This window comes from Tamandua tetradactyla, chromosome 1 (genome assembly GCF_023851605.1).
Source record: "Tamandua tetradactyla isolate mTamTet1 chromosome 1, mTamTet1.pri, whole genome shotgun sequence".
Classification (NCBI taxonomy): Eukaryota; Metazoa; Chordata; class Mammalia; order Pilosa; family Myrmecophagidae; genus Tamandua; species Tamandua tetradactyla.
Genome location: NC_135327.1, coordinates 118077180 through 118149268, shown reverse-complemented (window position 1 = coordinate 118149268; position 72089 = coordinate 118077180). Strand labels below are relative to the sequence as shown.

General features: G+C 38.3%; 1 protein-coding gene across 1 annotated transcript; it reads right to left on the bottom strand.

Annotated features, from left to right (window-relative positions):
- Positions 1-19342: 19342 nt before the first annotated feature.
- Positions 19343-43323, bottom strand: ASNS (asparagine synthetase (glutamine-hydrolyzing)). Its single transcript, XM_077123218.1, has 12 exons — positions 43175-43323; positions 40075-40346; positions 36190-36427; positions 26326-26511; positions 25978-26079; positions 24847-24974; positions 23686-23812; positions 22247-22353; positions 21636-21736; positions 20413-20494; positions 20171-20326; positions 19343-19691 (listed from the first exon to the last, which is right to left on the bottom strand). The coding sequence occupies exons 2-12, from the start codon at positions 40321-40323 to the stop codon at positions 19482-19484; spliced, it is 1686 nt and encodes a 561-aa protein (XP_076979333.1). The 5' UTR covers positions 40324-40346; positions 43175-43323; the 3' UTR covers positions 19343-19481.
- Between the last annotated feature and the right edge of the window lie 28766 nt (positions 43324-72089).

Here is a 72089-nt window from a genome sequence, read left to right as displayed (position 1 = left end):
GAAAAGATACCTTGGTTCAAGAAGGCTGATGATGTTCAGGGCTTCTCTCTCCACTGAAAAGGCGCATGGTGAATGTGGCGACATCTGTTACCTTTCTCTCGGGGCTTTTTATTTCATGAAGCTCCACCAGGGGCATTTTCCTTCTTCATCTCCAAAGGCCTCTGACTGCCTGGGCTCTAAGGCTATTTCTAACACGGTTCCCTCTTAAAAGGCTTCACTAGCAACCCTACCTTGAATGGGAGGAGACACATCTCCATGGAAACCATCTAATCAAAAATTGCAACCCACAATTGGATGGGTCATATCTCCATGGAAACAATCAAGAAGCTCCAACCCAGCAATATTGAATGAGGATTAAAGAACTTGGCTTTTCTGGGGTATACAACAAATTCAAACCAGTACAGCCTCAAAATGACCTCCAGATTCATGCCAATAGGCCAGATCCGAAGGAGAGAAATAAGTGAGAGGCTCCTACGGTGGGACCTGGTTGCTGGAACTTTGCAACAGCTATTGTAAGTATCGTTCTTTTCCTTGCTGGAAGTCTCCCTCAATTTCCCATCTATGTGTTCAATAAAGTCTTATTAATAATCACTTCTACACATTTTTATCTTGTGTCAGTGTGGTCATAGAAAATGAAGAAAGGGAACTCTGTTCATCTTTACAGTGAAGTGGGACAACCCCCAGAAGCAGAGATAAACATTTAAGGTGATGGCAGCTACTGGGTAAGACAAGCAGCAATTCTGTAAGGACTTGGCTGCAATATTCTGCTGTTACATAGGAAGAAAGCATGAGATGTTTTATTTAGATATGAAAGGAAAAGACAACCTCAGAGAGTTTTAAGACTTGAGGTGGCATATATACCTTCATCCAAAGCAGCCTATAATCCCCAACAATTTTAACCTTACTATATACAGAGAATGCCAGCACACACCTCAATACACGTTTCTTCTCTTCTTCTTGAGAACACTGCTAAACATTTCCTGCCCTTACTCAAGGGTGGGCCAGTGTGAGTGAGTTGGAGCTGAGGAATGTGAGCACAGGTACTTAACAGCACTTCCAGGCTTGACTTCTAAAATTTCTCATACGCTCTTCCGTATCCTTATCCTTCACTCACTGGTAGCTGAATGCAGAGGTTCCAGTGTACAATGTGGAGGATGCCCTGAAAGATGATAGTGGGAACCACTTCATGAAGGAAGGAGTGGGTACCTGATTCCTCACAGGACAGGGTTTCCATCAAGCACTCGTTGGACAATGAGAAAGATTTGTTTAAAAAACAACTTCTGTTATGTTAAGCCACTGAGATTTTGAGCTATGTTTTACAGCAGCTAGTTTTACAGAACCTGACAAATAGACTGTGTGACTATCCAAATCCAAAGAGACCCATTTTGTATAGTTATCCACAAAGCTGAAAAAAATTCTTCTCCTTTGCTTTCTGAATTGATCTAGGCTGGAAAGTCAGATTGAGGCCAAGGACTAAGAAACACCTTAAATCTTCCTGGTGAGCTCTTTTCTTAACTGCTCAAAAATAACCCCCTAAATAACTATCCGTAGAAGAAAAGTACTTGCTCCTATGTGATACTCCCCACAGGCAGGGAGGCCTCCTCACTGTGAGACCCAGTGGCAAGGAAGAAGCAATGAAGACCCATTCAGCATCTACAACACAGAAGTGGAATCTTGAAAATCTTCTGCTTGATTAGCATGGATAGCAGAGCCATAGAGCCCGGTTCTCAGTGTGGATGTCTCAGATTGAATTATCTGATTTAATCAAGTGTTCTGATAAAAATCTGAGTAATTTCCAAAAGGACATTAGACCACTGTTAAGTTTGCTCTCTTTTGTAAATCACATTCCTGGGACCAACCCAGGGGCAACAGGGTCACCATTATTACAAATAATATTTCTCTAGTTCTCTCCTTCTCATTAACCCAATCTTCTTGGCTACCATGTGGCATCCACCATTTTCTTCCCTTCTTGTTCCAGAGACCACTGTGATGTCTCCTATCAGGGGCCAAACCCCAAGGCCACTGATACCACTGAGCTAACAAAGCCACCAATTCTCCTTTCACTTCCATGGCAGCCAGCATGGGGGATTCCTCCTCTATCTAGACCCAGTATGTTGGGTCAGCTTACCACTGAGGCTACTATCTGCAGCCTGCTCCAATGCTTCAACATGCTCCACAAGTCTCCTGCCACATTTGGTTACCATGCTACAAAGAAAGGATGCTCACTCAGTATCCTACAGTGACTAAAGTGAACCATTTCCTGCCTTTCCCCTCTCATTCTTTATTTTAGCCCCCCTCCCACACTCCCATGTAACCTTAAATTCTGGGGACTGGGCCCTGGGTGCAATCAACATGACAGACATTGCAGAATCCCCCTCCACTCTGACCTTGAGTAACTTCGCAGGGATAGTTTCATGAACATAAACCTTTCTTCCTTTAGGATAAATTCGTCCACAGAAAATGACTCTCTTACAGACCTCCAGAGTCACTGAACTTGACTGAGTCCCAGAATATATCAGCTGTGACTGCTGCATTTAGACCTGCCCTTCACGCACACAAAATTTTCCTCATTGGGAAGGCTTTCCAGAAGAAGTCAAGTTGAAAGAGCATGCTGAAGAATTGAGATAATATAGCCAAAGGAACAAGTACCTGTGGGTAGCTCGATCTGTTACAGACCTCTGCATACGATAGATGTGCAAATAAATGTATATCTGAATAATTGATTTTTCATCTGAGTGTGTGATTCCTATTATTTCAATTACTTTAAATGAGCTCCTGAAATTGGGAAGGCTAACGTCAGAATCGATTACTGCTTTCTTCATGTCACTGTGTAATAATTGCCTCCAAATATCCATTCCATAAGTTATAATAAGAATCCAACAATGATCATAAGCCAGACTAGTACCCATTCTCCTTTATTTTCAATATTTGCTCCTAAAATATTTTATAAATAATGTTTATGTTCCCATGATTTTTTTAAATCCCTGCCCTTGAGTCAGGAAAAATTAGTTTTTTATGAATTTGCTCTCAACACATTGTATTATACTTTCTGCCTCTGAACAAGATGAAGTAACAAGGAACAGAATTACCCTCCCAACTGAAACAATGAAAACCCTGGCAAAATAAGTGAAACGAGTTTTCAAGACATTGGACATTAGACAATGAAGGATGGTAATCCCTGAGAAACAGTAAACAAATGAGGTGAGTCCTATGACTGCCCTGCCGTATGAATGCCATAGGGTTGGAAAATTCTGGTAGAATCCAGTAGATTCCATGAACCAAGGAGCTAGAGCTGAGTTCAGGAGACCGAGGCAGCTGGAGATCAAAGGAAAGACTAGCAGAGAAGAGAGGGCTACACAGAGGACAAACCTCAAGGATAGGCAGGGGTGGTATCTCTCAAGTATTCACCAGAGTATTGACTGATGCATGCATGTGTGAAAACTATCCAAAGTGGGAGAAAGAAGCATCAGAAATTATTTAAGGGAACAATTCCTAGAGCTCACACACTGTCAGGAATAGTGTTTGTTCCCACCAGCCAGTATGGAAAACCAGATAATCCATGGGACATTGAATTAGAACACTCAGAGGATATAACACAGTCAAGAGGGATAATTAATCCTAGATTAAATGCTATGCTGCTACCACCAACAAATCTTAAAAGCAAGACCTGAAAGGATCAAATGTGTTTCCAAGATATTTAACTGCATTGCAGATTGAAACTCAAGAATATTTACTGGAACACAAAAATATCCAGCACCCCAAATTTACAATGTAAAATTTATAATGTCTCATATCCAATTAAATTAGCAGGTACACAATGAAGCAGGGTAATATGACCCATAATGAGTCTTTTTTTTTTCCCAAGCTATTTTGTTCTTGCTTTATTTTGGATAGTTTCTATTGTTACGTTTTTACATTCACTAATCTTTTCTTCTGGGCTTCTAATCTGCCAATAATCCTATCCATTGAAGAAATCCACAATTTCAAGAAACAATAAACCCTAAGAGAAGAAACATGATGAAACCTACAAATGGTAATCAAATTGCTCTAAACCAGTGATAAAATGAATTTTGAAACATCTAGGAAAAAAAAATAAACACAATACATACAGTAGAAGAAGATAGAGATGAGAGCAGATTTTCTATATGAAACAATTCACATGAGAAGATAGAAAAGCAACCACTTTAAAATATCAAAAGAAAAAGCTGTCAACCTGGAACTCAATACCCAGAGGAAATATTTTTTGAAATTGAAGGTGAAATAAAAACTTTTCTCAAATAGACAAAAGCTGAAAGAATTCGCTGCTAACTGACCTGCACTACAAGAAATTATATCAGCGGAGATCTACAGAGAGGGATGGAAAGCACTAAAATAATAACTATGTAGGTAAATATATCTAACATATTTTCATTATTATTTTACTCTCTTTAAAAGATAATTATTTACTTAAAAATAAAAACAATGTAGGGTGGGTTTTATGATCTATATATATATATATATATAAGTTAAAGTGTAAAACAACAATAGCCCAAAGTTCAAGAAAGGAGAAATGGGAATATGCTATTGTAAGGCTCTTATAGTATATGTGTAGTGGTGTATCACTGTGATAAGTTAATGAAGTATACTATAAACCCTGAAGCCATCACTAACAGCAAAACAGAATTATGGCTAACACACCAACAAAGAAAAGAAAATGAAATTATAAAGCACACTAAATAAATCCAAAAATGGGGAGGAAAAAGGAACAAAGAATAGAAGGGAAATAGAAAACAAGATAGTAGAGTTAAATATAACCATGTCAATAATTACATTAGATGTACAAGGTCAAACATGCCAATAAAAACAATGACCTACAATACGTAGCCTATACGAATATATTTCAAATAGAAAGATACAAATAGATTAAAGGCAAAGGGATGGAAAAGATGTGCCATGCTAACAATAATCAAAAGAAAGCTGGAATAGCTATATATAATTCAGATAAAATAGATTTCAAGGAAAGAATATCACCAGGATAAAGAAAGTTGTTTTATAAATTTAAAAGGGATAATTCATCAAGAAGACATAAAAATCCTAGTTGTTCATGGCCCTAATAACAGAGCTTCAAAATACATGAAGAAAAACTGATAGATTTACAGGGAAAAAATAGACAAATCATGAAATAAAATCAGAGATTTCAATATCCCTATTGCAATAATTGATAGAACAATCTCCATGACTTGGAGCAATCAGAATTGTGTAAATCATCCAAAAACTTACATAAAAGAAAGATGGTGTTTGCAGTTTGATTTCCATTGCCTTTCTGACAATTCTTTCCATTTGGACAGCAGTTTTGGCTGCACTCAGGAATATATCTTGCCAATGTCTTCTAGGAACAATAAACTGTTATCACTCCATTTGGTTCTGGAGCCAAAACTGAAAGCACAAATTTTATCATACTTTAAGGATAATTGTGGAATCTAATTTTCAAAAATACATTTCTTTACCAGTGATTAATGAGAGGGAGGGATAAGGAGTACAAAATGTCTGAGTTTTTTCTTTTCTTTTCTTTTTCTGGAGTAATGCAAATGTCTTAAAAATGATTTTGGTGATGAATACACAACTATGTGATGATATTGTGAGCCATTGATTTATACACAAGTATAGTATAGACTGGTGTGTGTATGTGAAGATTTGTCAATCAAGAAAAAACAATGCATTTCTTGAGTTTTGCCCACAAAAATCCTGTTCTTAAACTCTTTTGTCACTATGCAATGTTTGTATAATCAGATGAAGTATATTAATTTAATAAACCATTATGTTCTATGTCTGGTTACCTAATATTTTATATGATATCATGTTAAGCATACAATTTCAATTCTCTCCTCCAAAGGTGATGTGTTAATCTTACTAATTTTTTTAGAACACAATAAACTCTGCCACCAATAGAACACTTTAGAACTCCTGGGCAAAACTAATACCTTGTATTTAGAATGACAAGTTAATAATCACTGCCATCTTCAGGCAACAAAAAGACCTCTGGCTTATACCACTTGTTCTTTGATCACAAGGCAATTTTACATGAACAAAATAATTATATTTCCAGGGAACAATGCATTCACAGATAAAAGCAGACTCGGTTACTTCCTGCCCTCCACATTTGCATTGGAACAAACAGCACCCAGAATGAACAGAACAGCTATATTGAGCAAAACCAGTTGCATCGGCAACCTTGAGGTCATAATCCTTACTTAAGAATATAAAACACAAAGCATGATGAAAAGGGAGGAAAAAATTGTCCCCCAGTAGAATTGTTTGGGAACAACACTAAGTCCGGAACTATTTTCAATTGACAAATCCAGTTCAATTATTTCAGCTCCCCCTGCAACACTTTCTGAGCAAATGAGTAATACAACTTACTTGATGAGCCAAATTGATAATCAATCACATGCTGAACATCTGTCCAGTGCTCATGCGCCACTAAACCCTTTATCTGTTATTAAAGCAAGGGATTGATGCATTCCAATCCATTTGCATATATAAGTAAGATGTGGAGAAAATATTACCATGTGAATTTACAAGAAATATGTTTGGTATAATGTTTTCTAGAAACAGTGGTTTTTAAAATGACCTTAGCTGATAGTCTAACTCAGTATTTCTCAAGGGGAGCTACTATTGGCACTCAGGAAGAACAATTCCTCATTTTTCAGAACCGTCAATGAGAACAAATTCCTCATTGTGCAGCACATTGCAGGGTGTTTAGCATTCCTGAACCCTAGCCACTAAATGTCAGTAGAGCTCCCAGTCCTCTGACAATCAGAAACGCCCCCCACATATTTCGAAATGGCCCCTAAGGAGACAGTGCTGTTCTCCCTCCCAATGAAGAACCTCTAGGAAGGTTTCCCAGCAAGAGTTGAAGGATTTAATAAATAATTTCTTTATTGTATGGTCAAGGATTCTTTAGAGAAATTTTAAATGAAAGATAAAAAGGAGAGCTGACTCTAGAAAATAAGTTGTATTGAAGCCTCTGTCTAAATGATGCCTAATAGAGGATCTAAAGTTAGAAACCTTACAGAAAAAAGCTTTGATTATATAAACTCAAATTCTGTAGGACAAAAAAAGAAACACAAAAAATTACAAACAAATGATAAACTAGGAACACATTTGCAAGGGTTAATAATTTTAATATATAAGGAATACCTATATATGAATAAGAAAAAAAATAATGCACCAGGATGGAGGAAATCAGCAAGCAAGACACAAATAAGAAAAATGATTAATAAGATAAACAATATGGTCAATCTCATTAATCAGAGGAATATAAATTAAAACAGCAATAATATGATGTTTTACCTATATAATTGAAAATTATTTTTAAATGAAAATACAAGGTAAGAATTAAGAGAAAATAAAAATTGATGTAGTCCTTATGGAGAAAAGCCTGAATTTCATTCCTAAGCCTAAATGAAGCCCATCCAACATAAGTATTTTCTCCATAAGGCACATCACAGCCTTAAAGTGCTTAGGAACTCTAGACAGCACTTCAGCACTACACTTGGGTGTCATTCTAAACAATTTCACCAACAAAAAGCATAAAACTGTGGGAACAAATAGAGATAGAAGGAGATTGTGTCTATTGTTTAGAGATAGACTGCCTATATTGTTTTTTCTTTCAAGCTCAAAACCTAGCATGGTGTCTAGAACATAGACCATGCAGTATCAAGAATGTACTAATTGTATGAACATGGAAATGAAAAATAAAGGTCTACAAAAACACTCATCAAAAATATTGGGGCTGAGATTAATGATTTTTTTTCTTTTCTGCTTACATTTATTTTCTTTATTTTATATAGTGAATATTACACTTGAAATAAGAAAAAATGAAAGAAGTCATAGGGAAAGCTTTGATTTGATTAGAAAGAAATTTGTGCATCAGATAGCAAAGGATTTTACTTGTGCTATAGGAAGTTTGCCTCTGTCATGATTAGCTATTTCTTAGCCATAACGTGAGCTAATTTATGACGGTAAACTTCTGAATCATACCTTACACTGGGAAACAGGGACAGGGAAAGTAGGGAGAAGAGCCCTGTGGACACTTTAGAGAACAGAATTCTAGTGCCAGTTATACTATATCTCTGAGGCAGTGAAAGTATTACCGATGATGTTAGGGAATCAAGCAGCTCTAATTTGATATTGGATTTTCATGCTTGTTTTGGTTCTCGTTTAAAATGATGTGTGTATCTTAAGTCAACTGAAGTCGATTTACAATTGTATATTGAGGGACAGTTTAATTGCTTAAAAAAAGCTGTAACATTTCTGGTTCTTACAGTTAACTCCCTTGACTAGAAAGGCAGTGACCTACTACAATGAACAAACAGGAGTGCCACCTGGCGGGAGCTCACTTAGTGTGCACGGAGTTCCTGGGCACTGGAAGGAACTTAGGAGGTGAAGAGAAGTAATATTCTAGAGGTTGGCTCTCCAGCCTACCCTCACTCAACAGCTTCAGTGCACTGAAACATAAGCTCCCTAGTAAGTGGGACTTTAAATGTCAGAAATGGGACAGTTCTGGTGATCCCAGGAAAGATATCATCCTGAATTACCATTAATCTGTACCATATGTTACCAAATAGAATATTGTATGGAGAGTGACAACTGATCTCTCTCATGGTGTCACTTATAATAAAAACAAGATCATCATCTGATTTCCAGGAACTTGTCTTATTCACTTAGGCACTTAATGTTCACTTTTTGAGTGCCTCCAATTTCCAGGAACATAACGATGAATAAAATTCTCCACTGGAGAGACAGAATATTTCAAGAGAGATATTGCTGAATTATCTGTCATCAACTTGCAGTCGCTGTCAACCCCTTTCGAGGTCTCCTTGAAGAATCCCCATCCCTGGGACGTGGAGTTGCCAATAAAAGATACCCGAGACTTGGAGGGTAGAAGAGCAGGAGAGTTATATTCTCATGAGCAAGTGAAGGATTCAACGCAGCTTCTTGGTGAAGTTCTGAGAACCAGCTGCACTGCTCCATCATGATGAGATCTTCCATGCCAGCTTTCCCCTCCTCCACAGTGGCTTCCCTGGGCTTCATTACTCCCCCAGCTCCACCCATAGTCAAGTAAGCCCCTAATTCCACTACCAATCCTTTTATGCCCAGAAAACATGGAGCAGCTTTTTTTTTTTTTTTTTTACCAAAACCTGATTCAGACACATAACAGAATAATTCTACAATGTTGCTACAGTATAATAATAAGAGATTTTATGAAGAATGAGTAGTGAGAAATCATCCCAGTTTTAGAAAGGTGGGGAGGGGGCTTCCAAGAGAAATTGGCATCTGAAGGAAGTTTTAAGGGTGAAAAGGAATTATCCAGGTTCAAAAGGAAGACTTAGAGACTAAAATATTTAGGAAAAAATGTCAGGTTTTAGAAGTACTATCCAAAAATACAACTGGTATTTGTTTAAAGGGAATCCCTACAATACACACGTATGCACACATAAGATCACAAAAATTATCACATTTACAGTTAGTGTGTTCATGCAGTACTCCATTAATAGCAGTTTCTCATGGATTATCAGTTTTCTGTAAAGGCCAACACACAAAACATCTGTGACAAAATGCAGTGGATGCTATTGGTGCCTTGTGCCAACCCCTTTACTGGATGGGTGCACCCAATTCCCCAGCTGTGTTGCATGCTGGCCTCTAATAGCTCATGGCTGCACCCTTCTCTTAGAAATGCCCTCAGCTGAGAGAGCTCCCTCACCCAGAAATGGCTGTAGGGGGTCGCCTCCCACCCTCCAAGGGCAATCACCACCAAGTGTCGACTGATAAACAGGCACACAAAAGCTTGACCTCTTGCCTTGTCATGCCCTTCACAGAGCAGCGCAGGTTGATGCTGGCCATTAGCAGAAACTACACTTTTGCTTAGCTTTCCCTCTCTCCATTCCTGATTTTTTTCGCTTCCTTACAATTCTCACCTGAGAACTCTCAAAGAGCACTTCTAAGGCACACCATCTAAGGCCCAAACGTCTAGGATAAAGTTGTTTTCATTATGGAAGAGGCGCCAAGGTTTCAAGATTTCATCTACTTTAAAGATTAGCACTAAACAGAATGACGCTACTCATTTGGCGGTTGTTGTTGTTTACCGAAGTGCAAATTGCTTTACTTTTCTGACAATGGCATAATGATCATACTTACTCGCTGCTTACAATGTAGTAGGCAGAGCAGGTCAGTTTTTCTCTCATGCTGGTAAATGGTAGAGAGCTTTTTAAGTGCAGTGGACTGCCTGGCCCAGAGCACGTTGGAGAGAAACAGAATGATGTGTGCCAGGACTGTAGGCACTTTGGGATGGCTCCAGCATGAAGGCGAGGCATGGTGAGTTGGGAGCCAGAGAGGAATGCCAGGGCCTGACCGTGCCAGGACTCCGTGTAGGCCATGCAGAGAAGATGGACCCTTCTCTATTCGTACTGTGGTCTTTAAATTTTCTTGACTGCCCATAACATCAAAATAAATTTTTTATAGCATACTATACATATGAATGTGTATTATATGTGTGTGTATAATATTTAAGTATTAATGTGCTATCATACATTTTGTGATATACAAAAAAAAGAGAAATTTTAAAGGGAAAAAGAAAACAGAACTTCTATTTTTCTCTCTACTCCAATAGATCACCTTGCACTGTGCCTTGGGGAACCTGCACCCTTGGGGACCACAGAGGCAGAAAAGAAGCTGGTTTCTCAACTGTAGGCCAGTGACGTCGATCTGTCACTCTTCTCTGGGAGTGGGTCTCCAATGCCTGCTCTTGAGGAGAGAGGGGTGAGGATCGCAGTGCTACTTCATTCGCTCACTTTGTCTAACACACACACACACACACACACACACACACAGTAAGGTTCAAGCAGCTCTTGGCCACAGATAAAACCTAAACAGTCCAGACTGGGATATGGAGATGGAAAATCAAGTAGGGGACACACTCCCACACTCTCGCTCTCCAGCTTTTTCATGCCTTACACCTTTAGAAAGCACTGGCCTCACTTCCCAAACCTTCTGGCCATGACCACAGGGACATTCCCTAAGTCACAGAAAAGCGTCCTGTTTGTGTCTGCTTCATAATACCTCTTCCTCCCCACTAACCCCAGGTCCCATCTCCCAAAGCTCTCATTTTGCTAGGTTGTTCCACTTCTCTCACAAATAAGCAAGACCCAAATCTCCTCTTAGGCCACGAACACTTTCGGTCCCAGGTTCCATTTGTGAACCCTTCCTGACCATCCTCCTTCCCTTGCTCACATTTGCCATTAAGCAAAGAGTTGGGGGAAGCCTTTGAATCCCACTTCCATTGTGGTCTGCTTTTAGTTTTCTCTGATTTCCCCCTATAATCTGAAAAAGAAAACCTGAAACATCTCTCACAAGTATGAATCTTCTATCCTAGTGTCACAGGGTCCATATAGGAAATCGTCGTTCCTGCCGCTGACATGATTTCAACCTTAATGACATTTGTGAGAACTAGAACAAGAGTACAATTAGAGTCCCACATATCACATATCCATATGACTGAAAGTTATAAATCAAGCAAACATAACTGCTAAATAGCATGTTCTATCTTCTTGCTGTGACAAATATTTCATTGTAATGTCAAAATTGAAAAATATGACTGATTTGTGTGTGACTGGAAGTCAGTCGGGACTAAGGCAGCACTGTTTGTGTCTTTCTCAGACCTTTTGTTGCATGACAAAGCCAGCGCTCTTCCATCAGCCTGCACTGAAGACTACTGTGCCTAGTTCTCCTTCCTGATTCGGTGACTCCTTTGGCTGGTGGGGTGAGGCAGGGGGTGGGGTGAGTGTGGGAGAGTGGTCACCCCACTCAGACCCCCAACTGAGATAAGGAATAAAGGAGTCACTGAGGTGGGGAGGGTGTGAGTATATATACTTTGGCCAGCAAAGTTTTTTATAACATCAGAGGACCACATGGAGATGCCTTTCGGAGATGCCTGAAGTTAGATATGAGCCTCAATGCTGCATGCTCATCACTGTCATATTAAAAACCATGCCTTTGATGAGGTTTTAATTCTTGTGAAAAATAAGAATGGATGGGAGTATGAGTATATCTCTTTTGCCCTATTCAGTTGCTCCACAAAATAAAAAAGTCATCCTGCTTCTTTCATCAAAATAGAGGCATGGTGGGTGGATGTCTTCTGAAGGAACACAAAATGGTAAGTGAAGCAATCAACGTTCTCATTAAAAGCCTGCTATTCCCATGATTCCAAATTAGGCTCCATATCATGTTTAAACCTAAAGAGCTTGGTCTCCAGCCACTGGAAATTTAGAAATCAACAGTGACAATAGAAACATGACAGATACAGGCATAGATGATAAGGCATAAGTGTACAACCTCTCTTCTCCACTGAATAGTGCAAGGTCTGGCACAAGAAGGTCTTAACACAGGCTTGTTGAACGAATGAATAAGTGAAATAAAAATTAAAAAATCTTTCTTGTAGTTAATGATGGGCTGGCCTTTAACAAAGGAGTGGGGAATGGCTATTGTGTTTACTTTATATAGATTAATTTATACAGATTAATATTAGTCCACAGGACATGTTTTATTCGGCCTGCAATTTCTTGTTTTGTTTATGTTGCTTTGCTTGGCCTGCAAAAACTCAAATTAATATTTAAAAATCAGATTTTTCACAAAAATCTGGATTTCTGGATTCTCTTGCAAAAAAAAAGAACTTCTGTGTTGCCACCTGACTAGGAGCTGTGCCCTTCACCGTTCAGGACTCTAGTCACAGATGCCCACTCTGCCCAGGCTGGCTCACCTGCCCGCGCCCTCTAGCCATTGACTGTACAGTTTCTGCTAAGGTGGTGATGTGTGACACGTCACATGGTACGATATGACAAAGGTGTCTTCAAGGTCATTAGCTGGAGTTTGGTTTTAATCCATGATCACAAAAAGTGATAAATTACAAATGCACACACACAGTCACACAGAGGATTCAGATGTTAAAACAGAAATGTTCCTCAAAAAATCTTGTGTGCCATATCTGGCCGAATATCATCTTACTCCACCTTGTGGCCACTTGGGAATCACACAACTCAGACTGCGATAGTATGTTGCTGGCTCAGTCATGGGATAACCTATAGGATTGATATAAAATTGTGTCCAATGTGCTTTAGCAAGGATCCCAAGCCAGTTGTTTGCAAAATTTGATGTGATCCACGATGGATAGCCCCCAAACCCCTCCCACTTTACTCAATAATGAATCTTTCTTTTCAGCTGTCTTTTCCTTTCATTCTCTAAAGCAGTCCAACACACATCCAAGGTCTTCCCTGCCTCTCCACTTTCGAATCTCCTACTCTAGAACTTCTAACATTTCTACTAAAACCAATGCCAGGGAGCTCAAGCTCTGTACAGTATAAAGTTAATGGTTAAATGTTACTTCTTTGCCCCCAGGATGATTGCTCTTGTAACTGGGATACTTAAGTTTCTATGGGTCACCTATCTGCATATGAAAATTTCATTGGTAATATAGAACTCTTTTCCATTCCAGCCAATCCTAAAGAATACCTAGGGCAATATATAAGATTCCACGAGGGTTCCATGCACTAGAGTAACTTTCCAGAAACCTATAACCTCCAGATGTTTTCCTGGTTCAGATAAGTCTTGAAACCTAGAGGGCCCAGCCTCTCCAGAACATCAGCTAGTTCCATCTCCCTGCCCCATATTAGTGACAGGCCCTTCAAAAGTTAGAATTGCCATAGCCCAAAATCCCTAAAGAGAGGGATGGGAAGGTTAAAGGTGATGGTGGAGTTATACAGAGAAGATAGGACTTAACAAATGAATATGAATGCTGAATCATTAAACTGATATCTTTTAGCTTCTAGTATCTTAAAGCAGCTAGAAGTAAAAACCTAAAATTGTGGAATTGTTACCAATGTCAAACTCTAAAATATGTTCTACAACTAATGTGGTGATGTGCTTAGAAATTTCTGCTTTTTTGTATATTGTTATTTTTCACAAAAAGAGGGATAAAAAGTCGATTGTGATGATGAAAAAATATTTAAGCCATCTAGCCTCCTATATTCTGGAGCAGCTAGAAGGAAAAAATATCTGAGAGTATCGTATGGTAGCCCACGACAAACTCTAGGATCTGTCCTATCACTACTTGCTGAAGAGTGCTTTGAAAACTATTGCATTTTTATTTCTTCATTTCATATATATCTTATACTATACAATAAAAAGGTTTAAAAAATCAAATAAAAAACACAGAAAAAATATATAGAACTCTTTTCTGAGGTATTCATTATAAGTAACAGACAGTTCTGTTGGTAAGTTGACCACCTTCTCTTTCAGCCTAATGGTCCCAGTGTTTGTATATTCAAGATGGGAGCAATAGTAGGTACCTCTTGGGTCTACCATAAGTCATTGGCACATGCTAGCTGGTATGTGTGAACAAGTATTTAGCTGGATTAGAATACACTGAGATGAACTGGGTCTAGGAAGAATGGGTCTAAGACTATGCAAATGACAGTTTATGTGTAGGTATCTAACTGTAATCAAAAGGCAAATAAAAACAAATTTTGCATTGTTTGCCTCCCTTCTTACCTTCTTGAGTGTAAGGGATCTTACCTTTATGATATAAAAACAGTTTGTGTAGGTATGTATAGGAGATGGGTCAAAGGGAATGAAAAGTTCAGAAAAAAATTCTATATAAGTTTGCACAGGCCTGTACAACAGTCACGTGCTCTTAATAAAACTGCTCACAAATAAGCTTTCTATGCTGGGATTTAGTCTAATGAAATGAATATATCTTCTCTCCAATTTCGCAAAAATTAGTTTGTCCACACCCAATATGTTTGGGAAATATCGGAAAATAGTTCTTGAGAGAAAAAATGTGTTGTTGCTGCCACCTTGTGGTTTATTATATTATTAGTCTTAAGAAAAAAAACAAATATTTTACACTGCACCAATTTCTAAAATGTACTGACAATTTTTTTTTTTTTTTAGAAATATCAAAAATTCTCCAAGCTGCAAAGAAGAACGGGAATTAATTTCTTGGCACTAACTAAGTAGGGCCTTAAATCAGGCAAAAACTCATGTAAGATCTAAATCACACAAGCGATATGCACATGAGTGTTCATACAAATTTAAAAAACTGATACTAAAAAGAAATGATCTCATGCTTAAATTAAAATGCCTGTTAAATAAATTATGAGCTACCCATAAAAATGGGATACAGAACAGTTGTATTTTTCCATGCATATAACTATATTCTAATTCTATTCTATCCCTTCAAGACGTAACACAGAGTAGGGGTTAAAAGCACGAAGTCTCGAAAGCCCTGAAACATGGGAGCAAGTATGCAATTCCTTCTGTCAGCTGTGTGACCTGGGCTGGCAACATTATCCTTCTGCATGATGATTTCCTCATTCTGAAAATGTGGCTTATCTCAATAGTTCATCCCTCACAGGGCTGCTGCAAAGATAGATTAAAGCTTTTAGAAGTCCTTGGTACTTAATAAGTGATCAGTGTTAATACTTATGATGGCATGAATCTCATTAGCTTTATTGTGAGACCAGCCCTCTTCATTTAAAGTGTTCCCAGTTTCTCATCTGTGCTCAGGCAGATTTCTCCTATTCTGCTCTTGCCTTCATCTCCCAAAATACTGCAGTGTTGGCTGCTAGTGATCTTTCAGGAAAGGCAGAGGGTCCTCAAAATGATTGGCCACCAGGATATCAGACTTGCTACAGACTAGTGTGCTATGTCTATCTTCTTCTGAACAGGAGCATGTGCTTTACTGTGTGGTAATTACTGTTCTACCACTATATTGGATAGGGAACAGAGAACTTTTCTTCTTAGTTCAAAGAGGTGTCGCTTCCAGCCAGCCAGCCATGCAACAGACTTTCACACCAGTGTATCACCCAGATCCTATACTCCCTCCTGGCTTGTGGCTAGGACAGAATGGAATTCTTGGGCTAAAACCCTTAAGAATGAGGTGAGTATATTTTGTGCTTAGGAAAGAGTGAACTGAATATTGGCTGACTCAAGGGCAGACATTGGGAGTCATTCATGCTGTTCCCCAAGTATTTCCTTTTCTTTTCTAGTACATGCCCCTGAAGTTTGGTTTCGCCACATGAGTTGCTTTGGCTATCAGGGTGGAAAATGTTAAGTCTCAATACATGATTTCACCATTGCCCTGCCTTGCTGATCACAGGAATATGAGTTAAAATTTGTGATTCCATCAGCCTGGGTCCTAGAATGATTATAAGCCCCTCTATAATGAGCAAAGCTTCCATAGACCAAGATGTACATATAAGTTGAATAATAACCTTTGTATAGTAAGGCACTGAAATTTAAGAATTTTCTCAGTGTAACCTAGCCTATCCCATGGCAGAAAATGATTAGCATTACTGATACCCCCTGGGAAGTAACCCTACTCTCCCAGTTCTTGCTGCCACTCAAGTCAAGAGGAGGCTCTTCTACCTTAGCTTCCCAATTCACAGCAGAGACCCAGACTGTAGTTTCATGCTGAAAATGCAAGGATAGTCAGAAAATAAAAGCATAATGGCTCTGGAGCCAATCTATGTAGCTAACTTGGAGCTTCACCACTTACTAAGGAGCTGAATGACCTCAGGCAAATTATTTAATCTTCCTGAGTTTTACTTTCCTCATCTGTTTCAATTACTAAGCCTGGGAAAGAAACAACCCTAAAATCTAATGGTGTTAAACACTATTTATTATGCTCATAGGTTCTGTGGGTCAGGAATCTGGACAGGGTGCAGCAAGGATGGCTTGTCTTTCCTCCCTATTAACTGAGGGCTTCAGCTGAAAGACTCGAAGGCAAGGCTGAACACTGGAATTTTCTGTAGGTTCACTCACTCGCATGCTTGGTCATCTGCTGCTGCTGCCTGAGCCCTTAGCTGGAGCTGTCAGTCAAACTTTCTTTTACACATGGCCTGTGTGGCCTGGGCTTCCTTACAAACCAGGCAGAGAAGGCGAGAAGGGGACAAAAAGCAAAGGCGGGAGAGAGAAGGCAGAAGCCATGTCACCTTGTGACCTAACCTCAGAAGTCACCAAGCATAACTTCCACTGGATCCTACGAATGAGGGAGGGAGTCACAAAATCCTGCCCCATTTCAAGGACAGGGGAAACAGATTACTTCTTGAGTAGCAAGGCTCTGGAGAAGTATATGGAGCCATCTTCTCCCCTCCATGGAAACCCACTCCAAGAATCCCTTATTTCAGACTGCAAACTAAGCCAACCCCAAGACAGGAGGAATTAAGGAGTATGTTCTGGCTCTAAGGCCTCAATAAGATACTTATACAAAGGTCTGACACCAGTAAATTTCCTACACAATGTAGGATAGAACCACCTTCTTGAGGCTGAACTATCATAGGATCAAGGATAGAACAACCTTCTTGAGGCTGAACTATCATAGGATCAGAGTTTCTTTCATCTATCAGGGTTCCTTTTCCCATTTTTCTGGTAAAGGGTTTAAGAAACTTTGAGGCCTTGAGTTAACCAAGAAAAGCTACTAAATATATGCAACTGTGCCGTTATAGCAAAAGATCTGTAAGAAATTATTAAAATTGTCTAAAAATGGGAATCCTGTACTTTAAGCATGTTGTCCTGTAAACCTACAACTTCTCTAATAAAAAAAATGGAAACTGTCTAAAAGCAGTGGTAGGATTTTAGGTGGTTTTAATTTTTCATTTTTTCAATAAAAGTAAAAAAAATATCTTTTTAGGGTAGGTATTAAGGCAAAGTGAAATACTTTAAGGAGGCAGATCACCTACAAGGGCTGACAAGACAGGCGAAGTTAGATAAGCTTTCAGCTTATGCCTGAAAGAACTGGATTGGTTCCTGCTAGCAACACTGTTTGGATTAGATATCCCACATGCCTCCTTAGCATTTGATTACCAATATCAGAGTGGTCAAGGAATACAGGCTTATGCAATATACAAGCTGCTGAGTCATGTGTACATGATCCCAGTGGCTACCTGTTCTTCAAAACTGCTAATTTTTCAGTTGCAAAAGAGGAGAAATGGAACTAACTTTATACTGTAGCAGAGATCATGTGTATAGTTTGAAATCCTGCACATTACTGCAGATACGACTAAACTGCGGGCCTGAGTTCATTGTATAAAATTGGCTTACCAATTTTGACCATCAAATTTCTGGTGATATCTAAATATGCCAAATCCCATAGTCATTAAAATTAGAAATCTGGAACCAACTCCCACACCCTCAGAAACTGGCAGTTTGTGGTTTATGCCTTACCTTAATTAAGCAACATACACTGTAATCATTATCCACCAAGCCTCCCAAGAATTCTTGGTGCCACTCAGCTTGGCTGAGTGAGGCTGCACCATGAATACATAAGCCAAGAACCAAATCACATTAGGTTGTAATTAATCAAATACCCACAAATGCTAGATTAACATTAAGACTCACATATTAGTGACATTTCTTCAGCTTCTCTGCACACATAATAGATGAAAGCCTACCGCCAGCTTCAAACAACCCTCCTTCTTCAACTTAACAAAATCCCCAATTTGTTCACTCCTCCTATCAGACATTCTTATATTTACCTGTACACCAGCAGTTCCTTTTCCAAACATTCCTAATAGCTGAACTCATCTTTAAAATATATCCAAAATGTTGTCCTTAAACAATGAGCATTCAAAGGAAACCCTTTTACCTATTCATTGTTATGGTTCTTGTTATTTCCTCTTTCCCAGCTAGGTTCAGAAGGCTTTTTCCTTTCATCCGAAATGCTTGGCTTTGGTTGTTCCTCTAGAATAAGGGCCAAACCCCGCCCACTGCCTGCGTTTGTCAATCAAGTTGCAATAGAACAAAGCCAGGCCTCTTTTAGTATTGACACGCCTGCTTCCACATTACAATAGCAGAGCTGAATGTTCAACAGAGGTTCACAAAGTCTAAAATATTTACTCTCTGGCCCTTTACAGAAAAGTTTGCTGACATCTGCTCTAAAACAGTAGTCTCCAAAAGAGAAGTTAGCTCAAAAAATATGTGAATCACTATGTTACAAAATAGAGCTTCCATGAACTCTTCCAAAGGTCCCCCACCCAGCGTCTGCCTATCCAGCTATTAGGAATACAGAGGAAAGGTGAGTTGTGAAAGTACCATAATAAGGTGAGAGCAAGGGCTGCAGGGAGGCTACACTTGGCATGAGACCCAAATGTCTTTGATAGCAGAGTGCTTGTGAATTCTTACAAAGTATCAGGCTTTTTCCCTTCCTTTGCTTCACCTCCATCTGCCCTTATTGTGATGTAGCAAAGCTGCTCAATTTCTAGTTACCACTAATGAAGGATATGTATGAATACAGATGACTATAGCAATGTTTTAAATTGAAGTGAAGACTTTTATTTTTTTCACGCCCAAGTAAACTTGGGTGGTTGACTCTCCTCGCCCCTCTTCCCAGCCCCAACCCCCTTACCCTTCACAACAAGAAATATCCCTTTATAGCTTTGAAAGAGCACCTAAGCTTTGGCAGCTGACTTATAATGGGTCAGGGTGCGGGCAGAAGGGTCAGAGGCATTGATCCACTTGGGCATCCAGTAATGGGTCAGCCAGTCAGCCCGGCCTGGGTAATGACGCTCAAAGATTTGACGGTAGTAATAACCTTCTTTAGTTTTAGGAGTGTTGAAGGGAAATTTTTGTGCTGCAGTTGCCATCATTGCATCATCAACCTGTAAGAATAAGAGTCAAAGAGCAAAACAGTTCTTTAAACTGCATGGAAATAAAAAACATATTTCCTCTGGCTTCAGTAAACAAACAAAACAAGATAAAATACAAGACTGTAAATTCTGTGTGATGCTTTGAATCACCCATCATTTAGAAAATGATAAATAGCTCTAGAAACTCTTAGGGGACATTCATACACATATTTCTAATATTGAGAGGCTGTGAGTGCTTTATTCATTTGGGCCTAATAATGCTGGTGCTTAGTAGGTGCCCAAGAAATATGTGTAAACAAAGGTTGGCATGTTTGGTATATCCTTATGCTACTCTATATTTCTTCATGCTACTAACTTCTTATAAAAGAGGCATTTCTTATAGAGGCCATAAAATCTCTCCTTCAGAGAGAAAGCATTCAAACTGAATTTTAAAATAAAGTGATTATACCTCTGCATCCAAATCTTCCAAAAATGGTTTAAGGGTATTATACCTGATGTTCAATATATTCCTGTAAAATCTTAAACCAGGAATTCTTCACTGAGGTTATTCCATCACTGAAGGCTTCTTTTGGTCGCCAGAGAATTTCTTTAGGTATCAAGTCAGAGCCCTCAAATGTCTCTCTCAGGAGATGTTTTTCTATCCCATTCTGACATGAAAACAAAAAAGCATCAGTAAAAGTTACAAACATAACTTGATACCAATGAAGTTTTCACCTTGAACTGGTTCACCTACCTTTGGAATTCTCATTTCTGGTGGCAGAGACAAGTAATAAGAAGAAAAACGATGATCCAGAAATGGGACTCTCAGTTCAAGGCTTGAAAGAGAAAAGAATGTATAAAGATCAAAGTGGATATTTACTGCTGTCAGTTTAGACACTAATTCAGAACTTCTTGGCAATTCAATCAGGCTCTTAGCAATGTTGAGATTATAAACTGTCATTTTATATCCCTCCTAACTGAAATCTTCTTTCAAAATAGTAATACCAATTATTTCATCTAGGGAGCAAAACTATATGCCCACCAACTGATGAATGAATAACTAAACGAACTGTTTTAGATATGAGTTTACTTTCCCTTTTATGAATAGCTAAATAAGTATCCCAAGAAGCAAAAAAAGTTAGTAGCTATGAACTACCCGACCATCAAGAATGTACCTTGACAGCACCTTTCTGACTCAGTTTTTTCTAGGTGAAAACTTCTCATGTCCTATTTACAACAGTAATGTGAATTCAGTATTTTTTTACTATGAACTGATTAATAATTCACATATAATATGTAATATAAACTAACATTTCATAGTGTTTCATCAAATGCAGCACCATCTAGCTCCTGAATTCTTAGTGGTCTGTTGAGGACAAGCAGATAGGAAAATAACACATTCATTTCCCAATCCTATATTTAATTCTTTCCTAATCTAAGTATGATCCAACAAAGCATGAAAACATTTAATGTTAGTTGTTTATAGTTTCAGGTCATCTAATTTCCAACATGACCTGCTAAAAAGTGAAAGTTTTAGCCAACCAGAAATTATATCCAACAATCCTGGTTAGTTGTAATCATCTAGTCAAAAATCTTACATATTCACTGTTTCATCCCCAAGGGTCAGTCACAGCATCAGAGGTATAGCAAATACTCAATACTTGTCACATGGAGACATACAGTTTTTTCTCTTAAAAAGATTTAACTGCCTTCCTTCTTGGTTGTTCAGATATGAGCAGCATGCTGTCAAGCTTTAAATAAAGTCAGTCTACAATCAACCTATAGAATGCCTCTCTCCATTGCTTCAACAGCACTTTGAATTTAACCTAAATCTTTTGGGGCTTAGAAGCGACCTTCATATGCTATATAAAAGTCATACTTTTTAACATATGGCCAACTGAAAAAAAATAAAGTTAGCCAATGAGCTTTTTGATTTTTATTTTTGTTTTACAGTTATTTCTTAAAATACGGAGTTACCCATGGGCAGCAGTAGTTCGATCTGCACGGAGAACATCAAACAAATAGAGTTCCTTCAGAAGCCTCTCACTCTCTTCTTCAGCTTTTTCAGCAGAAGGAGCCTATTTTACAAAATAATAGTTTTGCTTTTGGCACATGGAACAGATTTTACTTCTTATTCTTACATATATTTCAACTCTAAAGGTAGTAAGAAAAAAAAGCTAAACAGAATGAAGAAGCATGGAATGGACTGAAAAGTAGCAAACAATGTTTCATAAAACATGTCTTCCCTCACACCAAAACTGTTATTAGGTTTAGAACAGATAAAATGGCCCCATGTGCAAGAGCCATAATTCCACAGTGGTTAAGAAAGGTGAATGTGATGTTTATCTAGTTAAAAGAATGGAAGTATTTGACACTTTTAAAATGTCTTTCTTCCCCCAAGAAATACAAAGCAGACAGACACTGTCAGATTTCTTCACATAGCTCATAGGATATTTAAAACAAAATGTTACTCTTACACTGATAAGAGAGATAGAAAGAGAAAAAAGTAATATAAAATAGTAAAATAGTTAAATAAGTCATACTATTCTTAATCTAGCACCAATACTGCTCCTTTTCAGAATGTTTACCTTGTGAAAATATATGTAACCCTGTGTAAGTTCATCTGAACCTTCTCCAGAGAAGATCACCACACTATCTGTGTTCTTCCGAATGTACTTGGAAATTAAATACATACCTTAAAAAAAAGAGAAAAATTACTACAACGTTAACTAACTCTCCACCAAAAATGCCTTTTATTTAGCTTTGAGGGACAATTGCAAGGTCGACTATTATATTTGACTTTGTATTAATCTGAAGTAGTGTCCAATATAATGAACTTGTACCTAACAAACTATTTTATATTTACTTAATCCAAAAGTTATATTGCGGCAATAAAATACCCCAGAATCATTCTACAATTTTACAAGCAGGTTTTGAGATTCTAATGGTTTTAGACCAAGAATGTCTACCTTGAAATTTTGCTAAACTGGACAATGACACAAATATACAAAAAACATACCTTTCCAACTACTGTTACCACGCAAACATTCTAAGAGCTGGGGTTTTGGTAGTTTTGCTTTTTTTAATTTGGTTTTGTTTTTATTTTATAATTGATTCCCATCCACCAAAGTTCACATATAGTTCGGATACTACATAAATTGCTGAACCATGCTTATTTGGTCCTTGCTCCACATCCCTCTAAATCAGCGCTTCTTCTCAACCTTTTTTCATTATTGATCCCTGCCTACAAAGTCTTTCTGGACATTTTTCCTCCTAATTGACCCTCCTCACTCCAAGAAATGTTAATACCATTTAGACACTGTGTATCTTTTATGTACTATGGCTCTTCCAAGGGCCAAAAACCCTTGTAATTTCTAAGACTTTCTTTGCCCTCCAAGAACCACCCTTGTTCTCCTGGGGGTGCCACCACTCCTGTAGAGGATGCATGCTCTAAACCCTGCAGTGACGTCCTTTTGGATCCTGAGTGCTTGTTTAAGAGAGGCGTGTCTCAGCCAGTAGCAGGAGAGGCTTAACAATGTTGGCTCAGTCTAACTGGGGGTATACTTCCAATCTTGGTATGTATTCACAAAGTAAAAGTAGTATTGTTTGCTGGGCAATAATAGCTAGTGAGATGAGTTGTGTGAAAGAATATCTATGAAAATACATCTAAAATAAGTATTCCTTATGTAAAAGGTATTATGGATATAGAACCGACACCCAATTTTATTCAAACTGTACCTAAGAAACTTTATACAGACTAACTGGGGAATGGGGGGGGGGGGGGGCACAAAATTTGTATGCACTGTATGGGGAACTATATAGTGATGCCATAAATGTGGAGGTTTAACAGTACTTTTTGTTCTCCTCACTTCAAAAGATTCGGGGAATTCTTAAAAGCTCCTCAGTGATAATATAGGAATTTTATTTGCATTCACTCTTAAATATTTTATAACCTGGTGCTTAATTATTTTTAAACCCTTATTCTTTTTCAGTATTAAAAAAAATTTAATATCATAAAAAACATTACCTACTGAAGCACGAACTGTTGTAATATCGTAAGTTTCCAAAGCAAATATGACTTCATCCAGGGCCTGAATGCCTTCCTCAGAATTAAAGAGAACCTCATGGTGTTCACTTCCAATATGTTTTGCCACCTGATTACACACACACATATATATACATATATATGTATTTATATATTATATATAAAATCAGCAGGCTAGTTATTTAAAAAATTACCTTTTAAAATGAAGCATGACAGTAGTTCACAACACATCATGAATTAACAATGAGAAACAAACAAGGCAAAATAGAGGAAATTATTCTCTCAGTTACCACATAAAAGCCCCACCTAGCCTGCTTCCCTCATCTCTGCCAGTCTCTATGCCCTCCAACCACCATCTCCCAGCAGATCTTTTAATTTCAAAGGCTTCACTCTAACAAGCAAGAGACTTTCATTCAGTCCCTGATCCCAGCTATTTTACCTAACCTACCTCATCTCTCTCTAGTCCAACACAGACTCGCTCTAAACATGGACTCCTTTTCAACCTCATCAAATGCGTAATTTTACATCCAGAATATTACTCCTATATTGAATGGCTCCAGTGTTCGTTCTACTTTCTTTGGCTATTTTGGATTCTTTCAGCATTGATCAATTTGCTTCAGGATTGTTCTCTAGCTTTCTCATCCATTCTACGTAAGTTCTTCCAGAAAAAGTATGAGGTTTCCTGCACTCCAAATATGTTTAAGGTCCTCTCTGTCCACAATCCTAAACAGAGTGCTTTATAAATATACAGAAAAATAGTAACAATCTAACATTCATTAAGTACTTACTATATGCTAGGTACTATACTTTATATGAATTATATCATTTTCTCCTCAAACCATCCCATAGTAGAAACTATTATTTATAGAAGTAAGGAACTGCATGGTAGAGTGAAGATTTGAAACCAGCAGTCATGCTCCAAAGCTTGTCATCTTAACCACTACACTATACCTGTATGCTTTCAAAATTATTGTCATAGGGCTTTTGTAAGTATTGCATGGGTTATAGTTGATAAAAGTATTTATAGTACGATGTACAACAGTTGATATTCAATAGGTATTTCATTCTATTTTTATAGATTTAAAACAACTACCTACAACAATACAGCAGCAGTCAACATAACGGGCAAAGATGGCTTCTTACCCTTCTAGCAGCCAATAAATCAGGACTGTCTTCCATGCCAATTGCAAATGTCTGGAGAGGGTACTGTATTTGGGCCTCTTTTAACTGCTTCAAAAGGGTGGCAGCCACCAAGCTGGAATCCAATCCCCCTATAAGCAAGACATCAATTGTCCTGGTTATATGCTTCGCATAAGATAGGGACAAAGAGGATTTACATTCCTGTTAAGCACTGAGATTTTATTTTACCATTTAAAAAAATTCAAAAGTTTTACAAGCTTAAAATCAACTTTAATAAGAAAAACCTAAAAATCTAGCATGTAACTGAGTTATAATAATGGTAATAAGCATTTAAATTAGTTAAAAATCACTTCATAGAATTCTAAAGAATGTTTACTAGCTCACTCTTACATCAATAACATGTTTAAGTGGTTACACTACTACAAATATGGAAATGTAGTTCATACCTATAATAAAGGAAACATTAAATTGCATAGTAAATAGTTTATGGTTGTGCTAGTTAGAAAGTCTTGTATACCCCAGTAAAGCTATGTCCTTTAATCCTGATTCAATATTGAAGGGTGGAAACATTTGATGAGATTGTTTCCATGGAGATATAACCCACTCAATTGTGGGTATGGCCTTTTGCTTACATGGAGCAGTGATTCCACCCACTCCAGGTGGGTCTTAATTAGTTTACTGGAGTCCTTTAAATGGGGAAACATTTTGGAGAAAAGTCGATGCAGACACAGGTGTCTAGAAATGCAGAAGCCCCAACTGACACCATTGTTTAGAGCCAACACAGCAGAGACATTTGGAGGTGCAGAAAGAAAATGCCCCCAGGGAAGCTGTTTGAAACCAGAAGCCAAAGGACTAGCAGATGTCAGCCACATGCTAAAGAGGTATTCCGAACCCACTGGCCTTCCTTGAGTCAAGGTGTCTTTCCTAGGATACCTTAGTTTGGACATTTTTGTGGTCTCAAAACTGTAAACTTGCAAATTAATAAATGACCTTTTAAAAAGTCATTCCATTTCTGGTATATTACATTCCAGCAGCTTTAGCAAACTGAAACAATGGTCAAAACTTCAGGGATAATTACAAATCTTTAACTCAAATAAGCAATAAATAAATTACGTTTTTAAATTCTAACTTCACCTGATAAAAGGCAGCCAATCCTTCTGTCTGTCATCAAACGTTTCCTAACGGCATTGTCAAAAAGGATCCGGAGGTTGCTCTTCACAGTTTCTAACTCAAAACCTATAAACACAAAATAAATTAAACAGCTCCAGAGAAACTTAGGTTCAATCATTTATTGAAAAGATGTCCACAATCTTCCAGGCATCATGATGGCATTCACTCAACAGTGAAGTCTGTAAAATCAATGAGCCACCTCCAAATTGAATATGAAATATGTCTTGAAATCTAAATCATTTAGATGACAGAGTATATATTTTTTATTTTGGAGGAGAGGGTGAATGGGTGGGTAGATAGTTGTTTGACTACCTGGGAACAGTTTCTCCACATTGTCATAGAGGGCATGCAGAGGTTCATCTCTACAGTGATGGTATTTAACCATTTCCACTGATGCAACTTTGCCATTGGGCTTTAAATCCAAAACTTCATAGTGTCCTGGAAGAAAAGGCTCCACTTTCAAAAAAGGAGTCGAGGAGTGCTTCAAGTTAACAAGACCTATGAATTAAAAAAGAGAATTTTATTCAAATTAGGTAGGATAACACTTCACAATAACTTTCATCATTAATTAATACCTTTTATATTCCTGTCTATTTCCCCCTTTTAATACAAACACATGTCCATTATATAAGCAAAGCAGGAAAAAAGATATTAATCACCTCAAACCATACCATCTACTTATTAGAGAGATAATTACATTGATTTCTAGTAATTCAAAGCAACATGCATCTTAATATCAAGAAAATCTATTTTCTTTTAATACACAAATATAAAAGAAAAGTTAATATTAAGATATATATTGCTTTGAATTACTAGAAATCAATGTAATTATTTCTCTAATAAGTACATGGTATGGTTTGAGGTAATTAATATTTTTCTTGACAAAAATTCTAGACAGGAAGAAGAATCTGAATATTGAAGAGTTTCATATTTCACAGAATTACACATGCAGATGCAGGCAGATATAGCCTAGCCACATAACCAAATTAAAACACCGGAAGAGACAGAAACTTTGGAACAACTAATCAAAGATGTTCATAAAACTCTCCTAAAGAAATTCAATGGACTGACAAATGACATAAAGGAATCAAGAAGATACTAGAAGAGCATAAAGAAGAATTTAAAAGAATAATTAGAAAAACAGCAGATAGCACAGAGATGAAAGATACACATAAAACACTCTAGGGACATATGACAGCAGATCTGAAGAGGCAGAAGAAAGAATAAGTGAACTAGAGGGGAGGTCAATTGAATTCAAATGTGCAAAAGAACAAATGGCAAAAAGATGGAAAAATTTAAACTGGATCTCAGGAATGATGGACAACATGAAGTGCACAAATAAAATAATTATCAGTGTCTCAGAAGGAGCAGAGATAAGAAAAGAACTAGGAAGACTAATTGAGGAGTAAATGGGAGAAAACTTCCCAATCCTTATAAAAGCCATAAATATGCAAATCAAAGAAGCTCAATGAACCCCAAATAGAATAAATCCAAATAGGACTATTCCAAGGCACATACTAATCAGATTGTAAATGTTGAAGAGAAAAGAAAGTACTGAAAGTGACAAGAGAAAAGCAATACCACAAACAAGGGAAACCACATAAGACTGAGTTCAGACTACTCAACAGGCACCAAAGAGGCAAGAAGGCAGCGGTATATTTTAAGATCCGGAAACAGAAAGACTTCCAGCCTAGAATTACATATCCAGCCCAATTGTCCTTCAAGAGAGGGAGAGATTAAAATTTTCACAGACAGACAAAGGCTGAGAGAATCCGTCAACAAGAGACTGGCCCTGCAACAAATACTAAAGGGAATTCTGTTGGCTGAAAAAAAAAAATTAGACTAGAGATAGGGGTCTGGAGGAGGGCACAGAATCAAAGACTACCAGTAAGGGTAACTTAAAGGATAAAAAGAGAAAGAGGGAAAAAAATATATAGAACTGACAAATATAAACCAAAGGATAGAATAGTAGATTCAAGAACTACCTTTACAGTAATATCTTTGAATGTAAAGAACTAAACCCAACAATTAAAATATAGAGGCTGACAGAATGGATTAATAAACAGGATCATTTATATGCTGCTTACAAGAAACTCATCTTAGGATGCAAGCAGATTGAAAGTGAAAGGACAGAAAAAGATGTTCCATGCAAGTTGTAACCAAAGAAAGCAGGAGTAGCTATACAAATATCAGACAAAATAGACTTTAAATGTAAAGACATCACAAAAGACAAAGAAGGACAATACATATTAGTAAAAGGGAAAATTCACCAAGAAGAAAACAATCATAAATGCTTATGCTTCCGATCAAGGAGCTCCAAAGTACAAGAGACAAACACTGTCAAAACTGAAGGGAGTGACAGACATTTCAACTAAAATAGTAGGAGACTTCAACATATCACTCCCCTCTACAGATAAAACAACTAGGCAGAGGATCAACAAGGAAATAGAGAACTTAAACAATTTGATAAATGAATTAGACCTAACAGACATATACAGGTCATTGCATCCCAAAACACCAAGATATACATTCTTCTCTAGTGCTCATGGAACATTCTCTAGGATAGATATATGCTAGGGCAGAAAATAGGTCTTTATAAATTTAAAAATACTGAAATTATTCAAAGCACTTTCTCTGATCACAACAGAATGAGGCTGGAAATCAATAACCACCAAAAACCAGAACTTTCACAAATAAGTGGAGATTAAATAACGCACACTTAAACAACCAGTGGGTCAAAGAAGAAATTGCGGGAGAAATCGGTAAATACCTAGAGATGAATGAAAATGAGAAAACAACATATCAGAATGTATGGGATGTGGCAAAGGCAATGGTGAAAGGGAAATTTATTGCCCTAAATGTCTATATTAAAAAAGAAGAAAGAGCTCTTTTTCACAGCCCCTCAGAGTCGGTCAGCTGCCTCAGCATGAAGGTGAACATTTCCTTCCCAGCCACTGGCTGCCAGAAGCTCGCTGAAGTAGATGATGAACACAAACTACGAACATTTTATGAGAAGCAAATGGCCACAGAGGTTGCTGCTGATGCTCTGGGCAAAGAGTAGAAGGGCTATGTTGTCCAAATCCATGGTGAAAACGACAAAGAAGGTCTCTCCATGAAGCAGGGTGTCTTGACCCATGGCCACGTCTGCCTTTTAGTACTGAGAAAGGGGCATTCCTGTTATAGACCATGGAGAATTGGAGAAAGAAAGTGCAAATCTGTCCATCAGTATGTTGTGAGAAAGCCGCTGAACAAGGAAGATAAGAAACCCAGGACCAAAGCATCCAAGATTCAGCGTCTTGTTACTCCACGTGTTCTATTACATAAATATCGGTGTATTGCCCTGACGGAACAGCATACTAAGAAAAACAAGGAAGAGGCTGCAGAATATGCTAAACGTTTGGTCAAGAGGATGAAGGAGGCCAAAGAAAAGTGCCAGAAACAAAGGCTATCCTCTCTGAGAGCTTCTATCTCTAAGTCTGAGTACAGTCAAAAATAAGATTTCTAAGAGTTACAAAAAAATAAGATCAGACATTAAATCTTAAAAAAAACAAAAAGAAACAGCAAAAATCAAGGACCTAAAATCGAGAACTGCTCACCTGAAGGAACTAGAGAAAGAACAGCAAACTAACCCCAAAGCAAATAAAAGAGAAATAACGAAGGTTAAAGCAAAATGAAACGGACTGGAGAACAACAACAACAACAACAAAAAAACAACAGAAAGAATCAATAAAAACAAAAGTTGATTCTTTGAGAAAATCAATAAAAGTGATGGATCCCTAGCTAGGCTGACAAAGAAGAGAAGAGAGAAGACGCAAATAAAATCAGAAATAAGAGGCAGGTCATTATCATGGACCCTGAAGAAATTTAAAAAATCATAAGAGATATTACGAACAACTATATGCCAACAAACTAAACAACTTAGATGAAATGGACAAATTCCTAAAAGCACACGAACAGACAACACTGACTCAAGAAGAAATAGAAAATCTTAACAAACCAATCACAAATAAAGGGATTCAATCAGTCATCAAAGAGCTTCTACAAAGCAAAGCCCAGGGTCAGATGGCTTCACAGGGGAATTTTATAAAACATTCCAAAAAGAATTAACACCAATCTTGTTCAAACTCTTCCAAAAAGCTGAGGAAAAAGGAATATTACTTAACCCATTTTATGATGCTAAAATCACTCTAACACCAAAACCAGGTAAAGATGCTATAAGAAAGGACCTACAGGCCAATCTCCCTAATGAATATAGATATAAAAATTCTCAACAAAATACTAGCAAATTGAATCCAACAACACATTAAAAGAATTATATACCACGACCAATGGGGTTTATACTGGGAATGCAAGGGTGGGTCAACAGAAGAAAATCAATCAACATAATACAGCACATTAACAAATTGAAAGGGACAAATTACATGATCATCTCGACTGATGCTAAAAATACTTTAAAAATTCAGCATCCTTTTCTGATAAAACACTTCAAAAGGTAAGAATTGAAAGAAACTTCTTAAATGTGATAAAAGGTGTGTATGAAAAACCCATAGCCAGCATCCTACTCGATGGTGAGAGACTAAAAAAGCCTCTGTCACCACTACTATTCAACAAAGCAATCAAGCAGGAAGAAGAAATAAAAACATCCATTATTTGCAGATGACATGATACTATACTTGGAAAACCATGAGAAAACTATGACAAAGCTTCCTGAGCTGATAATCAAATTCAGCAAGTGGTGGGATAGATTATTGTGCAAAAATCAGTAATGTTTCTATACGCAAGCAATGATCTAACTGAAGAGGCAATAAAGGAAAAAATTCCATTCAAAACAGCAACAAAAAGAATCAAATATCTAGGAATAAACTTAACCAGTGAAGTACAGAACTGTACACAGAAAAGTACATAACATTGCTAAAAGACATCAAAGAAGATTTAAACAGTTGGAAAGCCATTCCCTGCTCATGGATAGGAAAGTTAAATGTAGTTAAGATATCAATTTTACCTAAATTGATCTACAGATTCAATACAATACCAATCAAAATTTCAACAACCTACTTTGAAGACCTGGAAAAGCTAATTGTCAAATTCATTTGGAAGGAAAAGAAGACTTGTTTAGCTAAAGGCATCCTAAAAAAAGAAGAATGAAGTGGGAGATTAACACATCCTGATTTTAAAGCTCATTATAAAGTCACAGTGGTCAAAACAGCATGGTACTGACACAGAGATAGAAGTATTGACCAATGGAATCGAATAGAGAGTGCGGAAATAGACCACCAACTCTACAGTCAGTTGATCTTCAACAAGGTCCCCAAACTCACTGAACAAAGAATAATGTTTTCGATAAATGGGCATGAGAGGACAAGATATCAATAGCCAAAAGACTGAACGAGGATCCTTACCTTAAATTTATACAAAAATTACCTCAAAGTGGATTAAAGACCTAAATATAAGAGCCAATACTTTAAAACTCCTAGAAAAAATATAGGGAAACATCTTTAAGACCTAGTAATAAGAGCTAGCTTTCTAAACTTTACATCCAAAGCATAAGAAATGAAAGAAAAAGTAAATAAATGGGAACTCCTCAAAACCAAATGCTTCTGTGCCTCAAAAGACTTGGTCAAAAAAGATGAAGAGGCAGCCAACTCAATGGGAGAAAATATTTGGAAATCATGTATCAGATAAAAGTTTGATATCCCGTATACATAAATAAATTATACAGTTCAACAACCCAATTACAAAATGGACTAAAGATAAAACAGACATTTTTCCAAAGAGCAAATATAGATGGCTAGAAAGCATATGAAGAGAAGCTCATTTTCATAGCTATAAGGGAAATGCAGATCTAGACTACAATGAAGTATTATCTCACATTTATAAGAATGGCTGTTACTAACCAAGAAGGAAACTATAAATGTTGGAGAGGATGTGGAGAAACTGGAACACTTATGCACCACTTGTAGGAATGTATAATGGTACAGCTGCTATGGAAGATAGTTTGGTGGTTCCTTAGAAAACTAAACATCGAGTTGCCCTTTAATCTGGCCATATTACTACTTGGTATATACCCAGAAGAACTGAAAGCAGTAACACAAACAGATATTTGCACACCGATGTTCATAGAAGCATTATTCACAATTGCCAAAAATGGTAACAATCCAAGTGCCCATCAACAGATGAGTGGATAAACAAAATGTGGACGTATATACGATGAAATATTATGCAGCAGTAACACGAAATGAGGTCTTGAAGCATATGACACAACATGGGTGAAACTTGAGGACATAATGCTGAAAGAAATAAGCCAGACACAAAAGGATAGATATTGTATGGTTTTGCTTTTATGACCTTGGTAAAGGTAAGTTCAGAGGCTTATAATATAGAATATAGGGGACCTAGGATACACAGAAGCTAGAGATAACGGTTAGCTGATGAGGCTGAACTTAAATATTTTTAAGGGAATGGATAGAAGTGAATGCAATTCATTAGTGGAACTACAAGTAATATTACCATATTGAAGGTAAACATGATTGAAAGGAGCTGTATAGAGCCATGTATCCCACTGATTAACACTACAAATATAAACAAATTTATGCGTGAGCTACTTCAAAGGTACGAATCTTGTACAAGTAAATAGAGGGGTACAGGGGGAAATTACTACTGCATGCTATAGTCTTTGTTTAAGAGGAAGACACCAACAGTACCACAGCAATATCAGGGGTAGATAATTGTGGGTGGGGTGGGGCAGGACAGGAGTTAAGGGGAGGTTTGGATTTTCTGTTTGGTGAGGGTGTGGTTATTGGATATGTTCCTCTTGGAGCAATGAAAATTGTCTAAAATTCAGAGTGTTGATGATTGTACAACCAAGTGAGGATAATGAGAGACATGGAATGTTGACTTGGAAAATTACACATGATGCCCAGTGGATGGAGGTGGCTGAAGGATACATTGACTGAGAAGTAGAATGGCAAACTGTGGTGTGTATCTATGATCGAATATTGCGCAGCTACAGAAAGGAGCTAACTTGTGAGGTATGCAACAAGGTGAATAAACCTAGGGGACGTTATGTGATCCAAAATAAGCCAGAAACAAAAGAACAAATATTGTATTGGTCTCTTACAGAAAATACTTATTAGAAAATTGGGGCCTAGATTGTAAGTTCTTATAGCAGTCACATTCAGTCCAGAGCTCTAGATTTTGGGATGTTGCACTATATATGTATAACCTGGTATTTCTTTGGAACACTGGTTACCCGTGTGACACCTAAGACTGTGCCATATATGTATAACCTGGTATTTCCCTGGAATTTGGGGTAACTGTGTGACAACCTAAGACTCAGAGTAGGCGTTCTGCAGGTCTGCAAGTCAGCCCTGCCATATACAAAAAGAAAACAGAAAAGGACATCAGACTTCAATTATAGATAAGAATGAAACCCACTGGGTCAGGACTAAAGTAAATCAGAATAGAGCTAAGGAGGACATTGTCCATATTTTAGAACTACACCTCCTGTTTGAGACCAAAGGAAGAGAGGTTTATTTTTTCCAAAATCTAAATTTTCTGTAGCATATAATCTAACTCAATCTGTCTGGATAGGTCATTCAAATGACCCAAACACGTGAAGCCCAGAATGGGAATTAGAGTTTGTAATTCTGTATAATTACCTGGATATATTCCATAGTATACTGACCAGATAATTAAAAAGTATTGGCAATGTCCCTTAAAGGACGGGAGAAAATATATGGAACTATTAAGCTTCACCACTGGAGAAACTACAGATACTGTCTCAAACAGTAGGGACTCCCAGGTCAATAGTCCAAGGCCTTAAGCTTGAGGCTAGCTCTAGGGAAACTTATTTATGCAGTGGAGAACCTAACCCTACCTATAGATAGTTATGCCTAAGAGTTACTTGCAGAGGACCTCTTTTGTTGCTCAGATGTGGCCTCTCTCTCTCAGCCCATTTCTCCAAGTAAAATCATTATCCACCCCTCTATGTGGGACATAATGTCCAGGGGTGAAAGTCTCCCTGACAATGTGGGATATGACTCCAGAGATAACCCTGGCCCTAGCACTGTGGGATAGACAATGCCTTCCTAACCAAAAGGGGGGAAAGGAATGTAAAAAATAAAGTATCAGTGGCTGAGAAAGTTCAAATAGAGTTGAAAGGCTATCTTGGAGGCTACTCTTATGCAAGCTTCAGCTAGATATTGCTATTTACCATGGTTTTTGCCAAATACAACCAAATCATTCCTGTCAACCATAAAGAACACCTAAGGCTCAGATATTCTACAAAAGTGTCATGCACTATGATTATTTTATGGAAGCCTACAACCTCTAGACTAGGATAGTCCAGATAAGTCCTGAAACCCAGAGAGGCCAGTCTCTGTAAAAACATCAATTAGTTCTCATCCCCTATTCCATATTATCAAAAATCCTTTCCAGGGTGGGCCATGGTGGCTCAGCAGGCAGAGTTCTCACCTGCCATGCCAGAGACCCAGGTTCAATTCCCGGTGCCTGCCCATGTTAAAAAAAAAGTAAAACTAAACTATGAAATCTGTTCTGTAACTACTTGTTATATGCTATATTTCACAATAAAAAAATGTTAAAAGAAATTTTAAAAAGATACATTTATGAAGCAAAGAGATGGACTTGACACTATTAAGCGTATGATATCCTGACAGCCATTTCTTTGTTATCACCGAAGTATTTTAAAACAGCTGTGGTTCCCTGTCCTTGAAGAAGTAAAATGAACCACTTTTTGGTACTTTACAGTCAGATATTAAGAAGCCAGATATCTATTCCTTAACTATTTTTTATACACTATATGAATAAAAGTATAATTTAAATTCCCTCAATTAAGTTCTCACACAGAAAAAGATGCTAATGCTATAAGGAGTAACCCACCTGACAGCACCATGATCCTTGATTTAAAAAGAGTTCAGGGTGGGCCACGGTGGCTCAGCAGGCAAGAATGCTCGCCTGCCATGCCAGAGGACTGGAGTTCAATTCCCAGTGCCTGCCCACGTAAAAAAAATAAAAATGAAAAAAATAAAAAAAGAGCTCAATGTTTTCTAGTAAATAGTAATGGCCTATATAAACAGAACACTTTATAATTTGAGCATGTTAGCCCAGTCATCTACTGTGTCACTGTGTAGTACTAAATTCAAGGTCCAGATAAGAGATCCAAATCCCATCACTAGCTAGCGGACATCAAGAGAGCTACACAATCCCTTTATTGGAGGGTAAGTCGTTAAAAGGCTTTAAACAGGACATACAGAGAGCACTGTGTTCAAATGAGTTTTAGATAGGTTATTCTAAAAGCTGTGAGAGAGGAAGACAGCTAAGTATTTTAGATGAAATGATTTTGGTCTAGAAAAGGTCAGTGTTTTTAGAAGGACGCAGAAGAGAACAGACTCAAGGAATTTCAGAGCGCAATCTAGATGTGAGATTTAATTCCATATCAAGTTAACATCAGGGCCAAAGGAGGTACTATGGAAGTAAGGAAACTACTTTTCCCTTGTTTCCTCTTTGTTCAGTATCCCTAAGAGTACCTTAGGTAACTGACATATATACTTGTTCTTTGCATTTGATCACACTAGAAATCCTTGAAAATACACCAACTCAGCAAGCTATTAGCACCCACACTGTAACAAGTGTCAGAAGGATCCTTTCGTTGATCTCATGATTCTTGCTTCAGATAATATCAAACTGGAGAGGAAAACTGAGTGAGAAAGGATTTAAGGAATGAGGCAAGAGACAAATTTTAGGATATCATTGCTGTTTACTTGAGAGATAAATAAGTTTACTGTTACAAAATGCTAAATAAATCTTAGCTTCTGTTATAACTGTGGTACAGTACCGCAACTGCAGGGCCAGCCCTACTACTACCATATGGTGAAGGAAAACTTGAAAATACATATAGGATCAACCTACATGGTACAGGATAGCAGCACAACAAAAAATACACAATGACTACAGAGTCATCCTTCAAGCATTACAAAATTAAACCACTGTAAAGCAGTCCAACTCCTTTGTTTTAAGAAAACAAAGCTCAGAAGACCCATTACTTACCTACTCACTTGTAAAATTTTGGATTGCCTCCTATAGGATTAGCAAATACGATTTAGAAAAAAACACAAAACAGGAAAATACTTAAAATCTATAGAAAAATTCTATTACTACCTTTAGCTTCTGAACACACCGCCAAAAATCCATCTTCTGTCATGGCTTTGAACAAAGGTCTGACTCCATACGTATCTCTTCCCAGGAATACTTTCTTATTGGCAGTATCCAGTAAAATAAAAGCAAACACCCCATCCAACATACAGATTGTTTGCTCAATTCCTCCTTTGTTATAAAGGTGAAGGATTATCTCACCATCTACTTTGGTCTGGTATTCAAATTCAAAACGGTATTGCATCTTAAGGAAACAATAGCAAAATAAAAATATTAGAACCCTTGCACACTCACTACTTTTTTATTGTAGAGTTGCTTCAGTGACTTCTGTGCTTTACAATCATTTCATGCACTTTAGTGATTCAGATGAACCACAGCATTACCAAGTAAAGTTTTTTTGAACTCAGAATTCTACAAATTCTTCACAATATAAACCTAAACATGACAATTTTAGTTGCATTCTGACAAACAGATTACAGAAGCAATGAATCGGAACACTAATGCATGGTGAGATGGAAATGCATGCTATATGCATACTTACTTTGTACATAATACACATATATGTATATAATTTTTAAGTTAAGAAAACACTGCTCAGTTGCCATGAGACTAAAAATGTATCTTCTACAATTATCTAACTTTTGGTGTGAGAATACGGTTTTGGCTGTGGTTCTAAATTGATTTCAGCTTCAAAGACCTCCTATGAAAATATAAGGCAACAAGACATACATCTGGCCCCATTCTCAGCCAAATGCCTCCATCACAGTAACTGAGAAACATGGTCAGAAACAAAGCTACTATCTCTAGAGGGGGACTAGAATATCCAGCATTTCACTACTGCAGTAGCTTACAACCAGTTCCCTCTGATAGAGGGATAGCAGTGGTTCTTTATTATTTATTATTCTTTATTATTCTCTGTGGCCCAAAGGAATAGAAAAGAGATCACTATTGCCACTGCATATAGAATAAGAGGGTCTGAATAAGTTATGCCTGTTCTGTGGCTCTTCATCACTGCTGGCAAACTGTAAGGGTGAAAGACCTTTCGTGTTCCTTTCTTTGTACTTGCACTCACATTTCTGGTTAACAATGGAGAGTGAAAAGATCAATATAACCAAAATCAGATGAAAATCCTGAATAAGTTTAAAACTTTAAAACAATTTAATTTTAAAAGGTACATCTTTATGTATGTATATATATGATATATGAACATGCTTCACAATTCAGTTCACTGCATAATTTGTGAACCTTTTTTCTACAAGGATGCTCTCAGAAAAAAATAGGTTTTGGCTGCCATCAGTGTCTACAAAACCACTTACTGGTTGTCTCTCACTGCTCTGGGAGAATATCAGAGACACTCCTGTCACTAGCCGAATTTGGAAAGAGCTTCCACTGACATTTTGGGCTGAAGTACCTTTGTTGGGCAAATGAGTTTAAGGTATTTGGGGATATTAATAAGCAACTACTTCCCAATTCTATCCCTATTTCTCCCCACTGCCTCACTGCCTCTCTTTAGCTTAGTCTAGACTTGCAGTAATTCATTTAAGAGGTGACTGTCCCATGGTTAATGATATACATGTATCACTGCCTGCACCCCTGAAACCACACCTCCATGTTGCCATGGATAAAAGTCCCAAATCTTGCCACCAGCCTGAAATCATACAGGCATCAGATTTGTCTGTTACCAGTCCCTGGTCTCCCTGCAGGAAGAGAGCCTTCTCTTGGCTTAGTAAGAAAGAAGTTTTAACTGCTCCCTCCTTTACCTCCCACTAGCATGGTATTCCATTCTCATCTTTCTTGTTCACCCTTTTGTCCCCAAGCATCTAGAAAAATAATGCCTGGCACAAGACATAGCCCTAAACAATGGCAAAGCTGTTGTTCAGAGATAAAAATGTCTAAAGAGTGACTGGAATAGAAATCCTTATGAATCAATGATAGGCATATATCAAGAAGTCTCAAAAAATATCAAGAGACATTATAACCTAATGCATGAACTTTAATTGAAATCTGGCTCAAAGCAACAGCAACAGCAATAACAACTAAAACAATGTCCTTGGGACACCTGGATAAAGTTTAATATGAACTGGTTACTAGGTATTATATTGGAGCTATATTATAATAAATGGTATTAAGGATTCTTAGGTTTAATAACAGTATTTGTATCAGGTAGAAGAATATCATTATTCTTTATATATTTAGCAATAAAATGTCATGTTATCTGCAACATGCTCTCAAATGATTCAGCCAAAAAATGAATTGTGTGTGTGTATGAGTGTAGAGAAAATGTATATATGGGAAAGCATTAACAAATTATTCAATCTAGGTGTTCACTGTTCTAATTTTTCTGTGTGTTTGAAATTTATAATCAAAGTTGAGGGGAATAAAAAAACGACTTGCATACTGCAGAGAAAAAGTTTCTTATAAAACACTAATCAAATAATCTGAGACTGGAAGTTACTTATCAAATTCAGCTTTCTAAGGTCAGAATTTCCATCCCTCAACCCATTTCATTCTAAGAGTATGCTTTCATCAGATTAGAAAGCTGACACGCTGCCAAGTATTCCTTCTTGAACTCCATTATATCTGGCTACCTTTTGTTCATTGGCTACAATTAGGTGAAGCATGCAACAGCATTAAATATCTCAGTGGCAGTATTATGTAAAAGCTACAAATATAATCATCTCCAAACTATTAAATTCTATCCATGCCTTTAAATCCTCAAATTCCATTGCTCTTATAATGATAATCCAAATCCATGCTATGCCTATAAGGTTCTCTTCAATCTAGTCCTACTTCCCTGCCCAACCCCACCTTGTCCAGCTTCCCCTCATTATTTAACCACAGGGCTCTTTCCCACCTCCCGGGTACTACACTTGCTATTCCCTCTTTATGAAATGTTTTTCCTAACATTGTTAGCAGACCTTTGTCCATTCAGTCCCAGTTCAAGTGCCACTTTCTCAAGAGAGCTTCTTCTGAACACCCTTCCTGAACGTGGATTTCCAATTTTTATCAGCCCCATATTCGTTCCTTCTGAACACCTTTTACAGTGTATGATGATTTTTTGTCTGCTCCTCTAATAGAATAAACTCCCTCTGAGTGCAACTCTGCCCTTTCATTTATCACAGTACCCCCAGCACCTAACAGAGCCTATCAGACTCTAATATTTAAATTCATAATAGGAAAAAAAAAAAAAAAAAAAAACGCTAAAAGTCAAAGAACCTGAATCCTATTCTCCAATTTTATCAATTTTTGGTGTTACTGGGGATTCAATCATGTCCCCCACAAAGGGCATATTCAAGTTCCAATCCCTCATCTTGTGGGTGTGAACCTGTTTGCAAAAAGGACCTTTTAAGATGTTATTTGTTAAAGTGTGCTCAAACTGAATGAGAGTGGGCCTTAATCCAGTATCACTCAAGTCCTTATAAACAAAGGAAATTGTGGACATTGGAGAAGACATAAGAAGAGCAAGGAACCAGAAGTCAACTGAACCCAGAGGAGGAAGGCATCACTATGTGACAGAAAAGCCAAGGACCAAGAAGGATCACCAGCAGCCAGCCCCAGAATGACAATCTTAGGGGAGAAAGCATTGCCTTCCTAATGCCTTGATTTCTGGACTTCTTCTAGTCTCAAAATTGTGAACCAATAAATTCCTATTATATAAGCCAACCCACTGTATAGTACTTGTTTGGCAGCCTGGAAACTAAAATAGTGACCAAGTCATTTCGCCTCTTTGTGCATCAGCGTCCGGCCTATATAAGTGAAACAAACGAGATAATGAACATTGGGAACACCCTGAAAAGAAAAGAGCTTTACACAAAATACATACTATCATTGTAATCAACTAGTTCTGAAGTTTAATCATATCCAGGTATCTTCTGGTCTCATTTTGTTTACCTCCTTGTGGTTGTAGATTTCTCCATTGTAACAGAGCCACAAATAAGGGTATTTCTTCAATCGAATTGGCTGCATTCCAAACAGCTGGTCGACGACTGCCAACCGGTGAAATCCAAAGCAGCAGTTGGTGTATCCATTGACATTCTCAAAACGAAACGCATCTGGACCCCTGTGTGCAATCTTCATGGCACTCAGGCACTGAACAGAGAGGCAATCATCGCTGCCAAAGAGGGCCCAAATGCCACACATGGTAGAGTGGTGCTACCAGCGCTCTATGGAGAGAAAAACAGACCAATCAAACGTGCAATATCAAATCTAGGTCTGCACAAATCTGACTCCAGAAACTTGTCTAAACCACTTCTAATATTGAAATATAAACCATTTTACCCACAGCAATTTTCTTTTAGGTTGGCAAATACACAGGATTAGAGAATGATTTTATTTACTTACAAGCATCCATCAGAAAAGATGGATGTCCTTTATATCCAGTCAGTGACAGCTTAGGACCCAGCCAAAGCCTGCACCTCTCCCACCTTACGATCTGGTGGTCAGCTCTAGCTAGTAGCGTTAAGCCTCCATTCTGTCCTTGTATCCTAAGTGTACTAGAAATCCCAGCCATGCTGTCTCCGCCCAAGCCTCAAAAACCCTCGGAGACCCAAGAGACTATCTAGATTATTGCAGCCTCCTCTCAGGCCTCCATGACAATTAATGTCCCTTCTTTGCCCATTCTAACTGAAGACAGAATACAATGAGTAGAAAATAAGACTGACCATACTATTAAAATACAAAATCAAGATATATAGCTCTTATAAGCATTTCACAACTTGTAGCTTACTTCTAAGTGATTTAGTCATATGTGAGCTAAGAAATTTGAAAGAAAAAAACAATATAATCTGACTGGATATCCTGGCTTTATAACAAATTAAACGTTTTAAGTTGACAGAAGATGCAAAATGTTCACCATCAAAATGTTCTAAATAACAAAAGCGTTCTCAAATATTTGACTCAAAGCTGCCTTGACCAATAAGAAAATAGATGGGGCAGAGAGAGCAGCACCATCCCTGAAAATGAACTTGGCTCATCCCTGTAGGTCAAGAACCAAATAATTCCTACAAAGTTAGTTAATACTTTACCATTTCAAGTTCTCAACTGTAAAATAAGAGGCAGCTTTTCTTCGGATGCTGCCAGCTCAAAACAGTTATTTTACCAAAATATCTATAATCTGGAAAATAACCATTTGGGTACTTTTAAAAAATACAAATTTGCAGAAAATGCCCAGATGAGACAAAAATCCTAAAGCAAAAATAGAAATTCACCTTTCATCTACCACTTTGAGCAATCCTCTGAAGACTCTTGACGGTATTATTCCTCTGTATCTAAGTGAACCCAAGCTTAGTCTGGCCTTTTAATAAGTCCAGTTTACAAGTATTAACTAAAACAACTTGGAAATGAAGCGTCATTTATTCTACAGGGTCCCTTCTGCTCAAGTGGCCTTATTATGAAATACTTACTAAGAGATTTAGTGGGTAAATTCATTGTGATTTAAGTGAGACGACTACTAATAAACCGTCTTTGATTCTATTAAAGTGGTTTGGGAAAATGCTTTGGAAATCATGTAAGGTTATCAGTGAATCATTTACCTAAGTCTCCTTAATGCTGCTTAGTAAATCCTGGGATTAAACCTGCTATAGGAAAATACAACTACTAACTACTAAATTGGAAAGAGGGGGAACAAGAAGTTTGTGAAGCATACTTAATTCTCCAACAGAGAAAAGTAAATTAAAGCTATAATCTATTATTTTATTGGGATGAGTACTATCTATAGGAGGGCAAAAGTCCTATTTGCAATGCTTTTTCTTGTCGCTGCTGGTTGTTCCCAGTAATTTTCCATACTTCCTCATAAACTGCTAGAGCAGTGCTGGCCAATGGAGATATGTGAGTCATATATGTAACTTAAAACATTCTAGTAGTCTCATTTAAAAGTAAAAAGAAACAGGTGAAATCAATTTTAAACACATTTTATTTAACACAATATATCCAAAGTTGTGTCATTTCAACATGTAATCAATGTAAAAAATTATGGAAGAGCTCTTTTACATTACTTTTCCCTACTAAGTTTTCAAAACTCAGCGTTATTTCGGACTTCCGGCACATGAAGTGCATGCAGTCTAGCAAGCATTTCAAGTACTCAATACTTTCACATGTGGCTCATGGCTACAGTACTGGACAGCGCCATTTCAGTTCATTTAATTTCTATTTAATTTATCAACTATTTAAACTTCACCACTATCACTTTACTTTTATATTTAGATCTCAGTAACTTACTCCTGGACAGGTTCAAGACCTACTTTATTTCTATAATTACTCTTACAGCAAAACGATCCATCAATGAAAAATGATTTATCAGCGCTTCTAAACAAGCACGCTGGGCAACAGATAACTAAGAAATGATGCAGACCCACGGGCCGAAAAGAAAACTGTTAGAAACCGCACTGAAGCTTTAGAACAGATATTCACTGGGAAAAGTTCTTTTGCCTTTTTTCCGCACGGAGCGCCTGGCGCACCAAATAAACCCCACAGATGCCTTCCTGTAGGGTTGGCTCAGGAAGTCACTTGTTGAGTCCCGCAGTCCACACGGAGGGGGGTGGGGGGCGCCGGTACAAATACCAAGGCTGCGACTGGGGCCGGAGACCCTCCCTCCCCCACAGGGCCACCGATCCCGTCTCCCGGCCACGTGTGCCCTCCTGCTCTTCCGCTGCGGGGCCGCGAGCATTTCCACAGGCTTCCACTGACGCAATAGCGCGAAAAAAATAAAATAAAATAAAATTGACAAGGGCCCAACTAGGCCGCCGCCTCATCGTCCCCGAAACGAGCCTCCCGACGCCGCTCCCTCTTTCCTCCATCCCTCAAGGGTCTTTCCTCACCTACTCGCTCCCCCGCGCGCAGCGGTAGGGGGGCGCACCCCCCAACCTCTCCGCCCGCAGGGTCCCCAGCATCCGTGGGGCGCCCGGCACCGCGTCCCTCCACCCCGTGCGCCGGCGCCAGGCCGCAGCGCATCCTCCTCCCCCGCGCGGGGCCGAGTAAGGCGGGCCCGGCTTACCTGGGCACGCGTGGGCCGGGCTGGGGAAGGTGCGAAGGTGAAGTATACCCGCTAAGGGGACAAAGGTGCCGCGGCGGGCTTCCCCACACCTTATACTCGCCTTGCTCCTGTAACGCGGGCGGGAAGTTTCATCATGTCCGCCGGAGCCAACCAGCGCGCGCAGGGGCGGGGCTCGGGGCGGGGCCTCAGGCAGCCGGGGCGGGTCAGGGAGGAGCGAACCCGGGGGCGGGCACCCAGGGGGCCGGAGCGGTGAGGGCCAGGAGGAGCCGTAGGTTCAGGCCCGTTGAGGTGTGTGTTCTTATTTCAAGACTGCGTCAGAGGTCGGGCCCCACTGGCTCCTAGGGTTCCAGAAGTCCTGACAATTAGAAGGTCTTCAATACTTGGTTTGCGCTTATGGAAATCATCACCAGTTTTTTTGTTTGCAGTACCCCTCTGAATTCATCTACCCTACACCCTAAATTGCAATGTCTTTGAGAGTATTTGAGGTACTCCTCTAAGAGTGGTTGATACATAGATGTGAATACACAGATATTTGCTAGATTAATAAATAGTGAGTCAGATGGGAAAAGCTGGAGGGGTGGGCTCGGTTTATTAAATATAAGGTAGATTTTATGGTGTTCTTCTGCCTACCTCCAGGCAGAGTTAAATTATCCCCACCCCTGTATTTGCTCAGCTCCGTGTATTTCAATCATGGGGTGGATCCCCATAAAATCTGGATGAAACTGATGATAAGCTTGCAATGTGGATAGTTTTACATTAAACTCTTGTTAAAAAGTTTGTGAAATCAGGTATATCTGGATCCAGAGACCATTCTCTTTCATTGTAACATTCTGCCTGTTGAACTGGAGGTTAAGCAGAAAATGTTCTTTGTCCTGGAGACAACTGATGGAAGAGCACACCCTGCCAAGCCCCTCCTATTTTACTAAACATTTTTAATTTCCATTTAGGAGTAATATATTTTATTTTTCTTTGTTTTATCTCTATTGAGCCATTGATAATTTGAGAAGGGAAGACTTTCCATTTTAAAGGCATTGTTGAAACTTATTATGCAGTACAGAGAAAGCCTTGTCCTCAAAAATAGATGTTTAAGGCCTGATTTCTTTATGAGACCTAAATTAAGTTGATACAGGAAAACAAAATACATCAGTATTCTCGAAATTTTTGAAGTACAAAGGTACCTTTTAGACTCTCAAGAAAATTTTCTCAATCTGCCCCCACAAGATAGCGTGTTTTAGTATCTGACCGAGAAATTACACTAGATAACTAGCATGATACCATGACTTCAAAACACTTAAATAAATTTATATTTATTAATAACATCAGCACCAAAATAAATAGAGAAATGGTAATATTATATATGTGAGATATACTAAAATCAGACTACAGTCAATACTAAGAGAGTATACAGGTTTGATATCCCCTTAAAAGAAAGTCTCAACTAGTTCAAAAATGTCCCAGAATGTAAAATCCTTAAGGACAGAACATGTAGAAGATACTTAGTAGTTGACAGATGACACCAAGATGATAGATGACCAAGTTCCAAGATTTTCTCTCACCCAAAAGTTTGTATTAGAATATAGGTTTTGGAGTCACTTCCTGGAAGATGGCGGCTTAGTAAGACGCGCGGATCTTAGTTTCTTCTCCAGGACAGCTACTAGGGGAGTAGAAACGATACAGAAAGCGCCCAAAGCCACAACAGAGATAAAAAAGACAGCGTACCCCATCCTGGAACGGCTGGCTGGCTGAGAGAAGCAGCTCGGGTGAGATCGCCGAGGCGCGCGGGCCTCACCGGGCGGGGTGGGAAGCTGCCGGAGTTACTCCCTTCCCCCTTCCCGGGCCAGCTGGGAGAATTGGAGAGGCAGTCCCCTGAAACCAAGGCGGCTGGCGCCCACACCAGGCGCAGCCCCCCGGACCAACTGAGAGAATTGGATCGGAAATCCCCAGGCCGTGGAGAACGGTGACGGGTGGGGGAGGCCCCTTCCAAACCCGTTACTCCCGGGGAACGTGCACTCTCTCGGGCGGGCCGCTGCCGCTGGCGCCCTCCCGCCACGCTTGTCGCCCAGGGCCGACTAGGAAATTCGGACGGGCTCTTTCCCGGGCTGCAGCGTCCAGCAACCCTCCCTGCGTTCAGACCCCGGGCCGGCTCAGCCGCTTCGGCTAGCGAACCCCCCCAGACGGCGAGAGTTTTCCAAAGTTTAAGGTCCCACAGCACCTTTTACTGGTGGGACCCGCTGACAAACGTGTGCCACGAGCGCCACCTACTGGGCAGGATAAGAAAAACAGAACCCAGAGATTTCACAGAAAAATCTTCCAAACTTTTGGATCCAATACCCAGGGAAATCTGTCTAAATGCGCAGACGCCAACAGAAGATAACGGATCACGCTCAAATAATTGAAAATATGGCCCAGTCAAAGGAACAAACCAATAGTTCAAATGAGATACAGGAGCTGAGACAACTAATGCTAAATATACGAACAGAAATGGAAAACCTCTTCAAAAACGAAATCGATAAATTGAGGGAGGACATGAAGAAGACATGGGCTGAACATAAAGAAGAAATAGAAAAACTGAAAAAACAAATCACAGAACTTATGGAAGTGAAGGACAAAGTAGAAAAGATAGAAAAAACAATGGATACCTACAATGATAGATTCAAAGAGACAGAAGATAGAATTAGTGATTTGGAGGATGGAACATCTGAATTCCAAAAACAAACAGAAACTATCCGGAAAAGAATGGAAAAATTTGAACAGGGTATCAGGGAACTCAAGGACAATACGAACCGCACAAATATACGTGTTGTGGGTGTCCCAGAAGGAGAAGAGAAGGGAAAAGGAGGAGAAAAACTAATGGAAGAAATTTTCACTGAAAATTTCCCAACTCTTATGAAAGATCTAAAATTACAGATCCAAGAAGTGCAGTGCACCCCAAAGAGATTAGACACAAATAGGCATTCTCCAAGACACTTACTAGTTAGAATGTCAGAGGTCAAAGAGAAAGAGAGGATCTTGAAAGCAGCAAGAGAAAAACAATCCATCACATACAAGGGAAACCCAATAAGACTGTGTGTAGATTTCTCAGCAGAAACCATGGAAGCTAGAAGACAGTGGGTTGATATATTTAAATTACTAAAAGAGAAAAACTGCCAACCAAGATTCCTATATCCAGCAAAATTGTCCTTCAAAAATGAGGGAGAAATTAAAACATTCTCAGACAAAAAGTCACTGAGAGAATTTGTGACCAAGAGACCAGCTCTGCAAGAAATACTAAAGGGAGCACTAGAGTCAGAACCAAAAAGACAGAAGAGAGAGGTATGGAGAAGAGTGTAGAAAGAAGGAAAGTCAGATATGATATATCTAATACAAAAGGCAAAATGGCAGAGGAAAATATTATCCAAACAGTAATAACACTAAATGTCAATGGACTGAATTCCCCAATCAAAAGACATAGATTGGCAGAATGGATTAAAAAACAGGATCCTTCTATATGCTGTCTACAGGAAACACATCTTAGACCCAAAGATAAACATAGGTTGAAAGTGAAAGGTTGGGAAAAGATATTTCATGCAAATAACAACCAGAAAATAGCAGGAGTGGCAATACTAATATCCAACAAGTTAGACTTCAAATGTAAAACAGTTAAAAGAGACAAAAAAGGACACTATATACTAATAAAAGGAACAATTAAACAAGAAGACATAACAATCATAAATATTTATGCACCGAACCAGAATGCCCCAAAATACGTGAGGAATACACTGCAAACACTGAAAAGGGAAATAGACACAAATACCATAATAGTTGGAGACTTCAATTCCCCACTCTCATCAATGGACAGAACATCTAGACAGAGGATCAATAAAGAAATAGAGAATCTGAATATTACTATAAAGAAGCTAGACTTAACAGACATTTATAGGACATTACATCCCACAACAGCAGGATACACCTTTTTCTCAAGTGCTCATGGATCATTCTCAAAGATAGACCATATGCTGGGTCACAAAGCAAGTCTTAACAAATTTAAAAAGATTGAAATCATACACAACACTTTCTCGGATCATAAAGGAATGAAGTTGGAAATCAATAATAGGCAGAATGCCAGAAAATTCACAAATACCTGGAGGCTCAACAACACACTCTTAAACAACGAGTGGGTCAAAGAAGAAATTGCAAGAGAAATTAGTAAATACCTCGAGGCAAATGAAAATGAAAACACAACATATCAAAACTTATGGGATGCAGCAAAGGCAGTGCTAAGAGGGAAATTTATTGCCCTAAATGCCTATATCAGAAAAGAAGAAAAGGCAAAAATGCAGGAATTAACTGTTCAATTGGAAGAACTGGAGAAAGAACAGCAAATTAATCCCAAAGCAAGCAAAAGGAAAGAAATAACAAAGACCAGAGCAGAAATAAATGAAATTGAAAATATGAAAACAGTAGAGAAAATCAGTAAGACCAGAAGTTGGTTCTATGAGAAAATCAATAAGATTGATGGGCCCCTATCAAGATAGACAAAAAGAAGAAGAGAGAGGATGCAAATAAATAAGATCAGAAATGGAAGAGGAGACATAACTACTGACCTGGCAGAAATAAAGGAGGTAATAACAGGATACTATGAACAAATTTACGCTAATAAATACAACAATTTAGATGAAATGGACGGGTTCCTGGAAAGACATGAACAACCAACTTTGACTCAAGAAGACATAGATGACCTCAACAAACCAATCACAAGTAAAGAAATTGAATTAGTCATTAAAAAGCTTCCTAAAAAGAAAAGTCCAGGACCAGATGGCTTCACATGTGAATTCTACCAAACGTTCCAGAAAGAATTAATACCAATTCTCCTCAAACTCTTCAAAAAAATCGAAGTGGAGGGAAAACTGCCTAATTCATTCTATGAAGCCAACATCACCCTCATACCAAAACCAGGCAAAGATATTACAAAAAAAGAAAACTACAGACCAATCTCTCTAATGAATACAGATGCAAAAATCCTCAATAAAATTCTAGCAAATCGTATCCAACAACACATTAAAAGAATTATACATCATGACCAAGTAGGATTCATCCCAGGTATGCAAGGATGGTTCAACATAAGAAAATCAATTAATGTAATACACCATATCAACAAATCAAAGCAGAAAAATCACATGATCATCTCAATTGATGCAGAGAAGGCATTCGACAAGATTCAACATCCTTTCCTGTTGAAAACACTTCAAAAGATAGGAATACAAGGGAACTTCCTTAAAATGATAGAGGGAATATATGAAAAACCCACAGCTAATATCATCCTCAATGGGGAAAAATTGAAAACTTTCCCCCTAAGATCAGGAACAAGACAAGGATGTCCACTATCACCACTATTATTCAACATTGTGTTGGAGGTTCTAGCCAGAGCAATTAGGCAAGAAAAAGAAATACAAGGCATCAAAATTGGAAAGGAAGAAGTAAAACTATCACTGTTTGCAGACGATATGATACTATACGTCGAAAACCCGGAAAAATCCACAACAAAACTACTAGAGCTAATAAATGAGTACAGCAAAGTAGCAGGTTACAAGATCAACATTCAAAAATCTGTAGCATTTCTATACACTAGTAATGAACAAGCTGAGGGGGAAATCAAGAAACGAATCCCATTTACAATTGCAACTAAAAGAATAAAATACCTAGGAATAAATTTAACTAAAGAGACAAAAAACCTATATAAAGAAAACTACAAAAAACTGCTAAAAGAAATCACAGAAGACCTAAACAGATGGAAGGGCATACCGTGTTCATGGATTGGAAGACTAAATATAGTTAAGATGTCAATCCTACCTAAATTGATTTACAGATTCAATGCAATACCAATCAAAATCCCAACAACTTATTTTTCAGAAATAGAAAAACCAATAAGCAAATTTATCTGGAAGGACAGGGTGCCCCGAATTGCTAAAAACATCTTGAGGAAAAAAAACGAAGCTGGAGGTCTCGCGCTGCCGGACTTTAAGGCATATTATGAAGCCACAGTGGTCAAAACAGCATGGTATTGGCATAAAGATAGATATATCGACCAATGGAATCGAATAGAGTGCTCAGACATAGACCCTCTCATCTATGGACATTTGATCTTTGATAAGGCAGTCAAGCCAACTCACCTGGGACAGAGCAGTCTCTTCAATAAATGGTGCCTAGAGAACTGGATATTCATATGCAAAAGAATGAAAGAAGACCCATCTCTCACACCCTATACAAAAGTTAACTCAAAATGGATCAAAGATCTAAACATTAGGTCTAAGACCATAAAACAGTTAGAGGAAAATGTTGGGAGATATCTTATGGATCTTACAACTGGAGGCGGTTTTATGGACCTTAAACCTAAAGCAAGAGCACTGAAGAAGGAAATAAATAAATGGGAACTCCTCAAAATTCAACACTTTTGTGCATCAAAGAACTTCATCAAGAAAGTAGAAAGACAGCCTTCACAATGGGAGACAATATTTGGAAATGATATATCAGATAAAGGTCTAGTATCCAGAATTTATAAAGAGATAGTTCATCTCAACAACAAAAAGACAGCCAACCCACTTACAAAATGGGAAAAAGACTTGAACAGACACCTATCAGAAGAGGAAATACAAATGGCCAAAAGGCACATGAAGAGATGCTCAATGTCCCTGGCCATTAGAGAAATGCAAATCAAAACCACAATGAGATATCATCTCACACCCACCAGAATGGCCATTATCAACAAAACAGAAAATGACAAGTGCTGGAGAGGATGTGGACAAAGAGGCACACTTATCCACTGTTGGTGGGAATGTCAAATGGTGCAACCACTGTGGAAGGCAGTTTGGCGGTTCCTCAAAAACCTGAATATAGAATTGCCATATGACCCAGCAATACCACTGCTGGGAATATACTCAAAGGATTTAAAGGCAAAGACACAAACGGACATTTGCACACCAATGTTTATAGCAGTGTTATTTACAATTGCAAAGAGATGGAAACAGCCGAAATCTCCATCAACAGAAGAGTGGCTAAACAAACTGTGGTATATACATACGATGGAATACTATGCAGCTTTAAGACAGGATAAACTTATGAAGCATGTAATAACATGGATGGACCTAGAGAACATTATGCTGAGTGAGTCTAGCCAAAAACTAAAGGACAAATACTGTATAGTCCCACTGATGTGAACAGACATTCGAGAATAAATTTGGAATATGTCCTTTATAACAGAGTCCAGCAGGAGGTAGAAACAGGGTAAGATAATGGCCAATTGGAGTTGAAGGGATACAGACGGTGTAACAGGACTAGATACAAAAACTCAAAAATGGACAGCACAATAATACCTAATTGTAAAGTAATCATGTTAAAACACTGAATGAAGCTGCATCTGAGCTATAGGTTTTTGTTTTGTTTTGTTTTGTTGTGTTTTGATTTTACTATTATTACTTTTATTTTTTTCTCTATATTAACATTCTATATCTTTTTCAGTTATGTTGCTAGTTCTTCTAAACCAATGCATATGTACTAAGAAATGATGATCATGCAACTATGTGATGATGTTAAGAATTAATGATTGCATATGTAGAATGGTATGATCTCTAAATGTTGGGTTAATTTCTTTTTTTCCGTTAATTAAAAAAAAAAAAAAAGAGAAGGGATAATTGGAGCTGAAGGGATACAGACTGTACAACGGGACTGGATATAAAAACTCAGAAATGGACAGCACAATACTACCCAATTGTAATGCAATTATGTTAAAACACTGAATGAAGCTGCATGTGAGGTATAGGTTTTTTGTTTTTGTTTTTTTTCTTTGTTTGTTTGTTTTTTTGCTTTCTATTATTGTTTTAATTCTTATTCTGTTGTCTTTTTATTTCTTTTTCTAAATCGATGCAAATGTACTAAGAAATGATGAATATGCAACTATGTGATGTTATTAAGAATTACTGATTGTACATGTAGATTGGAATGATTTCTAATTGTTTTGTTAATTCTTTTTTTAATTAATAAAAAAAAAGAATATAGGCTTTGCTATTTTCTAATATTTGCAATATTGACATAATATCTGTTGAACCTAGGAAACTTAGTCTTCTATCCATATGTTACAAATTAAAAAATAGGATTTTGAGGAATTGAGGGATTTTTACAAATGCAGACAGCTCTACAACATTTAAGACTAAATCATAATCTGCCTATGTAACAGAAGACAGATACTCAATATTTTATCTAGCATGGTTGGTTACACTGAATATTTTCCACTTTTCCCTCCAGAGCAACTACACCCTTCTCCATCTCTCTTTTTGTCCTGGCTCACTCGTCTTCTTCTTCCAGTAGAAGTGTCCAAATGAAGATACTTCCAGGAAACCCAGAGAGTGGGATAGTCTCCAGGTATTTATTCCACTGCTGCCTTCCTGCATAGCTCCCTCTCCTGAAGGTCATGTTTTTGTCGGCTGGTCTTTTGTGCACATCTTTCTCTCAGGATTCTAGGTCCTGCTCCCTTCTCTTCCCCTTCAGGCTTAGCTGTAGAGATCTGAACCATTCCATTTCTTGTTCTAATCCCCACCCACACTTTTGTAATTTAGTCCCAATTTGAGTATGCCGTCTGTTTCTTATCATAACCCTCCCTGATACATTGGTCTAAGATATAAATAACAGGATGAAGTAGATCTAACTAGATTGGAAAGCCATTCATACATATAACTCTAATTATTAGACACAAATGAAAACCGTATTTTGTTGACCTATTTTCACATTTCACTCTGCCCCTATATTAAAACCCCACCCTAAAAGCACCGTCAGAACATTTTTAATTCTTTGACCTGAGTCACTGAGGAAACAGAATCAAGTCCTCCTCAGTCATGAAACTCCATCCCAAAAATGTAATCAACAACACAAGATTGTACTTGCATTGGTAAAGTCCTGAGAGCGCTCATTTAAAAGAATTCTTTCAAGTTCTTTTGTATATCAGCAATTTAGGTGCACCTAAATTTTTTTTTGGTAGATTGATCTCTTTTCTAAAATTAAAATATATATGTGTGTGTGTGCATAAGCATGTGTATAATTAAACAGATGGCCACATGGTTGTAGCTACCCTTTGTTTTTTATTGACTAAAAAAAGTGTACATAATAATAAAAAGCTTCATTGACTTTAATTAAACACCTTTTTAAAACCTCTGTGTTTTATTCAACCTGATATACCTTTATAAAATTAGTACTCAGTGATGAGTAAGACATATTTATTCAGTCTATAGAAAATGCTATTAGAACATTCAGGTTAGCCAACCCTTTGCAATAACTACAAAGCTGCCAGGAATCCACAACCCAAATACTAGATAACACTGAATTAGAATTCCAACTAGTTTATGAGCCCACCACAGCCTACCACACCCTAAAATAGAAAATGTTTCCAAAGCAGGGTGCATGGTCAACACTTTCCTAAATCCTAGGTGGATTATCATTCAGCAGTAGTACCAGCTTTGAATCCTAGAAACCAGATCCTTTGCCCTTGACCCTGCAGTTGGGCTTCCTTGGCTGCAAACTTAACCCCCCAAGGAGGAATTAATTCAGAACCTGAGGGATTCAGGATATAGGCAAGATCTCAAGGTGTATAAATGTGGGAAGAAAACAAATAAGCAGAGCACATGCCTTCATTTGAGCATTTGTCCTGCACAGCAAATATTACACGCGGATTTTCTCAGCAGCCTTTTTTTTTTTCTTTTTTTAAAAAAGGCTTTTGTTTCTGGCATACTCGACATAATGTCCTCACAGTTCATTCACATCATTGCATGCCTCAGGACCCCTCTCCTTTCTGTAGTTGCACAATATTCCATTGTATGTATATGCCACCGTTTGCCCTTCTACTCATCAATCATAGAAACTTTGGCCTCCCCCATCCATTGTCAATTGAGAATAAGATCACTTAATGCTGATGTGTAAATATCTATGGATGTCCCTGCTTTCACTTCTTCTGAGGATATACCTAGTAAAAGGATTGCTAAATCTTGTGGTAATTTTATACTTATCCACCTGAGGAACCACCATACTGTCCTCCAGAGGGGTTGCACTATCCTACTTCCCTACTAACAGTGAATAGGAATACCTCTTTCTCGACATGTTCCAAGCACTTGTACTTTTCAGTTTATTTTTTTTAAACAGTTTTATTCACATGCCATACAATCCATCCTAAGTGTACAATCTGTGGCTTTTGGTATAATCACATAGTTATGCATTCACCACCTCAATCTATATGAGAACATTCCCCTTTCTTGCAAAAAGAAAGAAAAAATAAGAAACTCCATATCCCTGCCTTATATCTCCCTCTTATTGACCCTTAGCTGTGGTATATTGACTTTGTTACAATTAATGGAAGAATCTTACAATGTTACTGTCAACTATAGACCTTAGTTTACATTAATTATATTTTTTCCATATACCATCCCATTTTTAACACCTTGTTATAGTGACATATTTATATTTGTACAATTAATCATCATCATTGTCCACTTTAGGTTTCACTAAGTTATTCAGTTCCAGCTTTTATCCTTTAGCTTTCCTTCTGGTGACTTATATGACTCTAGTATTCCTCTTTCAACCACACTCACACTCAACTTTGTTAATTACACTTACAGTTATCAGTGTGTAAATGTTTATTGGTGTCCCTGCTTTCAGTTCTTCCGAGTATATATCTAGAAACGGGATTGCTGCATCATATGGCAATTCTATACTTGGTATCCTGAGGAAACACCAAACTGCCTTCCAGAACTCTCCTCAAACAATCTTTGACTGTTAACTCTGTTTCTCTGATGTCTGATCTAATGTTTATGGTGCTTTTTCATCAGGCATTGAAATGTGGTTTGAAATAGAATTTCCGATTTTTGCTTCTATATCCTTTAAGTCTCTTCCAAATCCACAAAAATTCTCCCTGATGCCCACTATTCAATCAGCAGGTTGAACAACAGTGTGGAAAATTCAAAAAATTCCAAATTCCAGAAAGGTTAATCCATCATGAAGCTTCTTGCTTTGTCTCTCTCTGTTACTTATCTTTGATAAAACAAAAAGGGAAATATTAACAAGGATTTTACACTAACTCATTTTGTAGAACCACAGATTTCATAGAATTAGAAACCACCAAGTGTTCTAACAAAACATTAAGTTAGTCTCAAAAGGAGAAGAGTGGTGAATTAGCCTATGGATAAAAAAAGGAATAAGAAAATACTAAAGCTGAAAATATATATATAGTTTCTGTTCTAAACGATTAAAAATTTACTGGGAGGCATCACTAATTAGAATCAGAATAATTATTGCTTTAAAGAGGTAAAAGTAGAGTGAAATGAACCCAGCAACCATCTTAGTATGATTCTTTGTAGACCTTACAAAGAACATGGTAACTGAGTAGAGGCTGGGTATTTGGGATAGTAACATTACTGCCTTTTTATTGAATATCTCTTAACTGTAATGCATTTTATGTATGTTATTTTTACTCCTCATGCCAATTATATAAAATAATAATTATTCCTCCTTGATAGTAAAGGGAACAGTGGTCTAAGAAGGTAAACTAATATACCCAACACTAAACAGGCAGTAAGTGGCTGAGCCCAGAGGGCTCTGAACCGTGCTGTTATCAAGAGCTCCCATAGCTCCTGCAGAAGCTGCTCAGCAGACAGACCAGGTACAGAGAGCACTTCCAAGAATGGCAGTGAGATGCAAAAGGTCCCAGTATGTCCCTGAGGATGACTGAAGCAAATATATAGACCAAAAGGAAAAAAGCCAATGCAAAGGAAGGCATTCCAGTGTTTAAGAAAGCAAGAAGAATAAATAGAGCAGGGTTGAGAGGGAAAAAGAAAACAATGCATTTGGAGAGGAAAAGATTTTACTTTAGGACAGGAGAGAGGGAAAGGAATGGTGGTGATATAGGTAAACCTAGTGAAGAAGAAAGGAAAGCAGATGAAATAATAAATAAGACAAATAAGTAAATCAATACTGATAAATAAGTGCTGAGGAGAAAAACAGAACAGAAAGGAGAGAAAAGAAATGTGGGTGGAGGTAATGAAGAATTTGTACTTTTAGTCCTCTGTGTCCCTAAGCCATAAAAGACACATCATCTGCAGGGATTGAAGGATTTGAGATACAATATGGGCCTTATAAGGGTGAACTTTGAAATAAGTGGCAGATGTGAGTTGATGAAGGAAAAAGAAGGAATGACTGGGCAACACGGAGGTCTAGCAGGGGAGCAAAAATGCAAACAACATTTGACAGTTAGATTCAGGTGTCCACTTGGCCAGGGGATGGTGCCCAGCTGTTCTCTTGCTGTGGACTTAAATCATCAGCATGTGGATTTCATCCATGTCTGGTTACTTCTACAGTACACGAAGGGTAGTGCCTTCCACAATGAGGAATGCTTAATTTAATCAGCCAGAGGCTTAAAAAGAGGAATCAGAAGAGAGAATTTCTCTCTCCACTCAGGTTCGTCAGCCTTTCCTGGGGAGTTCATCAAAGACCTTCATCAGAGTTGGCAGCTCATGGTCTGCCCTGTGGGTTTGGACTTATGCCTCCCCACGGTTGAGTGAGACACTTTTACAAAGACTTATATTCTCCGATTCTCCTGTTGGTTCTGTTTCCCTAGAGAACTCTGACTACTACACAACATGAATGTGGACTGAAGCAATCAGGGAATTCCTGTCCTTCAACAACACTGGCTGTCCAACAACTAGAGTCAAGAACACAGAGGGTTTGTGGAAGAAAAATAAGAAGACAAGGGAATATAGGTGCAGTGGTGCCACAGAAATAATAACACTTTGGATAGTCTCTGTTATTGCTAAAAAATATTCAGTGGTCTTCTCTGGTGAGGGTTATACTATTCCTAGCCTACTGATATCAGGCTTAGCTGTGTGACTTGCTATTGCCAAAGAAACATGAGCAGAAGTGATATCTTGGAGTTCACCATATCCTCCTTTCCTCTGCAAGAGCCTAGCAATGTCCTGGTTAGTATCAGCCTTATCAACCCAGGACCCAGAAATAAAATCATATAGATAAAGGCCACAGCCTATCCATGATCAATGTATAATTTGAGTGAACCAATAAAATTTCTGGTTCTAAGTCTCTGTGATTTGAGGGTCGTTTGTAACTGCAGCATAACCCAGTCTAACCTGGCTAGACACATTTGAATATTCTAAGTTGGAAAGGGAAAGTCAGGCCAGAGAGAGTTAATTTGTTAAGATAATAGGAGGATCTGAGGAATTAGAGTTTCAGTAAGAGTCTAGGGAGGCATGAGAATGAAAGAAATAGATGAAATGGATATTTTCATGAGAGAGCAATATATCATTTTAAAGCATTAAATATAATAGTGAATGTAAGACTATTTAGCCCCGGTCCCTGAACACAAAAGGCATTAAGTAAACAAAGGTCCTCCCCAAACAGAATTTCCTTAAGCATTTCTAGGCTAGGCCCTGTCCAGCCAAGATGTTTGTAGATAATATCCTAGGAATCAGCAGCTCTGGAATGAAAGGTTCCAGACAATCAGAGTCCAATGGCAATTCCTGATGCTTGACAAATGTCCATCCTCACTCTTCCCTGACCTCCTCTCTTACTACTCTCTCCTTGACTCATTGTACCCAGTCACACTGGTCTCCTTGTGGCTTCTTAAATACACCAGGCAAAGGTGAATAGGGATTTTAGCTGATGAAAAGCTACACTTGCACCTAGAGACCAGACTAAATCCTTTTCTGTCTTGTGGAAAGTATGATTAGAGTTGTCAGGGCAGAAAAGCAGCCTTTAATTTCTTTATTAAACTAATAATTGAGCATCTACTATGTGCTGGGACACAGAGCTTATGGAGGGGCAGAAGGAAAATAAACAAGATTATAAGTTACTAGATACTAATGATGATAAATAGGTGCTATGGAGAAACAGAGCAGAGATGGGAGAAAAGGCAAGTGGGGGGAGGGTATAATTTTAGATAGGGTGTTCTGCAGAAGACCTCATGGAAAGGTGATATCTGACTAATGATCATAAGGAGCCTGGTGAGGGAACCAGGCAGTTATCAGGGGGAAAAGCTTTGCCGGCCTCAGTTCTGGCCTATCCTAACAGGACTCACCTTTGCCCTTCAGATTCCTTCAGATCCAGTGCCCTAACACCACATGGGAAGAGGACAATCCATTTTAGGAAAATCCACACATCAGAAACTTCCACCTACCTTCAATATGCTATCATCATCCTAGCAAAGGTTATGAGCAATCATGATCAATGTGGATACCAGGACAAACTGGAGCCCAACATATTGAAAAGAGTTCTGCAACCAAATAAAACTAATAGATTTTATTAAGAACTTATTTTGCACGGGACTGAATTAAGCACTAGATACTAGAGAGAAAGGCTTGTGGAGATGGAAGCAGCAGAAATTGGAAAGATGCATCTATAAGCCACCCCGCTTTCCCCTCCTCTGACTTGCCCTGCACAGACCACTGATGGCATTTGTGACAGAACACAAGCTACAGGCTTCCTGTGACCCTGCATATGACATGAGTTCCTTGGAAAGGTAAATACTGCAGAACCCACATCTAACCCTGGACAGGCTAGATCTTCCTGAGGGCATGGTAGAACACTCCATACCCTTGGAATGTCACATTCCATACCCCTGGAATGTCACAATGACCTTTCTTCAGTTACCCCTACCTTACCAATTCAACCCCAAATGTTTCCTTTACCATATGGAAAAATGCATATAATAATAATAATGATCACATAATAATGAATCCAACCTGTATTATATCCATCTTTAGAGCAATGCAGTCATAAAATAAAATTTTAATTTTTTTGTGTGGAGAAAAGGACCCATGGAGGTAAATGTGGATCTATGACCCACGGAAATCATAATGTGGTCCTGCCACTGCCTATAGCATTAGTCTGCTATTGATTTTCACATTTAATAAAATATTATGAACATCTCTCCAGAATAAAACTGAACCAAAGACAGCATTGCTGTGGTGAAAGGTCCCCAAAATAGAGTGACCCAATAGTCCCTGAGACTTGTCAATTATGACTAATTCATCTATCACAACTCAGTCATATCTACTCTAAATGGTGCCTACCTGTTTGACTTTGCTAATGCTGCCAGAATGCAGTATACTACAAAGGGATTGGCTTTTATAAATGAAATTTATGCATCTACAAGTTTACAGTTCTAAGGCCTTAAAAATGTCCAACCTAAGGCATCCAGAGAAAGATATCTTGACTCCAAAGAAAGTCCATATCTGTCATGTGGGAAGGCACGTAGCTGGCATCTGCTGGTCCTTGTTCCTGGTTCCATCACTTCTAGCTTTGTATTCCAGCAGCTTCCTCTCAGCCTCTGTGAATCCTCACTTAGTTACTCCAGGACAAAATTCTGGGTTTCATCTCTTAGCTTAGCATCTCCTGGGGCCAGAGATTTCTCCTCTCAGCTCCTGAGTTCAAACAGTTCTCTCAGCTCTTTCCGCATATTCAGACATCTGCGTCTGAGCTTTTCCAAAATGTTTCCTCTTTTAAAGAACTCCAGTAGAAGAATTAAGAGCCACCTTGAATGGGTGGGACCACACCTCCAGAAGTCTAATCAACAGGTCACATCCACATTTGGATGTGTCACATCTCCGTGGAAGAAACCTAATCAAAATGTTCCACCTTAAACAATAAATATGCCCCCACAAGATTGGAATAGGATTATAAGAACACAGCTTTATGAGGGGGTACATAACAGTTTCAAACTAGCACACTACCTAAGAGGAAAGGGCTTGCTGGTCTCCTGTCATCAGTACAGCTTTGTAGCAGTTGAACACTTATTTTGTTTCTACCACAGTTTTGGCTAACTAAATACTTCAAACGTAGGTTTCAAACATCATTGTGGGGACCAGTGTTTCCCAGGAAGATACAGGTGCAAATGATACTCACTGCTACACCCATAGCTCAGAAAGCTGAGAACTAACATTAGCCACTGACACTGCCTCTATGGCCTGAAAGCAGAACCTCTAAGAAACCGGCACCTGGTGAAGGCGAAACTATCCAGAACAATGTTGGAAGACCCAGAAATAACAATAATGCCTACTGTTTATTGAGGGTGTTTGGGGTCACCTACTCCAAGTGGTATTTTTTCACCATCTGCTAAGTATCCAGACAGACACCTTGACTGGGCAGCTCCCCTGGGTACAGCAAGGCAGCCAAGGAAATCCTTCCGACTAAGCACATCTCAGCCATCAAACCCTAGCATAAGTGGGAAAATACATCCTTCTGGGGCATCTGACTATGAACAAGGATACATGGTGGAAGCATAGAGGTGGCGAAGGCTGAGAGGGCATTATCAGGGGCAGCAGGGAAGTTGGCATAGTGAGTCGAACCATGGCTCCCCAAAAGATATGTCCACATCCCAGAACCTGTGCATGTGACCTTATTTGGAAAAAGGGTCTTTGCAGATTGTAATTAAGTTAAGGATCTTGAGATGAGACTATCCAAGATTATGCAGGTGAGACCTAAATCCAATAATAAGTGTCCTTAAATGAAGCAAACAGCAGAGACAAATAGAGGAAAAGGCCATGTAAAGACAGAGACAGAGAACAGTGTATGCAGCCACAAGCCCAGAGACACCTGGAGCCACCAGAAACTGGAAGAGAAAAAGAAAGATTCTCGTCTAGAGCCTTCATAGAAGTGTGGTCCTCTTGACACGTTTGATGTCAGACTTCTGGCCCCCAGAACAGTGGCAGAATAAATTACTGTTGTTTTGATCCACCTAGTTTGTGGTAATTTGCCTCCACAGCCCTGGGAAACAAATACACTTGGTGCCTCTCTTTAATTTGAACCTACCCTTGATACCTACATGGAGACAAGTAGAGACCCAGGCAGCACCATTCTCAGTACTAAAGGTCACAGCGAATTATTATCATGGTCTGCATTTTAGATGTGCTCCCTGCTACATTCAATCTAAGGTGTCCCCACCCCCACATCTCCAACCACCCCACAACTGCCCAGGTTGAAGTACTACTACCCTGATCATTAAAGACTCTCCATCTCCATGGACTATTCAGACAATTAGCCTTCTACCTTCCATTCCAATGCATGTTGCCACTTTGCAAGGCACCATGTAATCACCCTCATGTCCAGTGCCCAAACACACTCAGACAAGGTGAGTCACCAGGTGCTCTATTGCTATATTCCCTACAGACAAATATAGTTCCCCTGCCTCCTCAGCCTCCACAGAAATTCCCCTGCCTCCTCAGCCTCCACAGAAATTTTCTAAGCATATCACTGTCTTCTTCTACACAATAGACATTAGCCTAAAACCTGTCACTCTTCCTCTACCTATCCTCAGTTCCCCACTCCTCCCGGGTTTACTGACACTGTCCAAAGTCAAAGAGAATGACTGGCACTCAATAAATACTTGTGGATTGAAAGACTGGGAGCCTGCCAGCTTAGGAACACCCAAGATGTGGGTCTAGAAATTCACTGTGCATTAAGGAATGCTCTAAATACACCCCTTTCCCCCCCAAGCAGTAGACACCTGATGACTTGTGGAAGCATGTCTTGGTCTTCTTCCAGTGGACACACGGAAACACATTAGAACTTTCCTCCAGCAAATGCTCCCTACTAAAGGGGAAGGGATCTGTGAAGTGAACAAGCAAGAATTCAAGCACAGCCCCACCTTCCACATTCTGCCTCCTGCCTCCTGTTCCCTCATCGTGGTCCCTCTTGTTCCATCTCTCTAGTTTAGGCACTTGGCTTTTACCTGTTGTTTGGATCAGCTTCTCCACCTAACATCACTTTCACAAGCTTTCATGCTTTGCTTTGGGACAGACAATCTGGGCAATGAACTCATACAAATCGACCACAGAATCCCAGCCACATCACCTGCAAGGTGTGTGTCCTCGAGCAAGTTTTCTCTGAGCCTCAGATCCTTAACATACCAAATGGAAGATGAGAATTTCGCAGGGTTATTGGGAGATTTAGAAATAATGAGTGGATTAGAAAAATAGCAGAGTAGCTGCACAGAGAAAAAGTTCAAAATAGGTCAGCTATTGCTCTTACTGGACTTGCCTTGATATTTGGCCCCCAGATTCATATTATATACCACAGACTCGCAGAACCCTAGGCAACCTCACGCATCTTTTCAGACCTGCAGAGGTAAGCAAGACACTCCTAGCCACTCCCAGATGTTTCTACAATTCTACCTCATTGGATTAGGGTGGAAATAACAAAAACCATAAAAAAAAAAAAAATACTCATTAGTTTGGAAAAATTAATTTTCTCTACATTAATTTTCTCTGTTGCAAATGTAGTTTTCTAGTTTTACATAGTATCAGCAGATGTAACTAAAAATGCAACCACCACTGTCATCTTCAACATCAGAATCACCTGAGGATCACTTTTAAAACACAGATCTCTGCATTCCCTTCCAGAGATCCTGATTCTGTTGGTCGAAGTGCAGCAAGATCTCCCGCACCTTGTAAAACCTCCCTTAGTGATTCGAATGTGCCAGAAATGAGAACCTATGGTTCATGATTTAAAATATCTCAAAACTGGGCAAAGCATATAAGTAGAAATTACACTTTTTATTAAAAGACAGTGAAGTGGCTAAGATGGTAGGATTCGGGGTTGGGGGGAGTCTTTTATCTTTATCATTTCTATTTTTATGGTAACATTAGAGTTTCTACAGTACATTTAACCATATACATGATACTTTTCTGTGGGCTTTCATTCATTTTTCTTTCATGAAGTAATATCTTTTTGGCGGTCTGGGAGCACACAAGGGGCAGAGGCAAGCTTAAGAGTCCTGAGGGGCAAAACCATGATTCCCACGGAATGCCTAGCCCATTCCATCCTATTCCACTCAGCCGGGTCTCGTGACTCAGCCCAGCATCCCGCCTGACTGGGCGGAAGTGAGGAGGGACTAGTGAAGTCTCCAAGGTAACTGGTTCTCCATTGACCCAAATACTGTGAAGTGTGAGAGAGAAGGGTACAGAGGAGATAGTAAGCATGCTGCAGCAAGTGCTCACTGTTCTCAGTGTATCTCTGACTTGCCTCCCAAACTCACCCTCATATCTGTTTGTGTAGTACGAGAATGCAGACTGGGCATATCTTATTTATGGAAGGGCTTGCGGTTACCAGGAAGATTCCACCTTAAACAAGAGCCAGGAGAAACGGGAGTGGGAAACAACTTGGGGAGGTATTGGGAGGGAAGTAGTAAAGCTACATCTGTGAGTTAGATGGTAAGAGATAAATAACTGTGAATAAAAAGGACATTGATCGACTGGACTCTTTAATCTATGGGAAATTTCCACTCAGAAATTGCTTGGTTTGCTGTTTTATAAAAGAAGGTGCTTCTGCATTTGTTTGCCTTTTTTTTATGGATGTAATTGCTGCTTTTAATACTAATACCCTCTATATTTGATTTCTCCCTTGCTCCTTTCATTGTAAACTCTGACTTTTTTCAGATCAACTCAAACACTACCTGGCAGCCTTGTTACTCTGTAAATACTTTTTGAATTAGTAACTGGTAAGATAGAATGAAGAAGAGTAGAATTTTCTTCTTTCAGTATAGCAGATTTGATGACGTTTTGGTTCAAGAAAATGAATCCGTCTTTCCTATGCTCCACATCTCTTTCAACTGTTGTTCCACCCTTGTAATATTGGTAGTTGAGTTGAAGTGTCTCCCACCAGTTGTGAGCATCTCATCACCCCATCAAGAAATGCTAACATTCATTTCCTGGTGCCTGCTCATGCAAAAAAAAAAGAAAACAAAACAAAAAAATGCTAACAATGCTAGATTAGGAAAATAGAAAACTGAGGTCTGGCCCTAGATCTACAAATAATTTATGATATGTCTCTTGTATACTGGCATGATTTTCTTGAGTTTCCACATATTAAAAAAATGGCGCTGAAATTAACTTTGATGTTCCTTCCAGCCTTAGCATTTTAATTATTAAAACTAAATAGATGTGAGCTCTTTGGAGCTTCCCAATGTAGGATGAGAAATGAACCCTTATTGATCTTTACACCAAGGAACCCTCACATTCACCCTGCAAATAGGATTTCCCATCAGTTTAAAGTTAACTGAAAATCAGAACTTGGGCTTGCCCTTGATCACAGAGTTAGTACGAGTAGACCCAGCATTTTAATCCAAATGAGTCTGAAGAATCCATTCTCTCCCAGCAAATGCGGTCTGTGTTTCTGTAAGACTGAGCTATAGAAGAGGATTGTTCTTTTTATTTCAGGACGCAGCTGAGGTCCATGTTGTGCTGTGTTAACTTATGTATATTACTAAGTATAATATTTTCCAGTATTTAAAGTATTGGAGCCTAACAAACCAGAGGCAATATTTTATTATTTTAACTGAGCTGTTAAGAACATAGAAATCAATCTGTTCCTGTTTTGAAAAACCCTGATAACAGTATTCGCATTTTCCCCTATCCTCTATTACTCACATATTACCTAAATTTATTATGTGAAATTAATATGACCTAGTCACAGTATCCACAGTCATCTAATAGCATTGGATGAAAATATTAGTTACAAGAGCTTTTACATGAAAAAAAGAAATCTAGTTTCTATGTAGATATTAATAAAAGTATCTTTGTTAACATCAAATGATTGGGCAGACAAAAATGAACCTGAATAGGTTCAAATAATAATGGTTATATGCTTAGTTTCCCATTGATTGAGAGAAATAAGTGAACCACTTAAAATTTAGTGAAGATTTTGTAACTCCTTTTGTTTTCTTCAGTATAAGAACGTCTAGATACATTTGGAAATATAAAAATTCACATATATGCATGATATTTCTGCCAGACAAGATGGGCAAGGCCAATTAAAGAGTAATATTTGCATGAGAATGAAATGATTCTGCAGGTGACAAGGGCCATGCGAGGTTGTCAAGTAGCATGGTACACTCAGACTGACTTTTTCAGAAGATAATCTTTGTGTGTGTGTGTATGTGAAAAATAATATATATACAAAAAAGCAATACATTTCAAAGCACCAGTTAGTTTCAAAGCAACAATTAGTTGTAGAACAGATTTCAGAGTTTGGTATGGGTTACAATTCCACAATTTTAGGTTTTTACTCTTAGCTGCTCTAAGACACTGGAAACTAAAAGAAGTATCAATACAATGACTCAGCAATCATACTCATTTGTTAAATCCCATCTTCTCTATTATAACTTCACCTTCTCCTTTGATCTTTTCCCCAATCTTTAGGGGTATTTGGGCTATGCCCATTCAAACTTTTTCATGTTTGAAAGGGCTTTCGATAATATGGGATAGGAGACAGAACTAGTAAATGTTCTTGGAGAGGCTGGCCCCTCTGGATTTCTGGCCTAGAAACCTATCTGCAGATTGTAGGTTTCTGGAAAGTAATCATAGTGCATGGAAATGTAGAATCTCAGATAAAGCCCTACGTGTCCTTTAGGATTAACAGAAATGGTTTTGGTTGGGGTTTGACAAACTATAATAACTAGCAATATCTAGCTGAAGCTTACATAAGAGTAGCCTCTTTACTCCATTTTAACTCTCTCAGCCCCTCATACCTTATTTGTTACAATTCTTTTCCCCCTTTTGATCAGGAAGGCATTGTTGACCCCACATTGCCAGAGCCAGGCTCATCCCTGTGAGTCATCTTCCACGTTACTAGGGAGACTTTCACCTCTAGGTGTCATGTCCCACATGGGGGGAGGGTCAGAAGATAATCTTGACAAACTATGGGAAGAACCAAAAGCAATGGGGTGCCCAGAAGCAGGAAGTCAATTAGGAAACAGGAGATGATATCAGTAGCAGAAGCATAACATGACTTGGAGACCAATAGTCATGAGGGTTATGTTTTAGAAAATAATAAAACAGAGTAGTTATACCAACAGCTTTAGAGCCAAATAGACGAATTCAGTCAAAGCCCTACTATTTGCTAACTCCATGGGATTGGGTAAGATTCAGAACCTTACTGAGCATAAATTTCCTCGTATGAAAATAAGGGTAGTATTCTTATGGTGTATTTGGTATGGATTGAATAAACAGTACAGGTATAGCAGTTAGGAATGCTTTACCTTCCTCAAATTATAAAGAGCATGCATGAAAAACCCACAGCTAATATCATACTCAATGGTGAAAGACTGAAAGTTTTTCTTCTAAGACATGAAACAGACAAGGATGCCCACTGTCACCACTGTCACTCAACATTATGCTAGTAGTTCTAGCACAACAGTCAGGGAAGAAAAAGGAATAAAGGTATCCAAATTGGAAAAGAAAAAGTAAAGCTCTCCCAATTTGGAGATGACATTATCCTATATATATAGAAAATCCTGAAAAATCCACAACAAAGCTACTATAGCTAATACACAAGTTCAGCAGAGTGGTAAGTTACAAGATCAACAAGAAAAATTCAGTACTGTTTCTATACACCAGAAATGAACAATCTGGAGAGGAAATTTTTAAAAATTCCATTTACTATAACAAGTAAATAATAAAATATCTAGAAATAAATATAACAAAGGAAGTATATAGCAGCTAAAAGAAATCAAAGAAGACCTAAATTGTTGGAAGGACATTATGTGTTAATAGATTAGAAAACTAAATAGCTTTCAAGCAATTTACAAATTAATGCAATCTTAATCAAAATTCTAAAGGCATCTTTGCAGAAATGGAAAAGCCAATCATCAAATTTATGATTGCAAGGTAAGGGGCCCCAAATGGCCAAAATCACCTTGGAAAAGAGCAAAGTTGGAGGACTCACACTTCCCCATTTTAGAACTTATTACAAAGCTATAGCAATTAACACAGCATGTTGCTGGCAATGACAGGCATATAGAGCAGTGGAACCAAATTGAGAGTTCAGAAATAAATCTTTATCTATGGTTAATCGATATTTTTAAAAAGCAATTTTATTGAGATATACTCACACAGCATACAATTCATCCAAAATATACATTTGAAGGCTCACAGTATCATCATATAGTTCATCACCACATTCAATTTTTTTATCATATAGTTGTGTATCCATCATCATGATCATTTTTATAACATGCACATCACTCCAGAAAAAGAAATAAAAAAGAAAAACCCATACATCCCTGTTCTAGTTTGCTAGCTGCCAGAATGCAACACACCAGAGATGGATTGACTTTTAATAAAAGGGGATGTATTTTGTTAGTTCTTCAGAGGAAAGGCAGCTAACTTTCCACTGGGGTTCTTTACGTGGGAAGGCACAGGATGGTCTCTGATGGCCTTCTCTCCAGGCCTCTGGGTTCCAACAGCTTTCCCTGGGGTGATTTCTTTGGGCATCTCCAAAGGCCTGGGCTGAGCTGCCAGTGCTGAGATGAGGTATGCTGAGCTGCTTGGGCTGTGCTACCTTGTGCTCTCTCATTTAAGCACCAGCCAATTAAGTCAAACGTCATTTATTGCAGCAGGCATGCCTCCTAGCTGACTGCAGATATAATCAGCAACAAATGAGGTTCATGTACCATTGGCTCATGTCCACAGCAACAGAACTAGTTGCCTTCACCTACTAGTATTGCAATCTACCAAATTTTCTTTTTACCCCCTTATCCACCCTCCTATTATTTAATTGTTTTTGTCCTTTTTTTTCCACTCATATGTTCATACCCTGGATAAAGGGAATGACAGGCACAAGGTTTTCACAATCACACAGTCACATTGTAAAAGCTATATGGTTAAATAATCATTTTAAAGAGTCAAGGCTACTGTAACACAGTTCAACTGTTTCAGGTACTTCTCCCTCCAACCACTCCAATACACCATAAACTAAAAATGGATATCTGTATAATGCATAAGAATAACCTCGAGGATAATATCTCGACTGTGTTTGAAATCTTTCCTCCAGGATAGCATCTCGACTCTGTTTGAAATCTTTCAACCACTGAAACCTTATTTTGTCTCATTTCTCTCTTCCTCCTTTTGGTCAAAAAGTCTTTCTTGATCCCATGATGCCTGGTCCTTGCTCATCCTTGGAGTCATATCCCACATTGCCAGGGAAATTTATACCCCTGGAAGTGATGTCCCATGTAGGGGAGAGGGCAGTGAGTTCAACTGCTGAGTTGCTTAGAGAGAGAGAGAGAGGCAACATATGACCAAGAGGTTCTCTGGGGGTGACTCTTAGGCATAATTGTCAGCCTAGGCTTAGCTTCACCTTTACAGGAATAAGTTTCACAGGAGTGAGCTCCAAGATTATGGGCTTGGGCCAATCAATTTTTGACAAGGCTGCCAAGACTGCTCAATGGTAAAAGAATCATCTCTTCAACAAATGGTGCTGAGAAAACTGAAAATGAATATACAAAAGTGTGAAACAGACCACTACCTCACATCATGTACAAAAATTAACTCAAAATGGATCAAAGACCAAAATATAAGATCCAAAATTATAAAACCGCTAGAAGATATAGGGAAGCATCTTCATGACGTTGTGTTAGGCAATGGTTTCTTCAACTTTGTACCAAAAGCAACAAAAGATAAAAACAAACAAATGAGATTCATCAAAGTTAAAAGTTTATTTGCCTCAAAGGTCTCCAATATGAAAGCACAAAGACAACCTACAGTATGTGAGAAAATATTTGGAAACTACATATCTGGTGAGGATTTAATACCCAGAATGTATAAAGAACTCAACATCTATATACAACTCAACAACACAAAGATAAATCAATTTAAAAATGGGCAGACTTGAATAGATGCTCAACATCATTAGCCATTAGGGAAATGCAAAATCAAAACCACAATAAGATATCATTTCACAGTCACTAGTAACAATTGTTGGAGAGGATATGGAAAAACAGGAACACTTGGTTATTGTTGGCGGGCATGTAAAATGGTGTAGCTGCTGTGAAAAAGTTTTGATAGTAGAAAGTGAAGTATAGAATTACCATATATTCTAGTTTGCTTGCTGCCAGAATACAATATCCAAGAAACAGAATGGCTTTTAAAAAGGGGAATTTAATAAGTTGCTAGTTTACAGTTCTAAGGCCAAGAAAATGTCCCAATCAAAACAAGTCTATAGAAATGTCCAATCTAAGGCATCCAGGGAAAGATACCTTGGTTCAAGAAGGCCAATGAAGTTCAGGGTTTCTCTCTCAAGTGGAAGGGCACATGGCGAACACAGTCAGAGTTTCTCTCTCATCTGGAAGTGCACATGGTAAACATGGCATCATCTGCTAGCTTCTTCTCCTGGCTTCCTGTTTCATGACACACCACGAGAGGCATTTTTCTTCTTCATCTCCAAAGGTTGCTGGCTGGTAGACTCTGCTTCTCATGGCTATGTTGTTCTGCTCTGCTCTGCTCTGTCCGAATCTCCCATTCTCCAAAACGTTTCCTCTTTTATAGAACTCCAATAAACCAATCAAGACCCACCCAAATGGGTGGAGACATGTCATCACCTGTCCAGTTACCACTCTTGACAAATCACATCATCCAGGAAGATGATCTGATTACAGTTTCAAACATACAGTAGTGAATAGGGATTATTCTACCTTTATGAAATGGGATTTTGATTAAAACATGGCTTTTCCAGGGGGCATACTTCCTTTCAAACCAGCACACCATATGACCTGGCAACCTCATTTCTAGGTATAAAATCCAAATAATTGAAAGCAGGGGTTTGAACAGATGTTTGCACAATGAAATTCACAGTGATATTATTCACAATTGCCAAAAGACAGAAGCAACCCAAATGTCCATCAACAGATGATTGGAAGAGTAAAATGTGGTATAAACTTACAATGAAATAGTATTCAGGTATAAAAAGAAATGAAGTTCTGATGCATGTTGACAACATAGATGAACCCTGACGACATCATGTTGCTTGAAATAAACCAGACACAAATGGATATATTCTGTATGATTTTGCTAATATGAAATAATTAGAGGAAGTAAACTCCTAGAGTCAGAAACTAGAATGCATGTTCCCAGGGGTTGGGTGAGGATAGGGAATGGGAAATTAGTGCTTAATTGGTACAGAAATTCTTTAGATGAAGGAAAAGTTTGGTAATGGATGGTGGTGATAGTGGCACAACATTGTGACTGTAATTAACACCACTGAATTGTATATTTGAAAGTGGTGAAAAGGAGAAACTTTAGTTTGTATATTTGCTACAAGAATAAAAAAGAAAACACAGGACCATGCAACACAGTGAACCCTAATGTAAACTATGAACTATAGTTAATAGTATAATATAATAATATTGTTTCATCAATTTTAACAAAGTTACCACACTAATGCCAAATGTCAATAATTGGGAAAATTGTGGAGGGAGGTGGTATATGGGAACTCCATATTTTCTGCATGATTTTCTGTAAACCCACAACCTCTCAAATAAAAAAAATCCTTCAAAAAAACAAACTACCAAGATTTTTATTTAGTACAAATGACAAGGCATGAAGGCATCTGTGCTGGTTTGAAAGTATTTTTGTGTACCCTAGAAAAGCCATGTTTACAGCCTGATTCCAACTTGTGGAGACAGCCATTTCTTTTAATGCCTATTCAGCACTGTAAGTTGGAGACTTGATTAGATTATCTCCACAGAAATGTGACATGCCCAGTTGTGGGTATTAACTTTTTTTTCCTTTTTTAACTTGATCCACACCACAGTTTATTTGTTAGCATGTTTTTGTTGTGTCAATAATCAAATTGAGAATACTTTTATATATTTCATTGTATAATATTAACATCATACTAGAAAACAATCCACTGTACTTAGTTGTGGTTTTGGTACTTTATAATCTTTAAATACAAATATTTGAAACACTGAACATAAAACAGAAACATGAATGGCAAAGGAAACTAAAAACAGTAAGTAACAGGACCAACATTCCCCCAAAAAACAAACAGAAAGTCATCTGGTAATATATTTTTAAAGAATATACCCAGGAAATCAGATGATGTACTTTTCAAAAAAGTAACATAAAATTGTTATGTTATGTTATGTTTTAGACCCATTTAAAAGGAAAAATATACCATACTAACTTCCATGTCCTTCTTATTGTTTATTCTTCCTTCTCTTGGTTTCTAAAGAATATGTGCCATAGTTTAAGCCAAATGAAACTTGATTAAATCATCTCCACTGAGATGTGACATGCCCAGTTGTGGGTATTACTTTTTTTTCCCCTTTTTTGTTTTTTTCTTTTTTGTTTTTAGTTATTTTTTTTTTCTTTTCTTTTCTTTTTTGCCTTATCTTCTTTTTCTCTTAGGGTGTTATCTTTTTATTAGATGGAGGTCTGACTCTACCTATTCTCCATGGGTCTTGATTAGTTTGTTGGAATCTTTTAAAAGAGGAAACATTTTGGAGAAACCTCAGAAATTACAGAAATGAAAGAAATGACAGAAACCTCAGAGCTGATGGAGAGAGAGAGCCACCAGAGCTGACAGAGCCAATAGAATGGACAGAGCCCTGGGGGAGCCATTGAAGGAGCCTGGAGAGAAAGCTAGCAGATGTCACAATGTGCCTTTCCAGCTGAGATAGAAACCCTGATCATCAAGGGCCTTCTTGAACCAATGAATCTTTTTCTGGATGCCATAGATTGGACATTTTTATAGCCTTGCCTTAATGTGGACGTTTTCATGGCCTTAGAACAGTAAACTTGCAACTTATTAAATTCCCCTTTTTTAAGCCATTCCATTTCAGGTATACTGCATTCCAGCAACTTTCAAATTATAACAGCATCTGTATTGAAAAGAATTTTTGCTGATGGCTCTGAAGTGCCCCAAAGATACTGTTGGTGGTGCCCTCAACAGTATCTGAGGAAGAAGTGTTGAGATAGAACATTTGGGGTGGGGGGTGAGGGGGGTAAAAGGGATTGGAACGTGGAGTAGGTAATATTGAGTTTAGTTTGATACATGTTAAGTTAAAAATGCCTGAGTTGTAGCCATTAAGCAATTGAACGAACATGTCCAAAACTAAGGATATCTGAGCTATAGTTTTAGAAGATACTAAAAACAGTAGTTATAGCAACAGTTTAGAGTCATATTAGACAATGGATTCGATCAGATTTCAGCCATTTACTAACTCTTTGGTATTGGGCAAGATTCAGAAACTTACTGAGCATAAACTTACTCATTTGAAAGTTAAGAATAGGAAATTTTAGGATTTGAAAATAAGGATAGTAATATTCAGAGAATTTGGAACAGATTGAATAAGAAAAGGCAGGTTTCACCTTTAGGTATCACCCTTAGTAGTTAGCAAAGTGTCTGAATGATAGCAGTAATTTCTCAGTAAATGTTGTTGTTTTTGTCAGCCATTATTATTACAAAGTTTATTGTGCCATGAATAGAGGTAGGAGTTGAAGCCATAAGATTGGAGCTCATAACCCTGGAAGTACATGAGATAGATAGTCAAAGACTGGGTCTTGGGGATGCCAACTCCACATGAGGCAGGCAGAGCAGGAGCTGGGAAAACAGACTGAGAAGTTACAGAGGAAGAGGGAAAAGAACCAGGAGAGGGTAGTGGCCTGGAAGCTTATGGAAGATAGAATTCCAACAAGTAGGATGATGGATCAGAATCATTGCATTTAGCAGTTATGGAGCTGAAAATTAACCATTAGATTAACAAAGATGTCTTTGTTAATCTGGACAAACAGGCAGTTTGAAGAAATCTTCAAACTTAGAACTTTGCCACTTCCTAGTTTCTATGGGAGCAGCAGAAAGATATTCTTTCCTTGGAGAATATCAAGAGGGTACTATAGGGGTCATGAAGACTGAGACGCTTAATCAAAACAAATAAGGGAACAGACAGCAGCCAAGTGAAAATCCTCTCCCTGCAGACCCTATCAAATTGGTTAATGTCTGTGGTGGAACAAATGGCACAACATTTAAGGCATCAACACATTTGTTTCCTTAATAAGTCTGAGAGCCAGTGGGGGTGGCTCTGCTTCAGGCTGCATGTCTGGGTCTGCTCCACATGTCT

Bases quoted from the DNA above. Each gene is read 5' to 3' on its own strand.
- ASNS (XM_077123218.1), bottom strand. From the start codon at position 40,323: ATGTGTGGCATTTGGGCCCTCTTTGGCAGCGATGATTGCCTCTCTGTT. The intron at 26,080-26,325 runs GTAGTCAAACAA...TTGTGTTTATAG, and splicing joins TGTGGAGAAACTGTTCCCAG to GTTTTGAGTTAGAAACTGTG. The intron at 19,692-20,170 runs GTATAATACCCT...TTATTCTTACAG, and splicing joins AGGAATATATTGAACATCAG to GTTGATGATGCAATGATGGC.